Source organism: Aythya marila (assembly GCF_965140915.1).
Source record: "Aythya marila genome assembly, chromosome: 25".
In the NCBI taxonomy this organism is placed as follows: domain Eukaryota; kingdom Metazoa; phylum Chordata; class Aves; order Anseriformes; family Anatidae; genus Aythya; species Aythya marila.
Window position 1 is genome coordinate 4961998 of NC_139066.1, and position 60948 is coordinate 5022945.

The following is a 60948-nucleotide window of genomic DNA, read 5'->3' on the forward strand; positions in this document are numbered from 1 at the left end:
TTGGTCTGTGCCTATAATCAGGGGGACACTCGGCTGCAGCCAAAGGAGAGGATAAACGTCCAGGTTTGTGATCTCCACCAAATAAAGCAAGAGAAGGAGGGGCCTGATCAGATAGCACATGGACATTTCCAAGCCCGAACAAGAGCCCATTTGGCTCAGACTCCTGTCTCCAAGAGCAGCTGGTGCCAGGTGCTTCCGAGCAGTTGCTTCCAGTCTCGTTGAGTCCGTGGATCACTGTCAGCTTCTAACAGTTCCCCAGATGTGTTGGTGCTAATGGTGCTCAGCAGTCAGCTCATCTAAAGGTGCTCACACGAAGCCAGGAGCAGGCTGCAGCATCCCAGGCTCTGGTTCCTTTGCTCTTCATATTTACGCTGCAGCCTGGAGCTCAGCTGCCTACAAAGAGAACAGCCCAGAACTGGTGCATTAATCTCAGCTTCCGATGGCCCCGTTTCATATCCTCGCTGTGCTGGAGTCCTTTTTGTCACTTGGGGTGCCACTTACAGCCTGAAATCAGAGCGCAGGCAGAGGACAACAGTGTAACCTAACCTCGGATTCTGGTCACAAGGGACACACAAAGACGTAAGGGACATAAATGAGTCTGTCTGACAAAATGACAGATGGAGGTAGGGGTGTAGCTTGCTAACAGCGAGGCGTCACAAGCGGGATCTCTTTCAGAGCATCGCAACCAGCAGTGACACCTTGCCTGTTCCCAGAATAGTTTATCAGGGAGCAACAGGAGCCCTCCAAAGGTGGCAGATGGTGCCAGGACACTCCGGGCAGAGGCTGGTGCTCGTCAGGGCCAGCCAGCATGAGGGAGAGGTCCCTGCTTCCTTCCAGTCGAGGAACCTCTTCTTGACACAGTCTGGGGTTGCAAAGGAGTGGAAACGGCTGGTCGCACACACACAGACCCCTCCAGGGATGTGCTCGGGCACCTGAAGGGTTAATAAAATATTCGGTAGATGGTTTATGGGCTTGGGTGGTTTTTGTTGATTTTTTTTTTTTTTTTGAAAGCCCTCATTCATCTCGTTTCCTTGTCCTCCGTCCACTCCCACCTTTCCATAGGGCCCCTAGGGCAGAGCTGCTAGGGAGCCTGAACTCCGTGGTATGTGTGTGTGCGTGTGGCTCCTGGCGACGAGGCTGGGTGGTAAATTCACTTCAAAGGGGCTGCAGTACCAGCGAGCTGCAAAAGGGTGTAATTACCACCCTGGCTGAAGCACCCTCCCAGGCTGTTTGAAGTAGCTCAGAGCAGAGAGGCATCAAAGGGAAGAGCCTTGCAGGAGCTGGAGAAGGAGGGCAGGAGCCACTGCAGGCACATCCCGTGGTGTCAAGAAGAACAAACCTACAGGCATCTTACACCTGTCACCCCAAGCGCTCACCGAAGATCAGAACCTATTGCCTCTGATCTTGGGAACAGCTCGAAGGCAGCTCTGCTGGCACGGGGGAAGTGGGGCAGGTACCTGCACCGGGCAGAGGCTGAGGTTGAGAATTTAGGGTTAAGGCACTGGGAGGAGTGCTCTGAAAGGAAGAGCTGCTGCACCAAGGGAATGCACGCAGAGCTTGCATTTGGTGAGGGAGACCAAGTTGTCATTGCATAGGGCATGATGTCAGACCCTTCCTCTCCAAACTACGTCCCAAAGCAAAGCATATTGGATCTTTGAAAAAAAAATACCAATTGTGGGTATTGGAATTACTTTCCTTGGATGTTTCTCATGTCAGAACATGAGAATGTGAGATAAAATGGGCTGTTATGCAGTATATACAAATATAAAGCACAGGTATAAATAAAATATATAGTTTAAATGGTATTTTAATATTAAAAAAATATAAGAAAAATGAGATCAGGTACAATGAAATCAAGATGAAGCATCTTGCAATAAATACGGAGTTGAAACTGGGGAATTGCTTTTGTTCTGATGAAAATGCACATCCTTCCTGAGCCCTTCAGGTCAATGCAATTAAATTTCTTCCCTGTACAGTTGCTCAGACATGTGTGGATGGTCCCATCCACACTTAATCAGATGTCATCAGTCTAGTCCAGCAAAATGTCAAAGCAGTTCTGGGTGTTTCTAAAATGAATTACTAACAGATTTCTTTTTTCTACCTCTTCAACTTACAGAATGCAAGCTAGATTCTGTCTTTGAGAGCCTTTTCAGCTTTCTGACAGCTAAAAACTTGTTCACGCGATGTTGCTTTACAGAAGCTGCAGACTCAATAGGCTGATTTCCAGACACAGGAGTTGCAAGACAAATATTAAAACCTGCAAGACTCCACTCACACTGCCAGAGCTGCTGGAAGTCACCCCCCAAAATTCCCCAGCCCAGGCTCCAGGTACCTGGCTGAAGCCCAGAGCATGATGTGAAACCTGAAACCAGGGAAGTTCAGCCCAGTTTCATGTTTTGTAACGAAGGTTGCACAGTTCTGGCTAATGCTCAGCCACATGTGCTCTGCAGGGTGCCTCCTTCTCTCCCCTGCCCCAAACCCGTAGCTGGGGTTCCCTACGTGCATCATTCTCAAAGACATCCCCACTTTCCTCTCTGGGGCGATGGTAAATGGCAAACCCAATTCTGCAGCCCGTGATGGAAGCCAAGAACCATAGGAAGTGTTCGGCCCGAAGAAACTGAGCATTAAATGCCAGTATCGCTCCATCTCTTCACTGTCATCATCCCGTGGGTGAGTCATGCCAGTTGCTAAATAAAACGTGAATTGGCAAACTGAAATGGGAATGTGAACGTGGCTGGTAGTGATGACTCAGTGAAACTCAGCCCGGCAGCCACTGAGGCGCTGGTGGGCTTGTCTCCATGTAGGAAGCGTGCCCGAGGGTAAGCCCAGGGGGGTGGTAAGGGAAAAAGCCTCCTCGCTGTTGCTGCTTGACTGTGTAAATTTATGGCATGGTAAGTGGATTTTATGAATAAATAACTACTGCAAATTGTTAACAAAGAAGGTAATTAAGTTAGCACATGTTACCAAAGGATGTGGCAAATTGGCCATCACTTGGAGCCTCCCGCATGGCTGGAGTCAGCAGACGGCGCTGTCCCACGCTGCGTTACGGGTTTGTTTCAGTGAGCCCTACTCGGGCGTGTAAACACGACTCGGGTTTGGGGAGATGCTTGGCTCTTGTTTCACTATGCTAATTCCTGACAGGAGCTGTTCAGACAGTAAAAGCTCCAGCTCTGTTAATCTTTCCGGCTACAGTCGGTGTGCAGAGCTCCTGAGAAATGAAGGTGTAGAGGATTTTTTGCTGCCTTTTCCACACAGCTCTGTCCTAAGACTGAAGAGTCCCGGGACAAAAGGCCAAGAGTACAGACTTCCCAAACGGCATGCTGTGGATCTGCAAACATCTGCTGCCACTCAGCAGAGGGAAGAGAGCACAAGTCAGGATGAGAATGCCCCATGTAAAATCTGGTTGATAATCTTACAGTTTTAGGGTTTTAGCTCTTCAGCTCTTCACCCTACTGCCAGGGAAGCGGGGCAGATACCCTACTCTGCCAAGAAGAAGATGAAGGTCTCGTTTCTTGTTGTTTTGTAGGTGTTTACCTCATCCTTGAGGCAGGAATTCTTCCCCACAAATGGCAATCAATAAGCCACAACTGCCAATCTTGAAGTTCATTCCATTTTCAAGGTAGTAAATCTCTGCCAGTGTGAAACCAAAAAGGTTTCCCTATAGGCAGTGTCAGCTTGCCTCTGCTGCCACTGAAGAAGAGGGTACATGAGGACCTCTCACTGACTTCAGTGCTGAGAGCTCCTGAAAACATCTTCTTTTAGTGATTTTGCTTGTCCACAACATGATTTTAAAATGGCACTGGACTTGGAGAATGGATATAGCTTAGGACAACCTCTGTATTCACCACAACCCCCTGCATTAGACGCCACATTACTCACTAGCCAACTTAAAATCAGCTGACTGAGAATGCCAAAATATCAGGGATGTTTTCCTATCTGGAAGGGCACAGTTTAAGTCGAAGGATTTGATGCAGATGCAGTGTGGGCCTTACAAACCTGCTGGCCTTGTGCTTCTCACGCAGGTGAAGCTTCCTTGAGGACACACGGACGAACCAGCGATGGGGTAGTGATAAAGAGCTTCAGCAGACAGACAGACCAGCTCACAGGAGCCCAATACACAGCAAGAGTTTTGTGCACAGCTAGTCCATAAAGCCTGACAGCCTGGAAATCCTCTGAAAGACAGGACAGAAGCGATCTGAAGGCAGAGGACCTGCACCAGGCTAGTGAACCTGCCTGTGTGAAGGTGTAGCACACCCGCACACACCCGCACACACCCACGCATCTCCTGGCTGGCAGCAGCACACTGCCTGGCACTCAGCCCTGCTCATAAATCCAGGGCTGCAATAAAAGCAGGAGAACAGCATTTCTGACAAGCAGGGCAGTATTTACGAGCATCTGCAGCCCTCCTTCACCTTCTAATTTGGACGTTGCCCTCATTAAACATTCTTCCTTCCCCCCCAGCTTCCAAGTGAATGGGGCAGCTCCCAGGGGACCTGAGCCGAACTCTGGTGAAGAGCAGTGCTGACTCCAACCAGAGCTCGGAGAAAAATCAGCAAAGCATCTGAGCTTGTGGGTCCTGACTCCGGAGGAACCCATCACCAGCAAGCACAGCCAGCCAGGCCTCCCAGCTGGTGTCAAAGCTGCTGATTCAGACACCGATATCCCATCAATAGCTCCTCTGCTAGCAGCAGCCTTTCTCCCCTTCGCTACCTCGTTCAAGTTTTTTACTGTTTCAGCATCATCCTTTCCAGCTTTTGGCCCTGCCACCCACTTTCCTGGCACTGCTTCGCGAGCTTTCTCACCAGCCTCCTGGGTCTGACCTGCAGACTGAAGTTTCTTACAGATAACTGCCCTGGGGCACAGGCCTGGCACTGGTTTGCCCCCGTCCACTAAATTACAGTCACTTGCAGCCTATTCTGAAGCTTTATACAATTCCACATCTTTAATACGGAGCTGAATTTAATTTCTATTGCCAAAGCTGGAGACCAGCAGTTACCACCCAAGCTGTATCTGTATTATTATTTACTGGAGTTAGGGTTCTGCCCACAGCTGCTTAGTGAGGGGGAGAGGCCATTGCACAAGACACAGAGAGGGGAAAGTCCCCAGCTGAAGAACTTGGGTCCAGGTTCTTGGAAGACAAATTTCAACTTCGGGAGGCAATGAGAATTTGGAGCCTGAATGCATTTGAAGATGCAACGAAAAAGCCCTGTTTTTACCCTAGTCCCCAGGTAGGAACTAAGCATGGGGATGGCCTAGAGTACAGAGCACAGCTTGCCTTTGACCCCAGCCCTCCTGAATTCAGGACGATACCTTAACCAGAAGAGACTTTGCAGCTGCCCGTCTGCACAGTGTGAGCTAATGCCCAGAGTCTGCAGCAACCCAGGGCTCAGCTTGCTGGCAACAAAACACCAAATGAAGCACATTGATCTGCTCTGCTCCGGGGGGACCGGGAGGGAACAAGCAGACCCCTGAGCATCCGCTCGGCTACATCCCAACACGAGCTCTTTTCTGCATCGTGCCCGCTGCATTTCTGACTCTCCTCGCCCTCTGAGGAGGAGAAGAGTGAGGAGAGGAGGAGGAGAGGGTGAAAAGCCTCCTGCTGGCTCCAGCACTCACCCAGCAGCTCAGCCCTTTCCTGGGGGTGGTTAATCCGCGTGGGCACACGCAGGAGACCACAGCAGCACTGCCAAGAGCTTCGTCTCCCAACGGAGATAACGGGTTGGGCCCAGGAGATGAGGGTTACGTGGAGGAGGGGGGGATCGTTTCGTGTTCTCTGTCATCCATTTCTCTGCTCGCCTCTAAAGGGCAGGAGGGAGCCTGTAATTTGTGGGGATGGAGAGGCTGGTTCCTTGGGCGGTTAGAGCCTCGGAGACTGGAAGTTCCTCCCCAGCAGTGGATGTCACCACAGCTCTGGGCTTGGGTTACTCACTGGGAGGTCTTCAAAGGAGGAGAGTGGAGGTGGGGAGTAAACCAGAACTGTCAGCCCCTTCCTCTGCTGCCCTCGGAGAGCAAGGAGCCGAGGCAGCATTGCCTCAGTGCCAGGCCTCCCCTGGAAAGCAGCCCCCACAGCCCTGTGTGGTCCTTCAGAGCCAGACCTGCTCACTGGCAGGGTCACTGTCGGCTGTTTTGGGGCAAAATTGTGGGATAACATTGGAATACTTAGCAACTTGGCTGTTATTTGCATTGCAGTGGCACGTCCAGGCCCTCAGCTAAGAGACTGCCCCTACCTCAAAGCTGAGATATGAAATGGGAAACCTGGAAAGCAAACGGAGAGAAAATGAAAGGTCTCCCAAGTTCTAGGACATTACCCTCCCCAGTGAGCTGTGCCTCCAACATCCCAGGAAGACAGAGGACTGGAAGAGGACACACAGCTGCAAAACTTTTATTTTTCCCCCTTGGAAGGGACCAGAGGCCAAACTAGATGAGGCACCCCAAGGCAGGGCCGGGAGGTTGTTACAGTAAGACCGCTCCTGGGGCAGTGACACCTCTGGAGCACCCCATTGACACCGTGTTCCTACACCCTCTAGTCACACAAGGGGATTTTCTGGCATGTTCACAACCTTGTCCTTCAGCCTTCTTCAGCAGACGGTGGGCTGTGTGGCCAGGCTCTGCATCTCCTAGCTGTAGCTGCTCCTCACAAAGCGAGGATGGATGACAGGAGTTCTAGTCCGACCCTTGCACTTCTTCCCAGAAAAGAAGAAACTTTCTCACTGGGAAGAAAAATAAATGTTTAATTTTCTGTGTTTTTCTGGGAAAACATCCAGACACAAGTAAAAAACAAAACAAAACACACACACACACAAAAAACAACAAGTCCCGATATTCCCTGTTTCAGATCAACTGGAAAAATAAAGTTCATTCTTGGAAAGAGAGCAAAGGAAATGGCTTAATCTCAGACTGGTTCCAGTTCCAAACTGGTTTTGCTTGTGCACACACAGAGCCCCTCCCAAGTGCCCTGGTAGTTTCCCAGGGGAGGGAACCTCTTTAGAATCAGCAGTGTAATTCAAGATGGGTCCTGCTGCCCCAGATCTGTAATTTACCCTGTATACTTCAGGCATCAGTGTCCGGACAGTCTAAAAAATCACCCTTTGCTACTGCTGGGGTAGAGCACCGTGCTGGCGGTGGTGGGAATTGCAATCACTGGGATGAACTGGGACAGTTTGGGGTTCCTAATCCTTCTGTGGCAACTAGAACAACATCAGTGATGCACAGTCCTCAAAAAAAGCCAAGGGAGTTACAATGATCAAATGCACTCATGCTCTCACAAGGGCTGTGAAACACAGGAACAGGGTCCAACTCCCCTCTCGCTGATGCCAATATAAACCTGAAGTAAATCCACTAAAATTTATACTGGCGTGAGTAAAAGGAGCTCCCAGCCAAGAAACTTTTCCTGTCCTTGACAGCAGGTTTCTCCTTCCCTGAATTTTTTCCCAGCCATGGCTAAAGCCTCAGCACTGCAAACTTCTTGCAGCAAGGCGCCAGCAATGCCAGGAGGACGCTGGCAGTGCAGGAGAGGATGCCGTGGCCATTTAGTTTGAAGATCCACATTGCAGTGATGTATCTGTGCTACCCGAAGAGCCAGAAACACAACAAAGCTGTGCTAAGAAGTGACAAACACGCAGCTAGGACTTCAGAGGCCTTCGCAGCAGAGCCACCTGGCATTTCATTGTAAAACTCTCCTTGCCATCAGCATCTTCCCTTTAAGCTGCTACCTGAGCTTCGATGCCAGTGATGCTAGGAGCAGCGAGAGGGCATAAGCATCATGACCCTGAGAAAGAGCAAGACTGCCAGGTGCAGGGGGCATCTCAGAGGACTCCATCGCAGCGATGCAACTGCTTGTCCCTCCAGCAGATCAGTAGCTTCACCCCCCTGTAGCTACTAGATCCACGACTAGATTGGCTCCCCGTGTTATTTCTTGGCTAAAACCAGATGAAAACGTCCAACTGCAGCTTCCATTCTCAGCAGTAGAAGCAAGAGCTGTAGGATCGGGGCCGCGAGGCCCTTTAAATGCCACGATGCCAAGACAGGACCCAAGTTGGTTATGTCCCTGCCCCTGCTTTGTGCTGCTGCCAGCTCCCGTGACCAGCCCGCTCTAACGCTGGCGACCAGAGGCCTCGCCACAGCGAGCGCCTGTCTCTGGAGGGCCCTCCCAGGAGGAAATGTGGTTTTCACAGTGGCTGCTCGTCCGTGGGATCTATTTGGAGACACGACCCCGCCCTCCCAAGGGCTTGATGGATGACCAGCCAGGAGGATAAAAGGCTTTCCTCCTAAAGAAGCCCAGCTAAATATAAACCCTTGCTGGCTTTAATGTGTCTTGAGCACTAACTGAAACCATCTGCAATGGTAAATCTGCTCTCCCAGGCCCAACCATTGTCTCACAGACCCCAGAAGCTCCGAAAGCCTGCAAGAAGGCAGGCGGACAACGAGGGGAGCAGGACAGAGATGCAGCCTGGGCCATGATGCCACAGAGGCTCTGGGCTGCTCCCGTGGGAGCCAGCTGTGATGCAGGGCACTCCCAAGGCTGTTCACATTCATGCTCGGAGTGAGGGGCTGGTTCAGCCTGAACATCAGGTGGGGGAATGCAAAAGCAGCCCAGCACCTCTTGCCTTTCTTCCCTTGTCTCTGCAGAGGCTGTTCCCTCGGGTTGCAGGGCAGAATCTACGCTGGGGTGGTGGAGTTGAAGCCTCTTGGCAAAAGGATGTGGAGGGGCTCCAGCATCGACCCTTCCACAGCTCAGCTCAGCAGCAAGGGGTTCCCTACAAGTCAGGGCTGACCTAGTGACTCTGTTCGACGAAATCTGCAGAGGAATCTGGGGTTAATCAGCATTTCTTAGCCCTGTGGTGTTAGTGCAATACGAAGTTTGGTTTAGCCAAAAGCAGCTGGGAGAAACCTGTCTCATTCTACCAGCAGCATGTGGTGATCCCGTTGTGGGATGAGTCTCCTCACTGCAGGGATGTGGGAAGGACCTGAGGACGGCCAGTTAGGTAAAAACCCTCCGAGGGCTTCAACGGGACCAGTCTGCAGTGCAGGGCAGCTCCGATCACCTCTTGCTGCTGTCTGGGAAACATTCTGCCCTGTCACAGTGTTATTCAATCCATGGAGCGCCAAGCAAGCTCATTAGCAGCTCATATAAATACAAATGGAAAGCGAAGGGAGACCTCAAAGCTGCTCTAAAGAAAGAGAAGCTCCCTTTTTGGTGCAGCTCAGTGGAGCTGGGACAACCATCAGCTTCAGGGACGGACCGGGGCCCCTCTCTAAAGCCGTGGATCTCTGCACGTCTAGGAACAAAACCAAATTCTGCCGCACGAATCACCCGAGGATTTGGGCCAGCTGGGAAATCACAAGGCCCACGGGGCACGCATCCACCTGCCCAGCAAGAAGCCCAGACAGCCCCTTGCCTTCCTCCAAGGCGGCTGCAGCCCCACGTTCCCCCTGCCTCCCTCGCCCCGAAGCGGCTCTCGCAGCCTCGTGCAGGGCGAGCTGCGGTCTGCGCTGCGCCAGGGCTCCCTGCCAGCCTTCGCCAGTGGCTCCTACGCCTCCGAGCCCAGTTTAGAAGCCTCGTTTTACTGCTTCCCAAACACAGCGGGTTCGGCTCGGTGCACCTTCTCCGGTTTACTCTGCGGAGGATGCGGGCTCGAAATAGAAAAAGGAAGGGACACCTAAAAATAAAACGTAATTACAGAGGGAAAGGGTGTTTGGAGTTCAGAGCTCTCGGTCCTGCTGGTAAGCAGTAGCTGAGGCTCCAGGCTTTCTGTTCCTATAAAGATGGGCAGATTTTAACCTCTCAGGAAAGTCCTGGATACCAGTAGCTGCCTTGAGCCCCAAAAGCCCAAGCGTGCCTGCAGAGGAGCCCATGGCAGGCAGAGATAGCAGCAACCCCTGCTGGAGCTCTGTGGGGTGCCCGTACGAGCCAAGCACACCCTGTCCTGTCCTTCTGAGCAAGCAGAGAGCTCCCTTCATCCCTTTGGGACACCTCCAGTGAGTCCTGCAGCACACAGCTCTCAGCATGGCTGAAACCACACGAAGCTGAAGTAGGGACAACAGCCTTAGCAAGGTTTCTCTCTGCTGTTCTTGGGATGCTGGTACCTGCCTCAGTCCCTCAGATGACAGCCTGGGGGGTATGAAGACTTTCTGCCAGTTTCAGGGAACATGAAAGCCAGCCATGGGCTGACTCTGAGGCAGCTGGAGTCCTCTGCTCAGTGCCTGGCTTTACGCAAGCCTGCTGAGAATCCAAGGCGATGAAAGGCATTTCTCTGTTCATCTCTATTCACACAGCTAGGGAACGAGGAGCTCAGTGCCCAACTGACTGCTTGATGCACAGAGAGGGTCTGCTGAGCCCCTGGTCCCTCTAAAAACCTGCAGGATCAAGGAGTTCAGCCTCTCTGGGGCAGAGCAGAGCAAGGAGGGGAGAAGCAGCCTGTGCCTGCCAGCGAAACGACTCACTGAAGGGATTTCCCAGTGGGTGCCCAGATCCACAGTTCAAACGAATGTGGTTCCATTGACCTGAAGAGGAACTGGGAGTTTGATCCCGTCTGTGAATGTTGCCTATAGATCTAGCGTGTGTTTATGCCAGGACCACGTTTGGTCCTGAAAGCTTGGATGCAAAGATGGAAAAGCAGCACGGGAGCTCTTGCTCCTAAGGATCACGTGCAGGCGCAGGGCAACAAGAAAATTTCATCATTTGTCCTGTTTGCTACTACCACATTGTAATTTAGATGTTCTCCTTATCTAATTGTCCTCCGAGGTGGCGCAAACACGACCCAAAATTTAATGAATGGCTTTCTCAGCATTTAATCCCAAACAGGACCACCTCAGTTTTACAGGTGATGAACTCTAGGGAGGGCACAAGTGTCTTTCTCAGTGGATGGCCACAAAAAAAAGTCTTCAAGCCCTTTGCCTGCACTGACTGCAAATTCGCAGTCTTCCAACTGAAACAAATCCAGCTTGGGATGGAGCACAAGAGCAACACAGCAATTCCTCTTATCAGTTCTTGATAACGAGTATCGTAAGCTACCACGGGGCAGTTAATGACCTAAGCCATCAGGTTTGAAGCTGGTCTGGCTGAGAGCATCCCCGCTAGCATCATCTCCCCCCTCCTAGCCCGCCTGGGGAGTGACTCAGAAAGAGCAGCATCACCTGCTGAATCATCAGCAAAACTTCCTGCACAAGCCGGCTCCATGGGGAGAACTCCCATGCCGAAAATCGACTGACCAAGCCAAACACGGCTTTGCTTATGGGAGCAAACACAGGGCTGTTGGCCAAGGGACGGGGCCTGCCCTGGGTGTCTCTGCTCTGTAACATCCCTGATGGATGCAGTTCTTGGTCGCTGGGGTTTCCCAACTTAAAATGGGCCCGACTGTGATTAGCACGTGCACGGGAATAGCGTGGAAAGACCCCGAGGAATTCAGGGAATGAGTTCCATGCTGGCTTCTGCAGAAATACGTCCCGAAGACAGGAGAAGTGACTTGCCTGAGGTTGCACAGCCAGCTGCAGGCTGAGCGAGGAAGAGCAACCACCTCCCCACGGCCTGCGCTCACTCCTGCAGACATCCCAGCCTCCGGCTGAATTCTGCCACGCTGGGCAGCCGGGGTGCACCCCTGCTCCCGCTGCAACCCCTCGCTGCTTTCCCAGCGGAAACAAGACGGGACAGGCAGCGCTTCCCCCTGCCACATCCTTCCCTTTGCCTGAGGAGGCTCGGTTATCTCGGCTCCTCAGCCTGCTAGTCTCCATCTGTCCGTCTGGGCAGGACAGAAGCTCTGCCTGTTGGCTGCGCGTTGTCTGCGTCTGTCTGGCAGCCTTGGCTCTCCCTTGCTCCATTGACTGCTCCCAGCACCGTCTCTGTCTGCCCGTCTCCCAGCTCAGGAGAGCAAAGCCTGGCTCCCCGCTGCCGTGCCTCTGGCATTCTGGCAGCATCCCTCCCGTGCGTGGGAGGAGGTGCTGGAGTAAGGGAAGAGCTCAGGGTTTAACACAACACCGAGCGGATGCTGCAGCGCCCTTACCAGCCACGGGAGGTGGAGAACCCGGCCCAGGAGCAGGGGCAGGCTGGAGAATTGGGCACTTGTGCAGTTGTGACCGCAGCACGGGACACACAGGTGGATTTGCAAAATCAGGCAGGGATGTTGTCTCCAGTGCCACCCTCTCCCTCAGAATTGGGTAAATCTGCACATCTGGGGCAAGTCCAAAAGGGCAGTGAGCTGGACTGTGGGTCTGGATCCAGTGGTGGGATGTGGGTGAAAGCTTGTAGCATCTGGCAGACTTGTTTTGCAGTGATACGGCTTCACTAGATGCAGAGAACACTACAGGGGCCCTGTGTCCATAGTAAAGGTAATGCCCCACAGATGGCTTTCAGAATAAGATCCCCTCCCCTTTGCCCCACGAGCGCTTTGGAGCAGGAATTTTCCAGCCGGGGTTTCCAACATCGTGCTCCTGCTGGGAGTGGAGCTGGGAGCATGGGAGGAAGTAACTCCCAGAACAGGAAAGGCAGAAAGGAAAAGAAAATAAAAGAACGTTGCACTAGGAAAAAGTCCTCTTTGATAGCTACCAACTTCCACTGCCCTTGGTACGATACTGAACATCCTCTAATTCCTGTGGGAGACCTTGTACCATGCAGGGAAACAGAGAAAACGTGGCCAAAGTGAGGTGCAGGACGAGACTCCCGGAGTCCCGTCCAGCCCAGCTCTAGGGTCAACACTAAATACCTTCGGTCTTTTCCTAGTGCTATGACCACAGCGCTGGGACATCTCCCAGGGCTGTAGGAACATAATGAAAGTTCATCGGGCTCGTGTTTTTCTGAAAGTCATCCTGCATTTCCCTTCTCTTTCATCCCTTTGGTTATAGTTCTTTACCTGCTTATGTCCCCTAAACACCTTCCTCCTTCCTTGGGCATCTTCCAAGCGTGCCTATCAGCCCCTCCCCGCCACCTGATTCAGCCTTTTGTCACAAACCAGTCCCTCAAGCTCCTGACCAGTTTACTGCTCTCTTCTCAGCTCTGACAGTGGTCATCTTCCGGCTGGGAGGCGAAAATTTTCCACGGGGTTTGCTGCCCGCAGCCAGAACCAGCTTTTCAACAGCACCCAGCACAGTGGCGTGGTCGCAACAAAAAAGCCACCTACTCCTCCAGGGAGAGGAGAAGATGCAGACCCTTTAGAAAATCGGTCAGTTCTCCCCCCTTCACCTCCCCACAGCAGTGCACAGGCACCTTCCCGTCCCATTGCTCGCTCAGCTAGTGGCAAAATGAAGTCTGCATCTCTGTTAGATTCTAGCAGAAGGGCAATAAAAAGAAAACCACAGCTTGTCGAGCTGCAACAGATCCTACATTCAGGCCGAGAGTGCTTCTCCGAGGAGGAGAGAAGTCGGGGCATCGTGTTTGCTCGGTTGCAGAGCTTTGGGGCAGCTCTGGCTATTTTCGGGAAAACTGCAAAACCAGAGGAGCTTGACTTGAACCGAGCAACCTCAGCACCCCTTTCGGTGTCGGAGGCAGAGAGCCTCCTGTTGCTGGTTGCACACATTGCAGTCGGCGCCTTGTTAAAGCCCTCCCTCATTAAGTGCAGAGCGGAGCATCGAAGCAAATAAATAAAACCTGCAGCCACCCACTGCCGAGCGGTGCCATAAGAAGTGCGGGGCCGTGGGTGTTGTTGGCAGCCCAAGGGTTAAGCTGGGTTAGTCATGTCCGGGCAGCCAGGGGCAGATGCTCAGCCCTGGGATAGAGCTGGTGGAAGCCCAGTGCCATCTACGGGCCACATCCTGCCCTGGGTGCTCTCCCTGCTGTTGCTTGTGGTGGTGGGAAGAGAGGTTTGCTCGCAGCCCCTGGCAGCAGAGGTGCTGGGCTGCTGCTCCCAGCTGGCAGACTGGCTTCCAGTTGAGGCAGCTGGGATGATACAGGACCCCCACTGGAACCCCCAAAGCTGTCCCCAATGGTTCTGGGGACACCACACACCCCTGGGCTTCATAGTGAAGGACGAGAAAAGCGTTGTCCTAAGAGCTATTAAGGCACCTGATAGCGAAGCAATCTGTCACACTCAGCCATCCGATGGTGCCAAAACCGGGAGGTAAACCCAAAACTGTCTCCCAAACAACAAGCAGTGCTCTGACAGTAAGTCCTTACCTCAAGCACGATCCTATACCAGCATCCTCCAAAGCTGGGAGAAATGCAAACATGCACTGGACACTGCAAAAAAATAGTTACTCCCTCCATGCCCTTCCTGCAAACCAGGTATCACTGCTTGTAAACAACTATTTTTGCCTAGAAAATACACCTAGATTGAGAAATAAAGGTAAAAGCGAGCTCCCAGAAGCTCTGATGGGCTTCCTCGGTGGTTTGGAGGCGCCTTGAGCAGCCTTCCCCTGCCCTGGGCAGGCAGCACCCTCTGCTGCCGTCTCAGAGCAAACCAGTCCTTGCTTTAAAACCTGCACTTTGCTGTTATTTTGCTGGGGATTTCCAGGCAGTTTTTGCGGTTGCTTGGACTCAGCCGTGTGCGCGATGCCTCTTCTCCTAGTAAGGATGATGAATGATCAAATTAAACCGAGAAGGAAATCCATTCACTTTTAAAACCCTTTTAATCAACTGCTCGTGATGCTAGAACACAAGGCAGTGTGTGATTGGAGAACTCCTAGGCTTGAAATGCAATCCACTAATAAATACATCCCTCATCTGGAGGGTGGGAAACGTTTTAGGATGCTTAAACCTGATCTCAGGCAAACTTCTATAGGAAAGAGATTACCCAGAGCCCCAAGGAGCAAGTGGAATTTTTAATGGAAAACTTGAGAAGGTTTACCTGTTGTGGTGATGTGATATTGCAAAATGTTCATAGAACAGCAAACCCTCCCCACTTCCAACTGTAGGGCTCCTTGGAATCACAGATTTCCTACCTATATGTGGTTGAATGAGCCAAATCACCAAAATGCAGAAAAATGAAGGAAGAGGCGTGTAGGACCTGTGTATAACCTCTTCTCGGTGTTAGGTAAAGCTATTACCTGATCAAAGAGCTTATTAGAGGTTAACCAACGTACTCAGATTAAACCCAGCTTCATCTCGTCTTGTTCTCTAACGCCCATGCCTGTTCTGATTTCCAGTGATGCCAATGACCAGGCAGCTTGCTACCCCTGCCTGGCACTGCTGTCAACGACTAGACGTGGTCCAGGACAACGGAGGAAACATCCTTCTGTAGCTAAGGCTTGTCCTTGGGAAGTGGACACAGGATCAGATAAGACAGCCTCAGTTTGACCTTTTTCCCCGCAGGAAGGGTGAAATCCCAGCCTGCACAATGACCACTGAAAATTTAGCTCCAAAAAGCAGTGAAGCAGAGAGAAAAGCGCTGCCTGTTGGCTGGAAGCCACCGCTCTGAGCGTGGCTGGAAGCAGGGCGCTGTGACGTGCAGCAAAGCTGTCCTTGAACCAGCAGCTCCCGAGCGGCGATCCTCTCGAGGCCGTCACCAGTCCTGACACAAAGGCAGTCGGAGGAGGTATCTTGGCCAAAATAAAACTGAGTTTTTTTGTTGTTCCACATCTGAATTCTGTTTTTCTCATACGAGGACTAGTCTGGCCAAGAAAGACTGCTTATAGACTTCTGCCAGTTTCCACTACCAGCACTAAGCAATAAACAGAGCGCTTCAAACAGCACTGATTTTCACACTGGAAGGAGTGCAAACTGGTCTGCACGGAAAACTCCCTCGTGGGATGGAAAGCAAACAAGGATCTTGATCCAGGCTCATCAGGAACACGCTGGAGTTGCCAACAAACATGGTTCACTGACATCCTGTTTCCCTCCAGCTGCTCCAAGGGGTCAAACTGCATTTCCAGAAGTGGGAGAAGCTTGCAGGAGGCTTCCTGTTTCCACTTCTCTGCCCAAGAAACCCTCCTCAGGTCAGGGAGGCGAAAGGATGTGCGGACAGATGAAGATGTCCCAGGCATGTATTAACTGGGGGAACCCTGGCAAGAGTCGGTGGCACCTCTACGTCTTCTTTAGCCCTGGCTAGTGTGACATGCACCATACTACGTAGCTGCAGTTGTATGGCTGTGCAGTTGTCCCTGGTCAAACCAAGGCTGGGATTGCCTTCATTCCTTCATTTATATTTCAAATGCCTCTGCTGAGATACAGCCCTCTACAAACGAGCCCCTGCTGCGTTGATTTCTCTGCAGAAGACTCAGCAGTTGCCTGAATTAGGTGCTCAACAGCTGAGCCAGGAGAATCCAGGAGTGAAATGGGTTTGAGTTTCTCCAGTGGTTAGGCTTGGACTAGCAGTGATGGATGTTGCTGGTGCCCTGCTTCAGAAACTGCTACAAGATAGTGGGATTTGTGGCTGCTCCAACACACTGAGACGCTTGAGGCACCCCTGGTGCCTCACGTCAGAGGGCATTGATTCTCCATTTGTACGTGAGATTTGGGGGGAGGTTCCCTTTCTTCCTCTGAGTCATCACAAGCTGCTAAAAGTCAGCCTCACACAACCCATTACCCAGTGCTGCAGTCATCCCTAACCTGATGTTCAGAGGAGGACCTCACTAAGAAGGGATCAAGGACTCAGCACTGACAAATCAGGAGAGCTTTGTGAACAAGCTCAGCACCCGTGCTATGGATACAAACGAAGGACCAGACCTTTCTTCTACTGCAGGAGGGAGATGAGCTCACGGGAAGGGGAGTTGTGCCTGCGGTTTGCCGGTAGCCTGTAGATAACTATCTAAAGTTAGAACTCCGCAGCTGCTGTTTCGTTCCTCAGGTGCCCTTCCCGTACAAAAATGGGATCGAAAGCTGCCTCAGCAGCTGCTTTTCCCTGAGCTGCAGTTCTGCTGGTGTTTATCTCAGGAGAAGCAGTGGAGATCCTCAGATTTTCTCTCACATGAATAGAAAAGGTCATGTAATCTCTCACTAACAGATTTTGCAGCTTCTGTTACTTCAGTTAAATCCAGCCCAGCAGAGCTGAGACCCACCGATGTCCTTTGCCCTTGGTGTGAAAACCAGGAGCTGCAGCACAGGCACCAACCATCCTTGCAGGGAAGCCTGGGGCTGAGATGTAACACCACTGAAATTCCTTCCTCAGACCAGCTGAGGGGGAAGAGGAGGTGATGGCATCCAGATCCCTTGCCCTCCCACAACACCTCTTCCCACTCTTGTTACCGTAGCTGCTATTACGGCAGAGATTTATCTCAGTTGTAAACCCTGGCTCGGACTCCTTGTTAATCTCCACCTAAAAACACGAGCCATGGAAGAGCCCGATGCCCTGTCCCTACCCAGGCACGAGGGGAACTGAACACAAAGAAAATGAAAGTCAGCATCATTTCCCTCTGTTCCAGCAGCTGCCTTTTAACCACCCCCACTGAACTGAGCTGAACCGAGGCAGATTTGCTTTTAAAGACACACAGCCTGGCTGCTCACTGCCTCGTGGGGCCCGGATTGTTCAGCCTTTTCCTGATTAATTTCTACAAATTATTGAACACGTATTTAGCTGTATTTAGCTCCAGAGGCTGTTTTTTTTTTTTTTTTTTTTTTTTTTTTTTTTTTTTTTTTTAATTCATGCTAGAAATATATATATACTGATATATATATACACAGTAATGGATATATGATGTAGGATTATTGTTGTTTGTGGATCTTGTGGGTATTTGTACAAAGGCACGTGGTCAGTGTTGGGGTAGATGATTTTTGAAGGTCCCTTCCAACTGAACCGTTTGGTTCTATTTTATTCTAATTGAATGGTTCATGGAGCAACTGAACAGCACGTCCACTGTCACTCCACATCCCGATCCTTTGGTAAAGCAGTTACTGAGCACTCAAGGACATGCAGGTGAAAAAATCAGTAGGACAAGAATACAGCCGAATCCCAAACAGAACTGTAGCCAGGAATGGCTTGAGTGCAGTGCTAACAAAATGCGTGGTTTTTATGAAAGAAGGTACAAATTAAGCAGTATTTTACCACTGCTTGGCACAAGTTCATTGTGACTGGGGAGAACGGAGTCAAGCCTTGGCCCTTTCCAGTTTAACAGCTCTCTTCTAATCCAAAATGTTTCTCTGTACAAAATTTGCAAGAGCCTTTGAGATCCATTCGCTTCCGGAGGATGTTTTCTTTCCTTTTGTTTTCTCCCTTTTTGCTATACCTCTGCTGTCATCCCAGACTTGGGGCCGGGTGTTGCACTGCGGTGTGTGGGCAGGAGCCCAGGGGAGGGGGAAAAAGCAGACCTAATTACAGAGGATGCTCTCCAAAATAGAGTTGCTTTTCCCCTCGTCTGTGAGCTGGTGTGAGAGGTAGGTGTTCTAGTTCTTTCCATAGTTTTTGGAACAACAGAAGGGCGGAGTTACTGGCAGATGGACTGTTGGATATGGGTTTAAACTAAGCTCAGAGTTACGCAGCCATCACAATAGAAACAACTGAAGTAATTTTACATATTTAGCTTCCTTTCCTTCCTGCTGTCTCTTTTCCTTTAGCGTTCTTTATAAGAATATCAACCACCTATTCATTCCCCGCAGATCCTCAGCGCGGCCACGACATGACCACATCCTGCCCCAAACAATTACATCAAAAAGGAGAAGCCAGCAGAACTGCCAGTGCTGGGCTGGGGAGAAGGACCGGCAGCAACGTACCGATTCCTGGAGATCTTCTTGGAGAAGAGAAACAAACCCTGTAAAATTCATTGCTTTGCTTCATCCCGTTGAAAAACCTTATTGCACCCACATTACAGGAGGCTGGGGGAATAAAACTGGACGAAGAGGGGCTTTGTGGTCTACCAGCTGCAATGGACTAGAGACTGGAGTGAAAGATGGAGGTTTTGGGATCACGTTAGCGATCTGGTTCGGAATGGTCCCAATAAACACTGCACTGGCACAGCTGAGGGCAGCACAGTGAAGTCCAGGGTCAGGACGAAGCAGCTGGCGGTGAGGGAACAGTGACAGCCATCCCTGCAACTGGTCCTTTTGTCTGCTTTCCACATGGCAAAATGAGAGTTCGTGCAACAGCAAGCCCCCAAGGACTAAGGGGAAGCATGAATGGAACACAGCCTGGCCACACTGCTCATTAACAAAAACTGGAGCTCTGAAGCACAGAGTGAAATGAGTGAATTTAAGTTTCTCATGTAAGGCAGTAGTTTAAAGCCATTCTGAATTCTCATTCTGGGTGTTTTAACTGCAAAAACTTGCCTTGCCCTGGGCAGTTCAACTTGGACAGCTTCCAGGCTGGAACAGCTTTACTTTCCTCATCCTTTGAAGAATTTCAGAAGAAAACTTAATTTATCTATGTCCACGGTGAAAAGCATATTTCCTAGTGGCAGTTTCTGAGAAAATCCTGCCTTCACTCACACCAGGCTGGAGTAGCAGTTAAAAGTGAACGTGACTGCTCCTGAGAAAGCCCAGGACAGGGCTTGTTCTTTGTTAGGGTCACCACCTCTAAAGCCTTTATATCCATTGTCCTTCCAGAGCCTGTATTCAAGGACGAGGGCGGAGGGACACTTAAGCTTTGTGTGTCTTAACTATTCTGTTTCCTAAGGCTGGTAGAAGTTTTGGAATAATGTTCAGTTTTAAAGCAGCTCCGAGACTGCTCTGATACACGCCGAGAGGCAGAGAGCCCCGGATGGCTTCAGCACGGGCAGACCATAATTGATCACCTGAAAAAGATCCATAATTTATAAGGATATACTTCTTTAAAAAGGCATATAGGAACATTAATGATGATATATGCTGGTGAGGCAGCGATTAGCCTTTTAAAGTCTTAAATCAGCCGAAAGCAGAGAGGAATGGGAAACAGAAACGAGCAGAGGATTGCTGCTGTGGAAGTGCTATGCAAGCCTGTGAAAGCACCTTATTCTGATCTTTGTCAGACACATGCTTCGGTTGGTCTGATCTCGATTTGACCCAGACTAGCAGTTCCTACAAGAATAGTTGGCACGAGAGCTAAGAATTCCTCTTGCTATGAAATCTGCAACTCCACGGAGAAACTTGGGAGTAGTTTGGGGAGAAACTTAAATACAGAAATTGTGCATTAACTAGATCAATAAACCTCTTCACCTCCGTTTCCTAAAGCTGAAATAATCACAAGCTCAGCTGAAGAGCAGCTGATATGTCAGTGCTGTTTGTCCAAGCCCAGCCTGACATGCAGTAATTGTGTGTAGTGAAGCTTTTTAAGCCTGGCACAGCAGTGCACGATCTAAAGCAGAGCAGCGTGGGTGAAATCGACTGGGAAGCATATGCTTGGGTGATACCTGCCTGCAGCTTGTGCTATCACACCTGTACTTTTAACACGGAGACTAAAATAGAAAGTGGAGTTGTTAACTATACCAGGAAAGCCAGGAACAGCAAAATAAACAGGGAAAAAGCTGCAGACTGCAGGGCCCGTCAGCACAGGATTGCTGGCGTTCATGCAAAGGGGCAGAAGTCATGGAAAGTTCTCTGGGAAACAAACTCACCAGGAAACAATCCCGTTATATAAGTCCACAGACTGGCTACTACCGCACCCATGCAGCTTTCAGAGGGCCATTTCTCATTTACTGACAGCAGAGAATCGTACACCATAAAGATTTTTTTTCAACTTTGGCTCTGCTGACCTACAATTTTTTGCAGAATATGTATTCCCCTCGGATACCAAGTAGTGCATTAGATTACATCCAAAAAAGACACCAGAATGCTGGCCTACGGAAAAAAAAATGATGAGTTTGATACGAAGCATCAGGACTCAGCATTGGAAGATGTCCCTCTAATTCTTCGGGAGGGAACTTCTCTAATTTGGGGCACATAACCTAATGTTTTCAAAAAAAAAAAAAAAAAAAAAAAAGCCCATAAAGTCACACCTGCTTCAACTGTTCACCTTTACTGGCTTGCAAAATCGTACTTGATTTACATGACTTTCAATTCGCAGGCAGTTCTTGTTCCTGGGATACAGAAATGCAATAGTTTGGCTCTCGACTTCTATTTCAGTCTCGCACCGAATTTGCGTTTCTGCTCGAGTTTCTTTGGGTCCATCATATTAAAGCACTCTGTGAGGTTATTAGTGTGCCAAAATTACATACATCAGCTATTTCTGGGTTAGGTCAAGGCTGAATGCAAGCGTTACTTTTTAAAAACGAAAAAAAATGGAACAAGAATGCATCTTCTGGAACATCTGAGAGCGCTGGCTGCTTTTTGGTAGCATCAACATTTTTAGGTGGGCTTCATGCTGCCATTGCAGTACGTAACATCTGCAAGTTTGCAACTGCTATGAATAAACCGTGGGTGAAACTGTGAGCAGTTGCATGTCCCAGCCTCTGGTTACCCGGAGATGTTTATGGCTATCTGTATGACTCACTGCTTAACGAGTGTTTGCGTTACCAAAGGATGCAGAGGTCTCAGTCAAGCATGAGGCCCCATCGTGTTAAGAATTGTACGCGTACAGGGAGAGAGTCACTGCCCCAGAGAACTCGCAGCATAAACAGAATAAGGGAAACAAGCGTGGAGGGGCTGGCTGTCACACAGCAGAGCAGCGTGGCCAATAAAACACTTACCCTCTTGTCTGTCTGTCCAGAGATCTGCAAACTAAATGACGCTGTCTCCCTCTGTACTTGCACAAATCAAAAGGGCAACTGGCATTGTGCAAAACACGATGCTCCCAAATGACATTTCTTTAATGATCTTAAATGAAGGAAATGGTCTTTAAATTAAGACAGAAATAGGAAGAGCCTTGCGGTGAGCTAACAAACACCACTGCTCAGGGAAGTGTGTGGGGGTTTGATTATCTATTCGTCAGCCATCTCAAACAGAACATCTCGATTTGTTTGTTTATAAGCTAAGAATGCAGTCCCGAGCTATGATCACCAACACATCAGACTCACTCTTAACAACACCCGAGCCTCTCTGCAGCTTACCCAGAGTCCAAAGAACTTTTTCTCCTCTTCGTTCCATTGAGTTACGCAGAAAAGCAGACTGTCTGGTGTCAGAAATTGCATCAAAGACTCAAAATGGTTGAGCAATGCACTGAACTTCAGACGCTGTTTATTGAACTTGAAGGACTTCGCTGCCCCATGTCATGGCATAGCACAAGAAGCAAGGGGAAACGGTCATGGAAGTGGAGAAGAAAAGGCTGAAAATCTAAGGCTATCACTTTCAGGACAAATCCTTCCTTCTTATAAGAACTTCAGGTTGCCATGTGCTATCCTGGTTTTGGATGACATATTTAAGCTGCCAGCATCTGGCACCAACCTCATGGTAGCCTCCTGGGTACAATCAGCTCTCGAGTGAACATACAATACAGGCAACCTCAAAACCATTCAACTCAGAGGTTGCTACAGTCCCAATCCTTAACACACCAGGCGCAAAGACAGGCTCAAAATTAGTCCCTTGCAACAGAAAGCACCAGCTTCACTTAAATGAAGCTGCAGGAGAGCATATCCGACAAAATAAAAATGAAAAGGCACAAACATGAGCAGAGAACATGCTTTATTGAGAAGTAGATACAAGAATAGCACATTCTACCACATCATGGGAACAGGGTTTAGCTTCTGCGCGAGAATGGCCTTCTTCCCTACTCCACAAGAGATCTACTTTGTTGGATAGTTTTATGAGTATCTGGAGTTAGTTACAATACAAGAGCAAAGGGCATGAAACAGCAAAATTCAGTAATGCCCACAAAGTATACATCATGTACTGATGATCTTTTTTTTTTCTCCTTTTCCTTTTTCTTCTTTTTTTTCTTCTTTTTTTTTTCTTTTTTTTCTTTTTTTAAAGGGAGGCAGAGAAAGGCAGACAACCATCAGAAGGGCAATAGAGAACTTTTCCACATAAGGATGGGTCAGTGGTTAACAGGAAACGGCTCCTACCTACCGGTACACTGCAAGTGCTTCACTTCAGTCACCATTCAGTGAGAAAGCACTGGAAGTTCAAAGGAAATTGGCACTACGTGATGCTGCCATCATCTGCTTCACATCTGTGTCCCCCCACTTTTAATCCCATTGGAGCCATATAGCAAACTTGTGGCACAAGGACAGTGGTTATACTTGAAAGCCATTGTACAATAGTTTCTTCCAGTGGTGCTGATGGGACAGAGGAAGTCAAAGCTTTTTTGTTTTACACAGACAAACAAGGATGCACTGTCAGAGAAGCAAACCATCCACGTAGCTTACTGGAGCTGCCGCTGATGCACAGAACGTACACTGTAGGCAATCCAACAACTGACAATATTTGTGTTTCAGAGTTTCTGTGGCTGTTTGGACAAGGCTATCAAATATCTATCTATAGTTAAGATTTTATTTCTTCAGTCTAGAGGAAAAAATCCTCTCCAGTAGGAAGAGAAGTTATGACTCAAGGAAGACCATTCTGGGAAAAAAAATATCTCCAGTGAAATATACTGAAAGGGGCTATTTCTGTGTAAAGGAACCCACCAACTCTAAGAGAGAAACCAGGAAAGCAGCAACGTGTAATGAAAGAGGTCTCTCCAACAGATGTGGTACTGTGGTAGCTCCAGGAGGCCCTACCAAGAGCAACTCCATGAAGCAGGTGACTGTGATGTTCTCAGACACTTAGCCTTGACTCCTTTGGGGTTAACATTAACAATCACACCACTCAGTTACAAGATATGTAAGCTTCTGACTGCACAATATTAACTATGTGAAGACCTGCTATATCATATGGAAAACACTGCTGAAAGAGGTGACGTGTTACCTTACTAAAACTATCTGATATACGGAATGGAACAGTCCCTCAGGCAGGACTAGTTAAAATGCTGAAGTCAGTGTAATTGCAGCTTGTTAGAAAACCAGACTTCCCCCAAACAAGCACTATTAGACCTTGTTCAAAAGCCACAGAAGTTATCTCCGTTACGTACAAAGCAAGGAACCTGAAGGAGGAAACAACCAGATTACAGGACACAACACAACCTCATTGGAATAAGAACGCGAGGGTAAGACCAGTGACTGGACAGGTACAGTACCAGATATCAGAACTCCTTGGGCCAGTGCTGCTAGGAGCTTTGTTTGGGTCCTATACAGATCCAATCCTTGCAACCTCATTGAGGCCGAAACATAAAGTTCCTCAGAACTAGCGTCTGTGGTGTGCACAAAAGATCTGGGCCAGAACAGTACCAAGGGGAACTGATCTTTCGGGAGGGTACTGTACCAGCCAATCACAACAGCAACAGATACAACAGAGATCCCTAGGGTATTTCCTACTGCTGGGGTTCACTGGCTTCAGGAGTGACAGGCAGTTAAGTTCCCTTAGGAGGGGTCCATTTCAAACAGCTGGGATCCATTATCTTATTGCTGTTGGATCTTTTTGCCTCTTTGGCTATCCATTCATCAATCAGATCCTAGGGAAGAGAGCAAGAAAGGGCAGGTTAAAAACAAACAGTCCATGCTGGAGAATTATCCACGGTACAGCACCAAACATCAAAGTCCAGAAATCTGAAGATTTGGGGAAGTAGCACACTCACTAACTGCTGAGCATGACAAAAATAACAACTTTCTAGAAGCACTTCCAACCACACTGATAAAGCTACTGGTAGCTACAAAGCAAAGTCTCAGAGAAGGGAATAAGAGAAACTGTTGTATATTCCAGGATGTATAAACCACTTGTCTCATTTCTAATGAGGATGCAAACGTGACACATTCAGGATTCCATGAATTCAGCTCAGTACTGTCTCATACATTTGCCCAGTAAAGGATTGGCATGATGAGGAGCACGATGGGAATGTTGATCCATTGCTCCCCTAAAAGCTGCTTACAATGAGTAATGTTATTCCATACAGAAAAAAAAAAGTACAGTTGGTGCAGCGTGTTTCTACACTACTAAAGGATAATGCTCCATGCCCATGCATTTCAGAATTACAGTGCTCCCCCACTAGAATCAAAAGGCTGGGAAACCCAGCACAAAACAAACAAAACGCTGATTCCACTTCATGTGAATGCAACAGCTAAATGTAAAGAAAGGAGCGCAGAAGGAGCCATCAGAAATCTTACCTGTCTTTTTAGGACCAGGTGTTTTCCCTTCCAGTACTTCAGCATCTGAAGTGCCTGCAGTGTACTAACAATGTCGACGGGGTTTACAGCGGTCTCCTGGCTGATTTCTGCAAACCAGTATCAGAGTATGTTAGAATAGAAACAGATTCCACTGCAATGCCCTATAATAGATTTCAACAACGAGTCTTAGGCAATTCCCTTTGAGGTGATACACACAAAATGCCTTGCTAAGGAGCGTTAACATGCAGTGTTATTGCTGCTGCCTGACTTGCACCCTTTGACCATCCTGGTTATCTGCTTGACCAATTGTCTGTGGTCATTTTGCTCTAGAGGACTGATTAATTACAACTAGCTTGAGGAAACACAAGTTTTGGATACAAGCCACGCAGAGCTGTAGAGAAACAGCCCAGCTCACCCCAAAACTGAGGAATAATCAGTCAGTGGGGAATAATCAGTTGAAACAGAATGTTGTAATGAATTAGTGATACTGCTTTTAGGATCCAAGTTAGTATGCTGCAACCCTCTCTAAGAAGGCATAGCAGCTTTTTCAGAACAACCTTGATATTGCTATGAAATACAGCATATTCCTAGGGACCGTTTTGAATATAAAAATGCCATTAAAAGAAGTTAAAATAATCTTAGCTTTCATCTAAAATGTTTGAAAGCCACTGGGTTTGTGGCCAACTGGGTAGCCAGTTTTCTTTCTAAAATTAATATTCTAATCTGGAGCTGTATGACGTTCTTTACTGATCCTTTTCCAAAAATGTTTTTTAAAAGAAGAAGCCAGTACACAGTTTCAAAACTCTGCAAGTTGGCTTATTGTTAACGGTGGCAGGACTGGAAAGGAGCCATCCCCAAATACAGGAACATTCCACTCACTGTGCTGCTACACAAACACCTTTATCAATGCATGACCTACCTCACATTTGAGGAAAATGAGGATGCACTGGTATGCTACTGAACCAACCCACAACAAGTTTGTTCAGGTTGAAAACATACCTTTTATAGAGATCTCTTTTCCTTGGAAATTATGCAGGTAACGAAGCAGAACTTCCTTCCAGTAACTACGGTAGCTGATGAGACCCAGATCAGATAGAGGACGTTCTGGAGAGCCAACTTTTTCTTCTACTTTAGAAAGCAAATAGCCTGTAAAGGAAAGAAAAGTTATTTGTCCTTCCTAAACTACTTTATCCTGACTGTTACCCTCCTCAGCACAAGCAGAGATGGGGTATAATGACAACTGCTCAAAAGTCACCAGACACATTAGATTTTTGGTGAAGCTGTCATACTGGACAGAATGTTCCCAGAATTTTTCTCTTTATACTTACTGAAGTCAATGAGCATTTTGCCGTAACCTTGCCTCATGTACTGAGGCATTGTCAGGATACAAGAAACATTGTAGTTGAGAAAAGAATTCTTCTCCTAGAACCAAGAACACAGAGAATAGGTTAACAGATCTAGATCTGCACCTACAATTGGGTATATCAGAATCCCAACAGATGGAACAAGCCTGTGCAACTGATACAATACAGGAGAAAGGATCAATAGTAGAAAAACCTGCCTAAAAACAAGTAACGTGATTATCCTTCAGCTACCAGCCTAGCTTAGCATCTTACTTTATTAGCCATTGGGTGTTTGGTGGAGAATTTTAAAGCTTGGGATGGCAGCCACGGAGCTGTACCTGAGAAGGAGCCAGTAACGCTCTCAGTTATTGACACTTGGGATTAAACAAAGAGATTGCCTATTTTTTTAGGCAGGCAGTGTGACTGAGCAAACAGGGCACAGAATAGAGTCCAGAAAATTGCCTTGGACACTCTAAGCTTAGCCAGTGACTTTCTTGGGGGATCTGTTTAAGGTACTTGAACTTCTCAGCTTCTCCATCTAAGAATTTTTATTCCTCCAAGTACTTTGTAAGAAAAAAAACACGGTGACTAATACTTTTTTTAGATGTATTTTTCCTCTACATCTTTTTAGATTTTGTTTAAACATTACTTTTGCCTACATTTAAGACACCACTATGCTTACAGGTGACAATAGTTTATCTGAGCTGATTTGTTTTTTTACTAGTAATGCCAAAAGATGCTACAGCAAAGCACCTTCAGTCCCTGCAGAGAACAGCAGGAACAACTCACACGGAGCAGGTTTGAAACTTTATCTTCTCCTGGAAGCAACAAATCCTGAGACCTCAAAAACTTGCAGAAGAGATGCAGTACCGATAACCTGTGTCCTAAACCTCATGCTAGTGATCTAGGATAATAAGTACATATGAAGATTTTTTCCAAACTAACCTTGGAGAAATATCCTATCAGGTGACAGCCAGTGTTGTCAGCTTCTGTCATGACATAGAACAGGAAGGGTTCAACATCATAATACAGTGTTTTATGGTCCAAGAAAAGTTTTGCCAGCAGACACAGGTTTTGACAGTAGATCTAGAAGCAAAAGGAGAGTAGGATACACCTGTTTATTATGGCAGAACATGCCGAGCGTGGAGAAAAACAGACATACAAGGGAAATGAGAAGAAAGTTCTCAATCATCTGAGAAATAACAGTCTAATAGAGCAGCTGGGCTGGGAAACAATTCCATTTATGATGAAACTTGGTAAGCCTAGCTTCTGGAGGGTGGGAATTTGTTTGTGATATTAATCTCTGAATGTTCAAAACATCACATCCTCAGTGAAGGGGAGCAAAGGTTGCATCTCTGCTTGCTTGTACTGTGTTGTATTTATTCCAGCCTTCAAGGTCATCTGCGGTAAATACAAAAGACTCCTCCCAACTTCCAGCAATGCAAAAGTTAGCTTTTTTTTTCCCCTCTGAAACCTTCAAGACTGGAACCAGCTAGAAACAGGGCACAAGTGCAGGGCTTCTACCTAGAGTCTGTAACCACTGGTTCAGCGCAGGTTCTGCCTTTCAACTGAGGGTTAAGGAGGCCACCCCCAGTAAACAGCTCTGAGGAATAACCACAAAGAGCATGCAGACAAAATGACTGCCAGAATTGCAAAACTGGACAGATCCGACTGTAGCAGCCTTTGTTCCATTAGAGAGAAAGGGCCATTTGCATCCTGTTTCTCTACAGGAAAAGCACGGCACATTTGAAAGATGGACTCCACAATCAAGAATGGCTTATTATTGCAATTAGTTACCTTGTTCTTTTTCCCATCAACTTCAAAAACTGAAATGGAGCCTTTGCGGTAGATTTCATCACCCGGTGGATGTTTCCAAACACATTTTGCCTATGACAAGCAAACAAAATCAGGGTGACACTACTATTTTAAGGACAGAACAGGTTACAACAGCTACTGGATATACCAGGAAACACACAGACTTTTTAGCTATGATTAAAAAAAATAATTCCAGGTCCCTTTTCTGTTCTGTAATCCACTAAATAGGACAGAAATCAAGCCCGGATTTAGAAAAAGCAGCCTTTCCTTCAAAACGACACAGAATCTTCTCACCCCCTGAAGTGAAGAACTGAACTAACAAGAGTAATGATGTTTAAAAATGCTCACAGCTGATTTAAAGCTCAGGAATCACATCTACCCCAAACCTTACCATGTGTCTGCGCAGTATTGTCTGGCTCTTCATGTATTTGAGACAGAATTCACACATGTAGAGACGGCCCAGGCGGGCGTACTCCTCTGGGTAGGGAGAATGATACCACGTGTCCAGTTCGTAACGGCCAAAAGCAATTGTTTTAATCATATTGCTGCCTTCTGTGATCTGGCCCTGGAGCCGCAACTTTTCCTATGAATGAAATAAATGGATGGCTATTACAAAAAAAAAAAAAAGATTTAAAAGGATGTTGAGAGGAAGGGGCCCTGTTTATTTCCCTCAGGGAGATCCTTCACTTCAAGTCTTCTAAATTTAAGCAAACTCTGTCTGAGCCCTCTCCATGGGCAGTACTTACTGAACCTTCCTTTCATCAGAAAACACCTTTTCTCAGAACTTAGCAGCATGCTAACACTGGGATCCTACTCTTTCTATTACCAAAGCAATGTAACCTGCATGCCACTTCATACTTCTTCCATCATCTGCAGGGAGAGGGATACAGCCTAATGCCCTGCCTTAAGATATCCCAAATGCAGTTGTTACCAGTAAGCATTAGAATATGTCTTAGTTCATTTCTGGAGATGGAAGGTAGCTTTGAAAAGCACCTACAGAAACAATGTAAGTTGAACTCCAATACGGCTTTTGTCTTTTGTTTTTAATCACTTTTTAGCTATTGTTTCAGCAGGTGAAGCTATCTGCTCTCTCACTGAAAAGAAACACCTCTTAAATAAGACTTACTAATTATTGCTCTTACAAGGCACTGTAGCGTTTGTCTGAAGATTTTCAGCTCCAGCTGTTCTTTCAGCAAACCCTCTGAATGACTTCACTTCAGTGTTAGCCCTAGCCTAACTTTGCTGACTTGGCTGGGCTGCAGAAGTTCTTGTAAGAAAAGCACCTACCTGCACAAGTACCACAAAACCCAGAAAACATTCAAATTTCTGAACAAATACATTTGCTATGAGACATATTATGATTTAGGACTCTCACCAGGTCCTCAGATGCCCGTGCTTGTGCTCTTCGGAAAAGCTCAAGGTCATATTCACTAGTCAGGTTTTCAAGTAGAGGTTCCCTAGTATTGCCATAGGTTTGTCTGTGCTCCTGGAACAACAAAACAGTAAGAGTTTTTGCCACCATATTGCAACTCAGCTGTTGAATCTTGCAGCTTTTCCAGCTGAGGATCCTGCATCCAGTTGCAGGATGACTGCAATAGCCAAACTCCCACTTAGTGGTCTCATTCCAGGCAGGAAGGAATCAAAGAATAAAACTGCTGCTTTTACCATGTATTTTTCTTTTTGCTCCTTGCTTAATCCTGAGTTCCTCTTCTTCCTGAGCTCAGCTACTTTCTCTTTGTACCGAAGCTGTCTCTCGGTTGGTGCCTGAAATAAAACAAAACAAAAGAGGTTGAAAGCTTCTTTAGGCTTCATCCACTTCAAACATTTTCCTGCACCTTCTCACCCTAAAGAACCTCTGCCCTGGCTTCTATTTGACCACGTTTGTTGTCTCTGAACCAAACCTGCACACATGAGAAAGCACTTCAAGTACAACACAAGAATGTAAACCAGTAAATTTTATTTCCTTCTGTGGCCTGCATTTGCCAACGCACCTCAGTCCCACAAGACAGGGTGCATTCCTTATGCACTGCTTAATCATGTGGAAAGCTCAAAGCTGACTCATGAAATCATTTTGACTCAAGCTCAAGTCTCGTGAACTGAGAAACGTAATTCCCTTTGGTTATATCCTCTTTGATTTAGTCAGAGGAAAATGGTAGTTTACAGTTCTGCAGAAATTCTCTTGTCATACACATCAAAGCACTCAGAAAAGATCATCCTGAGAACATTTCCAGCCTCCTTTGTAATATTACTGGCCGATGCCATTTCTCGGCTCTCACTAGCTGTTCCAGTCCCTCATTGAAGGGATAAAATAAATTTCCCTCGCTGAAACAAATTGGAGATGGCAAATGGGAGTGTCAGGACTCAGCACAATAGCTTATCCGACAAGTGAAGAAGGGAGATCAAGTTAAAGTCTTTGTCACTGGAAACCACAAGCTGAGGTTTTTCCAGTTTGAACTAAGCAGCCTTACCTGGTGTCTGGTGGCGTGCCTGTTGTTGTCATCCTGCCGATGGGCCAGCATCCTCTCCTCAATCTGTTTATCTCGGCTCTGTGCTCGCACCTGGAAATCAAAACTCATCTGTCAATACTGCAGCAAACGACTATCCAAGCTTCCATCTTTTCTATTTCTCTGGTTTCCATTTCTCCATTTCCAAGTCTTGACATTTTGTTCCATAAAAGCATAAGGAAGATAAAACAGAAGACTCGGTTACCTTGCACTCATCTGCTGAGAGATTATGATACAGTGGGCATCCTGATATGGAGAAGTGTCGCTCGTGTTTTCCAGTTAGGTGGCCTGCAAAGAATCAGAAATAAAAGCTTTTACCACATGATTGTAAAGAGGTTTAAAAAGTATCACAGATGGCCAGATAATGCATACAAGCTTCTCGGGGAGATACTCAGTTTATTACCGGTGTGGTAGGAGGAAAACATTTCATGGTTCATTGCACAAGCTTTAAGAACAAAGAAAGAAAATCCTTTTCATACTAACTGCATTTCATGCAAGCACCCAGATCTATTAAACGACTGCATTCATTTGTTTATGAAAACCTGCTTTTGTCAGAGACCAGAACCCTGCCTGCAAAACTCTGCATTTTCTTTCCTCCCACACCTGTGCTCACACTCCTGACTTACTCTTTATCCCATCATCTCCCAAACATTCCCATTGAGACAACACCTCCAGGAAGAATATACCTGCTGATATGCTCCACATCCCTTCTCTATACCCACTTCTCAGTAATGTTGCTGATCCTAACTAAGTGCATATTGTAAAATCGTATAACTCAACTGAGGGGGACTTTGAATATCACCGCAGGAAAGCAAAAATCAACAAATTAATCCTGGAGCTGAAATTACCTAAAGAGTTACAACCAGGAGTGGGACATTTCATGTTGAAATTGTAGCTTTCATGGAAGCGGCGGCGCTTAGGGCGGTGAGACAGGTCACTTCCAGAATCCTTCATGGACATGTCCTTGGCAATGCTCTCATCATGGGATACATTTGGACTGGAGATATCAATATCAGACTCTGAGGAAGGGGCATTCCCGGTGGGGGTACGAGGTGGAGACTCATCGTGATCCGCTGCATTTTTAGTGTCTGAATAAGGATCAAGATGTTACAAATTGGTCTGAAAGAAAGCTTTCAAAAAAATACGTAAAGCAACTCTGGACAGCTGTCTCAAAGCCTCTACCCTCAGGATATTACACTGTGCCCACATAGAATGGATTCACGTACTCTTTCCAACAGCATTCTGCAAACTCTCGACACCTCACTGCACCCTACGTACCTCTGTCAGAGAAGTCAACCACTTGCTCAGTTTCTGATCCAGATGAACGAGTCTGCCGGAGCGGGTATTTCTTTGGAGTCACAGGAGTGGGCTGCTGCTGGCTGCGAGTTACCCTCCTCGTAGAATAGACAGGCTCTTCTGCTCCAAATGACGGTGGATTACGAACCGGGCTGGAATCTAATTTCATGGAAATACCATAATTACATCTACAATAACCACTGTAATTCAGTGAATTGCCTCACACGTGCTCTGAGGTCTGTAAAACTAACATCTGACAGCTGGGTGTCAACACAGACTCGTATCCTACTACTGTGTGTTAGCAAAAAGATAGGTCTCTGTTGGCTCTGTTCTTCTGAGCGTACAACTCAGACACTTGTACAAACACTGAGGAATCTGGAATTAGATCCACTTTCTCTGGATGCAATTACTTAATTAGCTAGTAATTACAAAATGACTCCCATTTGCAAAGCTAATAACAGTTAGCTTAGATAAGAACTATCAGCATTTTAACAACCCTTGAGAACATCAAAGCTGCTTTTGGTGCGGAGCTATATTTGGGACCCCATTTATGGTTTTGTAAACCTATACTGCTCAGCCTGTAAAACTGAATATTTGGAATTAAAATATTGCTTTCATACCCTAGCAATATCACAAACATCCCATATGCTAAAACACCTTTCCTCTTGTTTTTAAAGCCTAGCCACCAGATGACTGCGCACATCTATTTCTTACCTGCAAGAAAATCTGTCACAAACCAGATTATTTGACAAAGTGTATACACAAAGCAACGGAACAAACTTATCTAAGGTCATTTCCTCCCCTTATGCCTTCATATGGCAGCTTATTTATTAACCGACAGGAAATGGCTCCACTAAAACTAAAATTGAGGAGATGGACACATTCAATGCTTCCTCGTACACTCTGGATGCCACAGTAGAAGCGTAAAAAATAATGATCAATACATTAATTACAGTTTATTGCAAAGTAGCATCAGCAAGTCACGAGAATGCATCTATCTCCCTTGCTGTACAGACAACCCCCCCCACAAAACAAAACAAAACTAACACTTAACCTTAAGCACAAATCCATCGAGCTTTTCTATGGTAACAATTTGACTAATTAGCTGGAAAGTAATTACAGTTCTCAGCCAAATTAGGCAGAGCTGGCAGCAGAATGAAGGGGCTTGATTCCCACCTCCTTTAAGCAGACAGCTTGACTTTTTGAAGAGGATAGGATTTGATTTCTCCCACCAGTGGGAGCGCTACATCAGGTACAAAATCCAAGCGTTTAAGCTACAAAGCTCACGAAGGTGGCACACACCAAGCCTCCCGCCACTCCTGTGTTTAAGGCAACGAATCATTCACCTTGAGAGCTTTGGCTGAGCCTGGCCGAGGAGCGGGTTACGCGGGCAGAGCGCCGCGACGTGCCATCGCTTTCCGAGCTGTCTGTGTGCTCCGGGTCGGTGGAGAAATCCGAGTCTTCCGTCCCGTCTGAGCTACTGCCTGCGTTCCTCTACAACACCACAGAGCCAGCCGTTAGCACAAAGGCACTGAAATCTCTACGCTGTATTTATGCTACGAGGACACACAGAAATAAGACGCAGCTCGATGCTGAATAGGTGAAGTCACCGAGCCCGGGGGTGTTGGACGTGGCGCTTGGGGACATGGTTAGGGGGTGACATTGGTGGTAAGGGATGGTTGGACGAGGTGATGGTGGGGGCCTTCTCCAACCTTAATGATTTTGTGATTTTATGAGGTATTTAAACTAATATACGCCAAGTGTTTTCCTCCAGAGGCAATATTTTTGTGTAACACACACTGACAGGCAACGCCTGACGCAATAACAGGTTGCTGAAAACGGATGAAGTGAAAACCCCCAAAACAGCACACGACTTTATTTAAAGCAAAAAGTAAATGGAATTTGAAGGGCGGACAGGACGCGTTGTTGCCTCACGCTGCCAAGCCAACAGCGCTCCCACAGCAGCTGCTGCCCAAAGCAACCGAGGACGAAGCCCAACGGCAGCAGGTGCTGGAATAAACAGCGCTGGGCTCCCCGGGGACAGCAGGAGGGGTCGGGGAAGGCATCGCCGGGCACACGGCGGCGCCCGCCTCGCCTCAGGGCCCCGGGCGGGCCGCAGCCTCCCCTCAGCCCAGCCGCGGCGCGAGCGCGGCCCCCGCGCCGCTTTGTTTTGCGCCCAGCCGAGCCTCGCCGGCCTCAGCCAATCAGAACGCGCGCGGGAGGGAGCCGAGGGGAGAGCTGGCCAATGGGGATTCAGAGAGGGAAAAGGCGGGGCGGAGGGGTATGATTGACGCGGGCCAGCAGCCAATCGGTTCGAGGCTCGCTGCCACAAACATCCAGCCGGGGGGGCGGAGTGGGATGGGGGAAGGGAGGAACAAGGCACGCGCGGGGAGGTGACCGTTGGGGGCGTAGATGGGCAGCCGTGAAGACCAACCAGCGGCTAGCCCGGCAAGACAGCCCAACCAATAGGCGGCCAGCTCTCCAACCGCCTGCCCAATGGGAAAAGCCAGGAGGCGGACCGCGCTACAGGCGGGGGGGAGGGAATCGGTAACCGTTGGGGGCGATGAGTGACGGCTACAGCGACCAATCAGCGCCCGGCGGGCCCCTGCGGCAGCCATTCAGGGAGCGAGGGGGGCGGGCGCTGGGGGGTGAAGGCCGCTATTTTCTCCCCGGTTTTGTGCCCGTGAGAAGCAGCTGAAGGGGGGCAGGGAGCTGGGGGTTGCCGCAGCCCGGGCCGGTCGCTGGCCGCCGGTCGCCTCCCCGGTCCCCCGGCCGCGCTCACCTTCCTGCGCGGCATCCTCGGCGGGGGCGGGGGCAGCGAGGTTGCTTGGTCCCCGGCGCCCCCAGGCCGTGAAGCGGCGTTCGCCGCCGTGTTAGCGCCGGCGGGCTCCGTGGTGACAGCCGCGTCTCCCGTCCTCCGGCACGGCTGCTCCGGCGGCGCCAGCCCGCTCCCGCCGCCAGCCCCTGTTCCCTGCTCGGTCCCTCACGCTTCCGCCGGGACACGGTCCACACCCCCCCGTCACGTGACCCCGAGCCAGCCTCACGCCAGCGGGCGCCGCCATCTTAGCTGCGGGCAGGCGTCCCGGCGGCGCCGTTGGGGGGTGAAGCCACCGGCGGCCATTTTGGTTCCGGGCGCTGCAGCGGCGGCCATGTTGAGTGCGGGCACGAAGCCGGCGGGCTGCCCAGAAGGGAGCGGAGCGGCTCTTTTCCCTAGGCAGCCATCTTAGCTGCGGGCAAACTGCGCCTTCCCGCGGCGGCCATCTTAGGGCCGGGCAGCGGCGGGGCCTTCTCGCTTCCCGGAGCCGTTTGGGGGCGGCCGGCGGTGAGTCCCGGGGGCTGCTCGGGCCGGGGGGGCGGTGAGGGGACCCCGGGGGCTGCCCCGCTGCCGGGAGCGGCCTCCTCGGGGCCCCGGTTCCTCACAGCGTCGACCCGGCCGGCCCCGCTTCCCTGGGCGGGCCCCTCAGGGGCGGGCTGCCCCCGGCTCCCCTCCCCTCACGGGGGGGCTGTGGCCGTCGGGGCGCGTTTTGTACCCTCCAAGCGCTCCGTGGGGAGCTGCTTTTGGGGAAGGGTCGCCTGCGAGCCCTTTCCTGGGTTGTAGCTGAGGCAGGAGTTGCTTGAGGGTGATATATCCACGATACGAGTGCAAGAACTGGGGTAAAAATAAGGGTGTTTAGTCAAACGGTTGATTTATTTGCAACTGTGGTTAGCTCTGCTCTACAGATTGTGAAATAATCGGGGCCTAATCCTGTAATCCTTGTGGTTATGTGTCCTTATTCATGCAAGTGATCCCACGGCATTTCACAGAATCACAGAATTTCTGGGTTGGAAGAGACCTCAAGATCATCGAGTCCAACCTCTGACCTAACACTAACAGACCTCCACTAAACCATATCGCTAAGCTCTCCATCGAAACGTCTTTTAAAGACCTCCAGGGATGGTGATTTCTTTCACACCAAGCTGTCATTGCTCCTAGGTGTGGCTGATCTCCCAGGAGATGTTGGAAGGGAAACCTGAAGAAGAAGCCGAGATGAAAGCTCCCTGCTTCTGCCCAAGCAGAGGAGAATGGGGAGCAGCGTGTGTGGTAGGTGAAGTGGGAACGTTCGTGTTTGTTGCAAATAAACATATATGCAAGATAAAAACGGTGCACACAAAGCACATGAAAACGCCAGGTAGGAGAACAGCTCGTTTGTAAGCCTGGGCATTTCAGTGAAGCAATTCGCAAGCCTCCTGGGGCAAGGTGAGTGCAGAAAACGCTGCTGCAGGAATGCACGTGGCGTACTCAGTGTTACAAGAGCAGTATCCGTGAAGACTGACTGAAATTTAAGTGAATCTCAAATTACAGTTAAGCCAAAATCTAATGATAGGCTAACGAACGTTATGCTCTCCAGGTATTATATGAGCTTGAAATGTTTAGTTTAAGATTATAATTTGTGTTTAAAACTATTGCCCCAAAGGGCAGTAGGAATGAGAATGAAGAAAAGTGTGGTAGAGAAGGAAGGAGTTACTCTGAACATGTTACAGTTGTTATTTCTTCCATGAGACAAAGCTGAGACTTTGCAGGAGTGGATGTGTTTAATGTTGCAAACCGATGAAGGGCTCTAATGGAAATGTGGGGCAGTCAGGAGCAACGAAAAAGGTTTTAAAGGTCTTACAGATTGCATCTTCATCTTTTCTCGTCTTGCATTAAGTAGGATGTATCATTGTAAGAAAAAATTACAGTTAGCTTAAAAGGTGGCTTTAACATAATGTGTTTGCACCTTGCAAGTACCTAAATTCAACTGCAGGATGAAAAAGAGTAAAGAATATGATGACTACATAAAAAGTTCCATATTATCATATCCCATTGAAACAGTTACCTGTCAGCGATAGCTGAAGGGTTCCTCTTTTGAAAACTGTGCATCATATGAGGGCTGCAGCACTTAATTGTTAAAACTGTAAGAGCCAGCCCAAACTTAGGAGGCTTCTGGTAGAAATGAAAATCTGCATTTTTAAACTGGATTTAGTGTGTGGAGGATGTGCAGAGACCTCGACCACGTGCCAATGATTAGTATTGAAGGCGTTCTGTTACCAGCATTTGTCAGAGCTAAAATTTTAGGTCTGTTGTGGGGGAGAACACGAAGAGATGGGAAACTGGAGAGGCTGCCTGTGCCTGCAGGTGCCTTCCGCGTTTGGCTTCGCCACTAGATGTCAGTGCATGAAACCGCTTCACCCTGAGCGAGTGAAATTGGGAATTGGTTTGTAAAGAGAAGGAATGATACCTTCAGGGTGCAAAATCAGCGTAGCCTCTGCTCATACATATCTCCACTGGAGGTAAACCCCCTCAGTAAGGTTGTAAAGCTGCACTCAGTCTCGTAACTGTCCACATTTTCCAAGTAGGGAATGAGGAATTTCTTGGTGTGACACCTAAAGGTTAAAGTTTAGTATGTGCTTGATGTCTTGAAATGTCACGTTAAACGACACAAAAAAGTGAGTTTTGTTTTTTAAATCCTGGGTTCTTGTATATATATGTGTAAGTGTGTGTATATATGTGTACATATTCTAAATTGCTGCTGCTGTCAGCAGAGTTAGCTACCAAAAAATCCAGCTAAATCTGTTGAAGCCTGTCTAGGTCTTTATCCTCACCAAAACTCATTGAAAGTGAAGTGTTCTGTTTAAACAGAAGGATCTCTTGCTGAATCTTAAAAAAACATAGGAGACTAAAAGGGAATTTCCACACACACACACAGAAGTCTCCATAAACAGATATGGGCATCAAGAGGTTGAAATTAGACTTAAAATCCATTTTACTCCCTGGGTTTCCAGTTGCTCTGGAGACATGGCATTGAGAAATCTGCCCGAGGGATCTTAATGTGGCCATCGCTTACGGTAGTGGTAACAGAAAGTAAATTTGTTTATGTAGGAATTAGGAAGCAGAATAAATGCTTGTAAATTACGTCAGGTGTTTCAGCTGCTTAAGTGCTTTATAAATGTTAAAGCAATCACTTTAATTGCCTCGTGCATTATTTGTTATGCTGAATTCCTACAGGGTTACTTTACCAGCTTAAGCATGTTTTAAGGCAAGTAGGACAAGCACCAGATGTTTTTATAGCAGATTTTCATTAACGTGCTGTATTTCATCAAATCTTACTTGCTTTTAGGCACCATCTCAGTCCAGCCCTGGGGGCTAGAGTTTCGGAAAGACTGGGGTAATGTTTGAATGCTGCAACGATCCAGAGCGTTGTTACACAGATAGGAAGATCCAGGATGGTTGCTTCACTGCACTTTCACGTCTTCTGAAGGTGAGTTCAGGTGACTTTCACCTGGTTGGGGTTCCAGCTTAATTCCTTTCAGCGTGTGGCTTTTAGATGTGGAAGGTCAGGGCAGCAGAGCAGCAGCAAGAGAACCTGTGGGTCCAAGAAACTTGAAGAACTTCTGATCCCAATTTGATGTGGCTCAACGTCTGTATTGAAGTGGGTCGCTGTCTCTCACAAGGGCCCTTTTACTGCACTTGAGGCCTCGCTGCTGGTTGTATTTTTGGACAGGTCCCTGAGCAGCCTGATCTGCATTGGCCCTGCTTTAGAGCAGGGGTTGGAGCCTAAATTATTTTCTCGCTAGCTGAGGAGCTGGAATTTGGTTCTTGACTGGATTAAACAACATCTAGTCGGTGATGTGCAAACGAGTTCAATGCTTATAGGTGTATCCAAATGGTATGAGGTGCAAAGACAGAATTTAATGGGGTAGAAAATCAGCTGGGGGGCCTGGGCTGGCAGCGAGTGCAGCCTTACATATTTTCTGAGCCTTTGCTTGTTCAGAGCTGAGAGGCCAGCTCTCCACTGGGCCCTAGTACACGGCCAGAAGCAAACCCAACAGCAACAAATGTGTTTAATGCAGACAATAGTAGTGCTGATGTTAGTCTAGGCTGTTGGATTTATTTTGGGATTGGCAGGGTATTTGTTTCTTACTCCCGTGCGAATAAAAATATGCACCAGCTGTTGTACATCAAGAGGAGCCGAGTTTGGAGGCAGTTCAGCAACCAGTTGAGGACTAACCCTTGCTACTGCTCCCATGCCCTGATCTTTGATAAAACAGGAGAGAACAGGTTCCTGGTAAGCTGTGTGTGTTTGGGGTGGGTGGTTTTGTTTTTTTTAAGCCTGGTTTAGATTTGAATGGATACTGACTGGTGGTATAAATAACCCCAGAAACCCCTTTAGGAAGAAACGCAGCCGTGTACCACGCGTTGAGCCAAATGTCTTACACCTACAACTAGCTGTGTTCTCTACAGCAGTGTTTCAGTTGACTTGAACAGAATCTGTGTGCTCACTCTTTCCCCAGGGGCTCTGGCATGCAGACATCTGAGCAGAGTCTGGGTTTTCTGGCAGCAGGAGCAAGGTCAAGCCAGTTTGGCCTACATCATTTTTATTTTTTTTTTTAATTGTAATGGAAAAAGGATCCAGTCTGAGCCTTGCTGAAAACAGAAGTTTTTCACTTAGTTACAGCTGAGTGCAGCCACACTTCCTGGCTCCCTCCCTCCCCTGGGTCTCGTAGCATAATCTAATTATTAAATAATTGCAATAAGAGTACATTTTGCCCTGGCAAAATAGGGCTGACTAAAGCCTGTTGGTAGGACAGATATTTTTATGCCATCCTTGCCCCATTCTTGCCAAAATAAGAGGGTTTTTTTTGGATTCTCTTGTCAGCTTTTGGATTTGTGATCTGATCTTTTGAAACATTCCTTCCAGTCTAGGCAGTGCTCTCCAACTGCCTGGCACTGCTGTTAATGCCTTTCTTCCTAATCAATCAAGCCCACTGCATGCTTCCTTAAAGGAAAACTCTGCTCAGGTTGTTCAGTCCAATGACACAAACTTTCACGGGTGTAAAAATAAAACCTGTTTGTCACAAAGAATCCCGCTGGGTGGGAAGCGAAGGTAAAACTAATCCCTTTTGGCATTTCTGGGACTGTCCTGCAGGCAGTTCTTGCCTGAAAACCGACAGTGGTGCCATGGACAACCAGCTGCAGGCACTTTGTAGCTCAGTTCCTAGCTGACATAAATGCCTTGGTTGTAGTAAGGACCTTGAGGATATTAACAACAGCTTGTATATGTGTATAGTGGGGGCAGAATTTGGCTCTACTTGCTCCTCTAATTAAAAAATAGTCCCAAATTGCCATCTTCTGGGTCTCAGGCAGTTGCCTGCAGCAGTGGAGGCAGAGGTTACGTGCTGAGGATGTGCCTCGTGCTTGGATCCAAGGTGCAAATAGGATGCAGGTGGCAGGAACCCAGCATCACCCCACGCTAAAGGGTGGAGTATCCTTGGAGGTTGTGCTGAAGGTTGAGCAAACGAGGAGCAGGAGAAGATCATAGTGGGAGAAAGGGGAGCTGAGTAGAAGTAAGAAAAGATTTTGGAGAGTGAGAAGCTACTGCCAGGCTGGTGCGTGGAGTGACGCCGTTCCCAGGATGCTCTGGTTAACTGTGGTACCAAATGTGCCCTCAGTTTGGCACAACTCTGTTCACTCAGCTTTATCTTTCCCTTAGTTTGTTAAGGGACTGCCTACCAGCCCAGCTCCGTGCCTTAAAACTGAAGTAGTTAAAGAAATGCCACGCTGAAGATAAACTGCTGGAGGAAGCGTATCCTGGGCTGGGATCGGCAGCTTTTATCAGTTTTTATTATTTATTCCTCTAGCTAGAAAAAAAATATAGGCAAATAGTAATGCTTGGGATGTGCAAGGTTGCTGATTTCAGGGGCTCGTGTCCTGTTTGAGGTGCAGTGCAGCAAAATGGCTGTTCTTGGGGTAAGGTTTCTGTGCCAGCTGGAACTGGCGACTTCCTTTAAAACTCCTGCTTTTGTAATTATTCATGGCAAAAAGTTGTTTCTTCCCGTATGAACTTCTGGCGTGCTGCGCCCTGAGGTGAGCCAAGTAGGTTATTTTCCTCAGCGTCTGAATTTTTTCCTAATTACCTGGTGCCAGTTGTTGCCCACGCAGTTTTCTGTACCCGGGCTTCAGAATTCACCCCTGCCATGTTCTAGAGAGGTTCAGCAACACTTCTTAAGGCGCTTGTCTTGGGTCTGCCTGGTATCTATGAGAAGAATGTTCCTGTGCCAAGCGCAGCCCTTTATGGAAATGCTCTTTTTTTTTTTCTATATCACGTCTCTAACACTTTCTCATCAAACTGGGTCTCAGGAAATAAAGGTAATGCTGTGTGGCCGAGCTGTGCTTTGCTGGACAGTAGCTGATGGGTGCAGTAGGGCTCTGATTGCTGACAATTTGCTGTGCCAGCGAAGGAACCATGGGCTGGCCTGTCCCGAGAACATACAGCTTCTGCTGCTGCTCTTTAATACGCCTTTTACACACGTTCTCCTGAGCAAGCTGTCAGTCCTCCGGGGTAACTTCTTACATCCAATGCAGCCCGTGTTAATCTCGGAGATGAAATCTCTGGTGTTGGATAATTCCCGAATCTGGGTGGTTGGGAACGGGAGGAGAGAAAAGGTCATCTTATCTGTTAGGGTGGGATAAGTGGGATCTGCCAGCAGAGATCACGAGTCCTGGTGTTAATGCCAGCTCCTGCATGGCTTGGCACAAAGCTGGGGTTGCTGAGTGCCCTCAACGCTACAGGCGGTGTAGAAGCAAACTGGAAATCCCGTCCCTTAGCTGCTGCAAGCGTGTGATAAAAGGATCCCGACCCAGATAATAAATGTCATCCCTGCTGTGTCTGTTTTCCAGCAGGACGAGCTTCAGGGTCCCAGCAGCAGGATGACGAGACGCCCGCTGTAGTGGCTGGAAGGAAGGCGAGCAGCAGCAGAGGATGCTGAAGGTACGAGACGCTTTGTTACAGCTCTCTCTGCAGGAGACAGCACTGCTGATGGTGTTTGTTTAAACGAGGGCTGCTCAGGGGTTGTGCTGTTCAGGAGTTGTGCGTGCTTTCCCCCTTGCACATCGAATAGTCAGCACTGGCCCAGCTCGCTCCCCTTCGCCTCCTCGCTCTCACTGCCATGCTCTGTTTGGATGTTGGCAGCAGTGATTCCTTTCAAGTGTATTCTTCCTTGCTGGTTTATCGATGATTCATGCTTTTAGAGGCTTCCAGCCTTTCCATGACTTAGTGAAAACGATCCATTTCGTAACGTCTCCTTACTCTTAGCAGGGCTTCTGCTACGCTCCCAAAACTCCCACTGGTTTTTCACTGCGAGCATGACCAGACTGTGAAATAGCTCAGCTGGTCTGCTGAATAATTTGTTGGTCTCTTAATAAGCAGCAGTTTTATTTCTCTCACTCCTTAGAGCTTTTTTTGTCTCCAAACATTTGAGTGCAGAAACTGTCAGGCAGTGCAACGCAGCCCCCTTTTTTGGGGAGTGGGAGGCAGACAGGCAGGCGTTTTACTGCACAGTTTGGAGTGAGAGGAATTTTGTTGAAGGACAATGAGGGAAAGCCGAGCTTGTGGGCTCGATGACCCTTGGATCTTCCACGTTCATGCTCAGCTGATCAGGACTTTAAATCTGAGCTCTGCCTACCTCCTACCCATAGCAAAGGGGCAGAAATGTGATCTCATTTAGGACTTGAGCGCTGCACCAGAGTGGCAGGGCTGCGGTGACACCTGCTCAGCCTTCCACATTTCCTCTTTGCTTGTTGTTTCCTCCAGTGACACCGACAGAAGGCTGAAGAATGGCAGGCAGCCGTGGCCTAGGGTGTGCTTGGAGGGGTGAAGGGGCAAAGGGGAGATATTCTCCTGCGTGCCACGGAGCGTTACAAGGCAGCGTTCTGGAGCATGCTGAATTGGCTGCTCCATCACCAGGAGGTAATTCTGAAGCTTTGTGGTGTTTGCTGATGGTGGTGAAACAAATGACTGGCTTTCTGGGCTCCAGATACTGAGGGTAGTTAAGGCAGGGCAGCTCTCCTGTCAGGTTACAGAAACTGCGGCGGCAGAAGCAGCGGGAGCGAGCAGAGGCGGTGTGATAAGGAGCTGGAGCCTTGACCTGCAGCCTTGGAGCAGCTGTAAGAGGTTGTGTTGCTTCTCTGCTGCACATCATTAAGGATCCTTAATTACAGGGAGATGGCTGCGCTGTGTAGGCACGAGAGTAGCCTGCAGGAAGGTAGGAACCTGAATTTTATGAACTCCAGTGCTGCGGTGGTTGAGGATGGATCCAGAAGGGCTCAGTGCAGCTGAGACAGACTTGGCTGGCTGATAACACGCAGCTCATCTGAGCCAGCGTGGCTGCAGCCCAACTGATAGGGAGCAGCTGGGGATTTTGTGCCTCTTCTTACACAACAAAGCAAAATGGGGAGGTTAAACCTGGAGGGAAGCATTTAGGGGAAAGCAAAACTTGGACTTGAGGCAGAGCGGTGCTTAGCTCAGCCCTGCTGAGCCACTTGAATATTTGTTTTCAGTTTTCCTTGTGGTATTTATAGCGTGAGAGAGGCTCAGAAGAACCAGAGGCACAGCTGCGTGACCTCCTGCGTGCTCAAACTGATGGGCGCAGGGCAGTGAATGTGTCTGGTTTCTTCCAGCTGTGGGTGTTGGGTTCAAACTGCAGTGCCACGAAAATGGGTAGCAAAGAAACCGAAAGGTGAATTTGAATTTCTGGGCTGGAAGGACCCCCCTCTGAAGGGATCCTAGGGGAAAAAAAGCCGAGCTACTGGCCTGACAGTGAAAAAGGAATCTATCTTGGGCATTTATCGGACTTTTTCACTACATTTTGTGTTCTTTTGAACACCTGTATGTTGGTAGACGCCCCTTTGTTTCTCTTCGTGAATTCTTTCTTCACCTTGGTGAAGAAATTGCTGGTACATGAGGACCTGAAGCGGCTGATGACACAAGTTCAAGAAAATGGACAAAAGACTCTGATTACTGCCCATCATGATGCACAAGAAATACATCGAGTGGTGCAAAGAGTAAAGAGAGACAAGAGACACCGTTGGTGGGACACTTTGTTTGCATGGTTACCAGCTGCCACGGGAATCTTCAACGAGATGCTTCACCCTGTTATTGTTCTGTTAACACTCACTGTATTATGTTTTATACTGACAATTAGTTTGTACGTTAAACTCTGGTTGATGATGAAACGTTAGCATCCCTACACAGTGTACATACACTCAATAAACCTCATCCCGAGGATATATGTGATATCCCCGACATGTTCCAACTGTTGTGAAGTTTGAGTGCCTACAGTCACGGGGTGGATTACGTGGTGTAATTGCCTGAGGTAACTAGGGAAATAAAATAGTCGCATTTTAAGGAAAATGTGCAGCGTTGAAGAGGCTTCCAGGGTAGGGCAGAGCTGCATTACCTGAATGTTCCCTGGGCTTCCAACCTCAGATGCTGTCGCGCTGGGGAAACTTGGTGTGCGACCCCTAAGGAACAGTACAGAGCATGGAATGGAGATGCTCAAGTCATGTCAAGCTCCCCTTGATGAGACAGGGCCCTATTTTAAATTCCTCTCCGATTCGGGGTAGGGATATATTTAGGGTTGCTCAGAAAGAGCGAACACGGAGGGTGCAGTTGCACGTGGGGCTGCGTGCAGGCTCCCCTGGGGACCTCAGGTCTACCCAGAGCCTTCCCTTGGGCCCCCTTCGGCCCCCTTCCCGTCATGCCCCGCGGCCTCCGAAGGTGAAAGAGAAACCGCGCCTGCCCCCCCCCCCACGTGACCCGCCGCCCATTGGCCGCCGGCCCCACAGGGCTGCGGAACACAAACAGCGCCGGCTCGCTCCCATTGGTCGCGCCGGGGAAGGGGCGGGTCGCTCGGGTCGGCGTGCGATTGGCCGTCCTCAGGAGGGTGGGTTTTAGGCGGTGGGTTGTTCTTCTGATTGGTTGCGTGAGGGGACGGGGAGGAGGCGGGGCTTGAGGCTCTCTTTCCTTTTTGATTGGCTCTAGCGGGAGTGTTAACGCCCGTCAAGGCTAGGGGCGCCTCCGATTGGCTGCGCTCTCAGCGCGTGCACCGAGCGGCCGGCAGCGCGCTCTCACTGGCTACCCGGGCAGGGGCGGAGCCTCCGGCTCTTATAACCGCTCAATGAGCGCCGCGCTTTTCCCGGCGGCCCCGCCCCCGAGCGTTGATAAGCGGCGGCCGCGAGCCGCGGGGCTCAGTGCGGCGGGGCGGGGGGGGCGGCGCGGCCATGGCGGGGGCTGCCGGCACCTCCTGTGGCCGGGGCGGGCCGGGGGGGGGGCTGCAGCCGCTCCGCGCCACCGTCCCCTTCCAGCTCCAGCTCCAGCAGCGCCGCGGGGACGGCGGCCGGGCAGGTAACGGGCAGGAACCGTTATGGAGCGGGGGGTGGGGAGCCGGTAACGACAGCTGGGCTTCGCTACCGGCCGGGTTTTGGGGGCTGGGGGGTCGGGGGGAGGCAGGGGAAGGGAAGAAGCAACGGAGGGGGACGGGGGGGTGAGGTAGAAGAAGCCGGCTGCCCCCCGAGCCAGCCCTTTGTTCCGCTCGGTGAAGAGGCGAGGGTTGGGGGCGTGCTGACGGGGTCCGTGCCGGACACTTGGTTTGGGTTCGTTGAAATTTGGCTTTTGGGGGCCCCGCCAACAGCCCCGGGGCTTTGCTGTGTGTGTGTGTGAGCTGCTCCCGGGGCTGCTCCTGGGTGCTGGGCTCTCGCTCGGCTGTGTTAGAGCAAGGAGCAGCCAAGTAGCAGTGAAATATCCTTTTGGGTTAAAAGTAAGCTTAACTGGAACTCTTAAACAGCACGAAATACCCCTCAGGGTTTGGGCCAGCACAGCTCGGTGCTGGCTGCCCGGGTGCAGTTCTTTTGTTGAATGCAACAGGACCTTAATATTAACATTATCCTTGAATTAACAGCCTTAATATTAACGTTATCCTCGAGTTAACAGCCCTTCTGGAGGTGGTGCGTGTCTCATTACTCCCCACTCAGTCGTCCCTGCCCCTGGCAGAGCTGGTATTGATCAGAGCAGCTATTAAAAGCTTTTTTAGCTCAATTTACACTTGAAACGAGTTAACGAAATGCGTTTCGAGGGCTGGTTTCTCCTTCCTTCTCAGCAGTACCCTGAAACGGAGGTGAAGTTGCAGTTAATTGGGCAATTACTCTGTAGTTTCAGATCTTCCAGAAGAGAAAGCGGAGCTCACAAAAAGGAGAGCTCGGTGCTGTGCCTGCTCCTGAGGGCAGCGAGGCTGCAGAGCTCCGCTGACATGAACCAGAATCGCTGCTCTTCATTTCTTCCTGGCTCCGTGCCTCGCTGCTCCGGCTGCAGGAGCTCGGTTTTTTCCTCTCGATCATTTCGTATGCAGCTTTGGAAGCGTTTGAATTTCCACTGCTCTTTTCCTCAGTCGCTCGTAAGCTTCGGTTTGCTCCCTACGTGCGTGGGAGCCGAACCGGCAGGGTTTAACCGAGAGCTGGTGCTGTAGTGATTCATAATCCACCCCTCCTGCTCCCACCTTTTGGGAGTTTAGCACGGAAACCTGGGGCTTTATCCCATCAGGTTGGGATCTGGAGGCTTTCTGAACCGCTCCGGAGCTGCCTGGTTTTTGGGGATCTCGGTGCTGGGAGATCCAGGGCTGATCCTGCAGCTGCTCTGATAATAGAGGATCCCATTGAATCGAGGAGCAGCTGTTGGGTCTCTCAAAGGGCTTCTGTTAAAAGGGAAGAGCTCGAGCAGGGGGGTGCCAGGAAGCAGGGCTGCGAGGAGCTTGAAAGGACTCGATTAGAAATGAAGGCACCGGGATGCCCGGTGGTGAAGCTGCTGCCTGGAGTTGCTGTCGAGGTGTTTTAATTCATTTTCTCAAAGGCAACGTGGCTGTAGGTGGGGAAGCAGGTAACGAGAGAATTTCTTTGGGTCCAGCCAGAGCCATCCCTGTGTCCCGGGGCGGGCAGGGCTCAGTTGGGGTGAGCTTTGTGGGGACCCCGCAGTCGAAATCACTCGATGGCACTGCTCGTGCCCTTTGTGGTCTCGCTCGTTTCCTCCGAAGCCCACACCAAAGCACCTGCAGCTTGGAGAATCCCCACGCTTGCAGCCTCCCTGAGCTGTCACACGTGAGTCTGCTGCTGGGCTGCAACCCCAAACCCCAGTCCTCCTCCTCGTGCACCGCAGGCCTGGAACCTGATTTTTCTCAAGTAAGGCTGCCAGAAAAGTCTCCGGGCTTTTCTTTTCCCAGTATGGCACTAGAGAAATAGCGTTATTTGAATTGCCCTTCACCTTTTAACGTGTGCCCGTGGTGTTTTGAGAACATAAGTGAGTAATTGGAGCTGGCTGACTTGGCTCGTGCAGGGGGAGGAACAAAATGGGGAATGGTGAAAAAGCAAAGCCACGTCTCGTGTTAGGAGCTCAGAGAACTTCTCACAACGCTCCTTTAAAAGCAGGGAGTTAATTAAGATGAAGAGCTGGCCAAGAAGCCACCAACTGCTTCTCTGTGTAGCATTGCAATTAACTTCTTGGGGATTTCAGGATGTTGCCTCTCTCCCTTCCAAGCCCTACACACGTTGGGCTTCTCATCCCTCTTCCAAGCCCACTGGGTCAGTGGTAGCCAACACCAGCAGCAAGATCCAGAGGGGCAATTCCCCATCCTTCAGGAGTGGCTTTGACAAGAACTGTGCCTTTCACACCGCCCCCCGTGACACCAAATCCTTACGGACGGCCTTGCTTCACCCGAATCCCCCAGAAATTTGCCGGGCTTTGACCTCCACCCCTCGAACCCCCGAATTTTGTGGTGCCTCGTAGGTTTTCAGGAAGTTCCTAGCTAGCTGGGCTGACTCATCTGCTTGGGATGGCGTTGCCTGCCTGCTCCACGTGCCCGTTTGGGGATGTCCAGTTGTTTTAGCTGCCTGGATCCTGCTGGGGAGACGGAGTGAGCGGAGTGCCAAACAGCTTTATTTGGTATCTGCACGCAGCCCGTGCCTGCTGTGTGTTATAGAGGCAGGCGAGTGGGACGCTATTCCTAGGCAATGCCGGCCGAGTGTGTGTGTAGCAAAATGAAAATGATTCTTTGGGAATAAAAATGTGTTTACCCCTTAAAAGTGCTGCCCATGTGGTAGTGACGCAGCAGAGCTGTTCCCAGGCTCTCCCTGCCCTTCTCTCCTTAGCTGCAGGCGTCACGGGATGGACGTGGGGGTCTCCTTCCCCCCTCCTAACCTTATTATTTGAATATCTCCAGCACTGCTGGTTGCTTTAGGAATCGGCGTGTGATGGTGTTTCTGCATCCCACAGGATGAGGGTGAAGGTTTTGCTGCCCGAATGGTGGTGCAGGTGTTTGTGGTGGCTGCTCTTGGGTTTTCTTTCAATGCTTCTTAACTAACACCTGGAGATTTTGGGGGGCACATAAGCAAATGAGGAAGGAACGCCCAGATTTGTAACATCAATATACTTAAAATTTAAGGTTTTTAGAGGAGGAGTATCTCAGCTTGCTCTGTATTAACACTTTAAAAAATAAATAGAAAGCAAAAACCCTGCAGTGAGTATGCAGAGTGCGGCGTGGGGAAACAGCTGCTGTGCAAGCAGTTGCTTCCCAAGCTTGGCTTTTTCAGGTTTTGGGATTCACCACGACTGAGTAATTCTGCTCCTGCCTTTAGGGTTTTGCCGTGGGCAAACCCTAATGATGGAAACGAAGGGTTAAGTAGAAACGGAGAGCTGTCATGGGGAAAAAGTGGTTGTGGAGGGATGGGAAAACCTCAGGGGTGTCCTGCTGCTGCATGATCCACGAGGAATCCTGCTCCTGTCCTAGGGGATGAAATCCCTCTTTGTACAAAACCCAGCTGAGCACAATGCGGGGCTCAGCTTTGCAGGTGGCTTTGGTTGGTGTGGGACGAGTTCCTCGTGGTAATTGGAGCCTGTTCAGGGCCGTGCAGCCCTCAGCTGATAGGGATCATCCCTTCAGCCCCAACCTGCTGCTCCCACTTGGTTAGCCTCTGGGTGTGGGAAAGGGGAAACAAAGGACACGGCTCTAACTCATCTTGCCTCGTGTTGACAGGCTGTGGGTCAAACAAGTTTCTCCCTGCTTCAAAACGCCGGGGATGACATCGAGAGACGGATTTGTGCGGGGAGGAGGGACGGGAGCAGAGGGACTCGGAAGCTCTCGGGTTGTTTCCCCTCCATAGGTTCTGAGTTCACGGTGTGGAGAAGAAATGAGCCCTTCCTCTGCTTCCCTTCCCCTGCCTCATTTTCTCACCGTTTTTGCCATCTCCTCAGTCTGAAAGCGTTCAGGAGCAAGATCTGCTATGTTTGAGGAGCAAGATCGACAGCGTTTGCACAGTTCCTGGCGTGCTGGAGCCTGAGGCTGCTCTGCACAAGTGCTGGGTGTGAGCTGCTGCCGTGCTCAGGTGAGCTTCTAGCAGCAAGCTGATCCCAACTGTGCTCCTCTGCTCCTTCAGCTGGAGCTGGCACGAGGATATCAGGGCTATCAGCTGCTGGGACTTCTCCTGGTGCAGAATTATTCCACGCTGGGCGCTGCAGGCAGGCTGAAATCCTTCACAAAGGTGGCTGTGAAGGAGCAGAGGATCGGGGCTTGTCGTGAGGTGCTACGTGATTGATGTCGCTGTGAGCGTGGAAAGGACAAGCTGCTTTTTCCTTGTTTCCTGGCTTGTCTGTAACTGTTGAAATATCAAGGATGTCTCGCTCTGTTTGCTTTCCTTGGGGCTGGAAGACTTCCAAGGGCTTGGGAAGCAAAGGTTTCTCACCTTGAGCTGAGCGACAGCCCTGCCTTCTGCCGTGATCTTGATGCCTAGATGCTTATCAGGAATTGATTTAAGTGGGTGTAACAAAAAAAAAAGGAGGAAAAAAAACCCCAAACCCAACCCATGTCTTCATAGCTGAGGGTTCGCTCCTCTGATACAGGTGCTGGGGGTGACTCCTTGGTCATCTGCGCTTCCAGATCAGGGTGAGCGAGTCCTAAAGATAAAAACAGGACAGGACAGAAAGTTTAAGCAGGTTTTTGCTTGATTCCAAACCCCCCTTATTGTTTGTCAGAGGCTGCCAGCTCATCTGTGTTTTCTTCTGGTTCCTCCGTGGAGTTCAGAGCGTGGAAGTCGGTCCGGAGGCGCTCCCCACCTGTACCGGGGGGCAGGAGATGGATGTGCTGGGAGGTCCCACCGTGGCTGGATTTAGGAGACGTGCACTTCAACCAAAGGCTTTGAGGATGTTGAAATTCTTCCGATGGTTTTATCATTTGAAAAACAAACTTTGAAAGGATGGAGGTAAAGGGGGAAAGTTCAGCTTCTCCTCCACTAACCGAGTGCTCAGCTCCAGCCTAAGGCCTTGAGCAGCGGTTGAGGAAGTTGCTGTTTAACAGTGTCCAAAAAAAACCAAACCACCAAAAAAAAAAACCACCACACCAGCTTGAACCACGTGAATCTCCTCCGATGAGACCTGCAGATGCTCCATCCTTGGGACTGCAAAGCCTGGGATTTCTCCCAAGCCTGGAATTTCTTCGCTGGGCTCCAGGTTTGGGGAAGCCTCTGAGGCCGGGTGGGATCAGAGATCTCACACACCAACATCAGTGATCCTCTTGCTGTGTTCTTCTCCCCGGTTGTCAACTTCTGACCGTAATTCTCCTGCTTTGAGGGTGAAGTGAGGCTTTTCCTACCAAAAAATCCGCTGGCTGTGCTTGGAGGCAGCCTGCCCGTTGCGCGGGGGCTCAGCTCCGTGTGCCCACCTGGTTCCTTTCCTGGTGGGTCCCTTTGGAGCCCCCTCAGCGTGGATTTACAGCCGTGATTTTTACACCTTTTGGTTGCTCACCATCCTCTCTGGGCCCCTTACTCCACTTCTGGCTCGAGATCTGCTCCTGGTCCCCTCCCCTGAAGAAGACCTGCCGGGAGGTGTCTCGGTGCAGGGGATATCCCCTTTCTCTCTAGCTTCTCTGAACTTCCCTCTCAGCACTTCTCCAGCTCTGGGTCTCGCTTTCTTGAGCTCGTTTCCTGCCGTGGTCGCTGGGTGTGACCCTGCCACCAACCCCTGCCCAACGCTGCTGGTTTCCAGCTCAATCTGCAGATCTCAGCGCCGTCTGTCCCAACCCCAAGATTTTAAATGGCACGAAGAATGACCAAAGCTGCTCCTTGGAGGCTTTGGTGGATTCTCGGGACAGAAATCTTGACTTCTTGCATGATTCTGGGCTGGTTTTGGGTGGTGTGACTGAATTTGAGGTGTGCCGTGGGGAGGTGCCTGCCCGGAGCACGGTGGTAGCAGGCATGGCTTGGAAATCCTCACCTTTCTTTTGAAAATGAACAATGCTGGGAAAAGCCTTTTTTTTTTATATATATTTTTATGTCCTGTGCATGTTTTTAGCCTTTGCTGTGTTAAAAGATTAGGACTCTTCAGAAATAGGTGGCCGTTGCATTTTGGCCTTTTTGTCTGGACACGAATTCCTTCATCTGCTCGGTCAGGGGAAAGAAAACAAGAAGGGAAATGGGAGGCTGTGTTTCTGCAGCTTGCTTGCTGCTGGGGATTCAGGCCTGTTGGGCCACAAGCCGTCAGGTAGCTGGGTTCACCCTGGTGAAACTGCAGGGAAATTGAAACGAGATCTCCGAGGCTCACAGCATCACGAACGTGAGGTGTGTTTGTGATGCTCTGGCACAGCCGGGCAGCTCATCTCTTCTCCTGTAGGATACCCGTGCTGGTGATCACCCCAGCAGAGCTGGTTTTTGTTTTTTTGTTTTGTTGTTTTTTTTCCATGCAGAAATGTTTTTTGCAGAGATCTCCCAGGGGGATGTTGGAAATGAAGGAACTGAGACAGGGGTGCAGTGGGGGGCCCGGATCCACAGCCAGCAGCCTGCTTCGGGGCGAATTTTGGTTGGAAGACGTTCCTGCAGCACGGGTGCTGCTGTGCTTTTGGCAAATTTGGCTGGATTTTGAGAAATCCAGCTTGGGCGTCTGTGGTGTCCTCCTGTCCCCTGGGTCAGGAGTGTCACCCCAGTGTCACCTGAGCACTGCGAGGTGCCCACGAGGCAAGCTGATGTGGAACCCGAGTAATGAGCTGTAATTTCTGGTACACCAAGGGGAAGAAATTTGCATGAGTTAATTATTGACGGGGTTGCTTGGGTTCCATCCTGGCTAAATGCTTCCTGACAAATACTCCTGAAAGCTCACATGCGACTCCTGTTTGAGCTAATAAAGTGAGAACTGCACCCAAAACCTTCTCTTTTTGCAAGAGGAGCCCCTGGCATGGTGGTGAGGACAGCCCATCGCTCCGTGGTAAACTGTAACAGTCCCTGCTTCAATCTAATCAGCTTTGTTTTTCATGCTTCATCACTGTAAGATAGATTTTGCGTGGACACGTTCCAAAAAACCACCAGGGCCTGAACAGCACGTCCCTGAGCTCCTGAGCAGTTCTGTGATCGGGAAGGGTCAGCTTCCCCAGGGTGACATCTGCAGGGGGGGGAAGGAAGGAAGGAAGGAAGAAAATTGTACAACTCTAAAGAGCAAGCAGTAGTGGGAACGTTATTTTTGCTTGCCAGCATTTGTGGATCCAGCTTTAAGTGCTGAGACTCTGGAAGTTTTGGGGTGGTGAATTGAAAATAATTCTTTTTTTTTTACGAGTTGACTGAAGCCTGTGGTTATCTTTTTAGATACAGAGATTGGTGCAGGAGACTAGGTAGGAAGCTCTGAGCTCCCGGCTGTTGTCGTGGTTGGCAAAGAGCAGGGACCCTGCAAATCCCCACCACCAGTCCTGCGAGCAAACTGCGCCCTTGCTGCTTCATTTGGGATAACATCCGACCTCGCTGCTTCTCAGCACCCCCATTGCAGCACCCGGAGGCAACCGAGTGGCTCCTGGAGATAGAGCAGCAGTTCCCTTATCTGCAGCAGCTCTGCGGTGCCCATGGGGGAATAAAAGCACCCCCGGAGACTAAAAGCACCCCCGGAGCTGGCTTTTCTCAGCTGGGTGGCTGTCTTGGCCCCGGGCCACGCTCGTGGCCGGGTGGCAGCTGTGCAGGCTGGGTGCTGGGGGCTGATAATAGCACGGGGCTGTAAACAGGACGCTCCACCCTGCTGTCACCTCTCCCTCGTGCCCCAGCTCCTCTCCTGCACCCCTGGGTGCTGCAGGGGACCCGGCTCGGCCTCTGGTGGCACCACGGAGCCCCAGCTCGCAGCGTGTGGGTGGCTCTGGGTGTGCTTTGAGCATCCCATGGGGTCTCACCGGGGTGTCATCCCCGCTTGGAGCTGGTGGTGCCCCGTTTGGGTTGGGCAAGGTTGGGTTGGGAAGGTTCCCCCAGCCCCCCGGGGCTCTTTGGGGAGGTTTTGGGGGCCCTTTGGGGAGCTGTGCAGGATGAGGAGCAGCTCCTGGTGGTGGCAGCGTTCAGTTCTGCCAGAAACCTCATCGGGGAGAGCGGCGTGAGGGGAAAGAACCAGCTGGAGATGCGAATAATGGAGCCCGTGGGGGCACAGAGGCATGGGAGAGGAAGCTGCAGGTCCTAACGAGTTCCTAAATGAGTTAGGGGTAGCTGCGTTAGGCTCCTGGAAGCAGGGAGCACGTCTGAAATGGCAGCTGGAGCCAGCACAATAAGCCTTTAATCCCGTGTGGACCTTCTGAGGTGTGGCTGTGCTGCAAGGACTAATGCTCCTGGCCCTCCCAGGTGCCTTTGTTCCTACCTTTTTCTCCCCTAAAACCGGAATTCCACTCCCAAACGGTACCTCAGCTGATAAAGGGATGTATTTAGGCCCTGAATGCCAGGCAGTGAGTGCTGCAACACCTTTGCCTACAGAGTTTTTTGGCGAGCCCCACGCGGTGCCCAGCAGCTCTGAGGCTGCTTTTCGTGTGGGGAACTCGCTGCCTGCCTGCCCACAGCGCCCCGATTTTGGGGAGGAAAGAGAAAACCTGCAGCAGAGCTGCCCACAGCCTGAATATCTTGCCGGGAGGCCACGGGGCTGCTCTTAATGCGCGTGGTAATTAGCGTGGGTAATCAAACCGAAACGCAAACAGACCTTTCTGCTGGCTTCAGCTCGCCTCTCTCCCTTGCCGTGGCCAGCACGCCTCCTCGCAGCTGCAGGGGTGGTGACAGGCCCGTGGGAGAGGTTGGCGTGGTGCTGGCACCCAGTTTGGGGCTGACTGGGATGTGATGGAGCGGACTGGGAAGGAGCAGCAAGCGTGGTGCCACGGCCTCAGCTCGCGGAGCCTCCTGGCTCTCCGTGCTCCGTGCTGTTGGCTTGCAATGGGTTTGCATCGCTGCCCGGCCTCGTTTTATTTAGGAAGCAGCTCTGCTCACAGCGTTTCCAGCTCTGAAAGTCAGCACGGGCAGCGTGGAAGCTGGGCAGAGCAGAGCTGCAGGGCGGGTGTCCGTGCTCTTCCCTCCTGCTCGTGTAAAAGCGAGGTGGCCGTGTCAGGTATTTTGCTCAGACGTGCAGCAGCAACCCCAACGTAGTCGGGAACGTCTCATCAGTGGTTCTGAGCAGCCTCTTGAGGGCTGCGATGAAATCTCTTGCTCTAAAGGAGCAATCTGCTGGTGCTGAGCAAGAGATCGGCGCTCTGCAGTGGAGCAGAGAGCAGTGAGGAGGAAAACTACAAGGACTTGTGCGGGCTGTACGTCCTAATTCCCTCCTGGTGATGTTTGTGCTCGATGTGGGCTCGTTAATCGGGGTGGCTTTTGCTGGGTTTTGGTTTTGGAAGTCTGAATCTGTTCCCTTTGTCCTTGTCTAGCCAGCGTCCCCTGTGCTGCTGCTGGGGAGAAGCCGTGCCGGCCCCGGCAGCCCCGCGTGCGGCGCACCTCCTCGCTGGACACCATCGTGGGCTCCTACCTGCTGGGGCAGTGGCCGCGGGACGCCGAAGGAGCTGCTGCTTCGTGCATGAATGACAAAGCCACCCAGGTACAAATGCAGACAGCCCAGGCTGTCTCTGGGCCAAGAGAGGGCCAACTGAAAGGTGTGTAAGGTGGGGGGGAAGAGGCAGAGCGTTCAGGCTCCGGCTCGTGCAGCTGCGACTTTCTAGGAAGGTTTTTTTTCCCCTCTTGCTTCTCAGCTTCGATTGATTCCCCTTTGGTGCAGAGTTGGAATTTCCTTGGCCTTGTTTGGAGGCAGATGGCCGCTGGCTTTCTGCTCCAGCCCTGGCTCAGCACTAGTGGTGTGTTTTTTTTTGGTTTTTTATTTTATTTTCTGGCTTGCAGCTCTGGGCCAAGTCCTTATATAACACTCGCGGGCTGAGTGCCACACGCTGGGAGAAGGCGAGGGTGCTCCCACAGCAAGGCTCGCTAGCACGAAGAGCGCAGCGCTCTGCTGGAGGGTGGAAAAGCTCCAGACCTCGAGGAACTCTTAGCAACCTGTAAATATTGCTGTGTGGCAGCAAACAGCGCTCGCCTATCTGCGGAGGTGAAAGAATTCAGAGGGATAAGAGCATCCGTTTGCTTAACGAGCCGTTTATTTAGCGCACTCCCATCTGTGTGAACTTGCTGTTTGATCTTTGCGAGTCAACAGTTTATAACGGGGCTGTTTGCAGGAAATTCTCAATTGGATTCCAACTTCCATTGTCCTTTTCCAGCGGGTTCTCGCCTGCTTTTTGTTTGGGTTCTGGTGCCCAAGAGCACTGCTGAGGGCAGAGGGCGTGCTGGAGAGGAAGGGAAAGAATTTGAACCTGATTTCAGAGTTATTTCTGGGAATACTCCTCCTTTCTGCCTTAAAGCAGATGGGCAGTGGTGGGAACGCTTAACCCCAGTGCTTTCGAGCTAATTAGTTTGGTCCTTTTGGGGAAAAGGCTGGCGAAGTGGGGCATCTCCTTCCCAGAACGGGGACGGCACCGCCTTGCTTCTGGCTGCTGAGCTCGGAGCTGCTCACTCCTGCAGTGAGGCCAGGTGTGGGGCATCTTCCCCCAGCTATCTGCAAAGAAATGCTGATTTCACCTTGTGATGTGCTTGGAAAGGAGCAGAAATCCCCACACAGCCACTTGCCTGATGCTGGCAGTTTGGGAATAAAGTCCCCGCTTCCAGACCTCCCTGTGCATTAACACAGCGCTCCCCGCTGCGACCTCCAGGACTTTGCCACTCCTTCCACTTATCAACGCTGGGACTTTCTCTGCTAGCCAGCACATGTTTACTTCCCCTCCCTTGTTCAGCTACCCATCAGCTGTTTGGCAGAGCCCTGGAGATTTGCTGTTGTAGGGTGCTGAAGCGAGATACGGGCGCAGGTGCTGGCTGTGGGGGCGAGGATGGCAGCCGCCTGCACGATTGGAGCTCGCGGCTTTATCTCGCTGTGCAAAGCGTTTTTCTCTCCCCTTTCTGAGGAAGCGGTTTTGCCACAGTTAGTACAGAAGGTTCTGTAATTTCCTTCTGCCTGCGAGAGGTGGGATGCGCACACATCTCTTCCTTTTTAGGCCCTCTTTCCTTGCCCTGCAGCGCTCGGTGCTCGGGGTGTCACAGCAATAGGCTGCAGCGAGGGACTTCTTGGAGGATGCAGGTGCTCGGGAGGCTTCCTGTGACTGGAGAGGATTTTCTCCCATGCCCTGGGCTGTTCTCAGCAGCTGGAGTTGAGCTTTTGGCAGACTCGCCTCTCGCAGTCGCGTGGGTTTTCTCCTGTAGGCCTTTAGCTTTCCTCCTCGGCTTTCTTCTGGATGTAATCTACTGATTCAGGAGAGGATATTTGAGGGAGGAAATGAGATCCGGGGTGCCACGTGCGAGAGCTGCGAGGTTGGTGCTTGCTGTAGGATTTCCTTGGCACTGTCTGGGGGTATCACAGGGACGGCTGAGGCTCCTCTGGGCTGCTGTAGTTTTGCAGGATGCTGGGGTAATGGTTTGGGTTGGAGGAATTTCTTCTCTCAAACCCAGCTGAACGCTAAATCAGGGCGACGTCTGTGCCGTGATGTCTGCTGAAACAGAGACCCGGGCAGCAAAGGGTCGTAGCCGTGCAGAAATTGGTGTGCTGTGCTGGAGGAGGTGTGCGAGGGAGGGCTCAGATCAGCCCGGAACGCAGGAGGAGGTCGGGTTTCTGCCCTGCATCCCGTTACAGAAGGGAAGCCCGGTGCCTCGAGGTAACTCACCTCATTCCTTTGGTTTGAAGAGGCTTGAAAACACTTGGAGAGAAGAGGCTCCTGTCATCTGGTGACTCGCTGGGGTTGTTTGGAGCAGCTGCTGCTCTCGCAGTGGCCTCTGGGGAGGTGCCTTGAGCTGCTTGGAGGGGAAGCGTTCTCCCCCAGAAATGGCAGAGGTGGCACGGGTTTCCATTGAGATTTGTAGTGCTGAAGCCTCTGACTGCTGGGCAGGCCTCTCCCCTGGAGGTCTGGGAGGTCCAGGCTCCCAACAGGTGCACACGTTTGGGTCAAAATGTTGAGGTTTTGGCCAATGCTTGGGTATTAACGGGGGAAGGCTGGAGCAGGGCTGTGAAGGGGCAGGAGCTGATGACTTTGGTTCTTTGGGACTCTACCACGAGCGTCCAGCACAGTCAATGTCGTGATTGTTCTCAGCAATGTTTCTCCTCGCTTCAGACTCCGGTGTCCTGGCATGATGCAGAAGTGGGGAAAGCCAGCTCCAGTTCTCACAGGCGTTCTGCTTCTTGGGGTAGCGCAGATCACCGCAGAGAGGTAACCCAGACCCGCGCTCCCGACGCTTCAGCAAGATCTGTGTTAGTCCTTAACCTCCAGGAGGCTCCTGCTTGCGTGGTGGGGGGGAATTGGGAGGACAGGGAGATCAGACCTCAGCCCCTGTCCTCATCGCTAATGCTCTGTGAGGCCGAAATCGCAGGCAGCTGTTGGAAGGAAGCTCGGAGGTGGCGTGGTGTGCGTGGGGTCTGGCCCCGTAGGTGGAAAATAACCCAGCTCCAGCAGCAGGACAGCACCGGGCAGGCTGCAGGGGGGTGTCTGTGACAGTGTTTGTGACAAGGCCTTGTACGTGTGCTCGGTCCATCCCCTGGGAGGTGGCCGGAGCCGCTCATGGCGTGGTCGAAGCCGTCTCCGTCTTGGCACTTGCTCAAGGGTTGAAAGAGAGGGGGAGGAGAGAGGCGAGGCGAGGCAGGACCCTTCGTGGTGGAGGTGTGTTGGCTCGCCTGGTTCTGTAGCCGAACCTTTGTTTGCTAGATTGCCAAACTGAAGCAGCAGCTCCAGCGAACAAAGCTAAATGGCAGAAGTGGCAAAGAAAAGGAGAAGAGCTCCCCGCTGCCGGGGGACCACGCTGTCCTCGGATCGCTCCGGGTACGTTCACGTCTCCCCTGTTCCGCTGTCGCTGCGCCTTCCTGGTGAGGCCGAGCTCCTGCTGGCAGCCTCCAGGCTTTTCTCAGAATTTTTACCCTGCTTTCTGAGAAAGGAGAATTTATTTATTCATTTATTTCCTCCTCTTCTTCCCCCACCTCTTCAACGTGTCCCTGGGCTTTGATCTGCAGTCAGTGAGTTGACACGAGCCTTCTGTCAGTCCTCTCTGGGCAGCTGCCTGGAGAACAGGATGGAGCTGAAAGGGCTCGGTTGGTGCAGGTGCAACTAATTTCTCTGCCTCTGGGTCGTTGCAGGACTCTCCTTCAGGCTGCCTTTCCTCATCTGCTATTCTGAGGCTCAGCCCTTGCTTGCATAGGAGCCTGGAAGGGCTAAACCAGGAACTGGAGGAAGTGTTTGTGAAGGAACAGGGAGATGAAGAGCTTTGGAGGGTGAGTGAAGGTCACGAGATTGCCCGGAATCTCCTGGGTGGTCTCTGAAATCCTTTCCTCCAAGGACACTCGCTGTCTGTATCTGTTTGTTGGCCACGGGGATGGGCTCTGTGTCTGGTTTCGTCTTGTTCTAGGCGTGTAAATGTCTGAGCTGTGCCAAGTGGCTGCTGGCTTCCCTCTGTAAAACTGGCTGGTGCGACGAGAGATGAGCCAGGGGTAATCCTGGACTGGATGACTCCTCGCTGGCAGGGTTGAGGTGCTGTCGCAGACTGGCATCCAGAGGCTGTTTTGTGCTGTGCAGATGTGGGAGGGGACCCCAGACAGCTTGCGAACCCTTCAGCATGTTAGGGAAGGGTTTCTGTCCTTCTGCTTTGCCAACAGCTGCCTCGCCCCCTGAGGTGGAAGCCGTCCCTGTGTCGGGATCCAGCACCCCGAGCAGCTGCCGCACCATTTCGCTGCTGAAAGGGTTCCTTGCTCTGCTCAGGCTTTGTTTCTTCCCTAGATTTTGGATGTCCCAGATGGCCACAGGGCACCGGCGCCTGCCCGGAGAGGCTCTGGAGATGCAGCCCTGACTCTGGAGCCCAGCAGCAGCTGCAGCAGCCTCTCGCTTTCTCCTTCCCCCTCGGTGCCTCTCCGCCTTTCTCCGCACACCCCGGGGAGGCTGGCAGCAGGAGAGCTCCCTGCTGCGGATGAGGCACAGCCAGATCCCAAGGAAAAAGGTAAACGCTTGAAAGGCCAGGAGCTGGCAAGTCAGGGGGTGGAGGATGTGAGCTGGGAACCCCACGGGTAAAATGCTGAAGCTTTAGGGCATGGCTGCAGCCTACAGGCACGGGGTTTAGAGGAGCACGCCTGGGATTGGCTTCTGGTGCTGCCGGATTCTTTGCAAAACGTCTCCAAAAGTATTTCTTCTTCCCTGCTAGAGGAGGGCAGCCCCTCTCCACCAGTCCTGGCCTTCGCTTCTTCTCCTCGGCCCAACCACAGCTACATGTTTAAACGGGAACCTCCCGAGGGCTGCGAGAAAGTGCGTGCCTTTGAAGAAACCTCGTAAGTATGAGGAGCTGCAGGTGGCAGGGAGCTCACATCAGGCTGGGGTGGGGGCAGCTGAGGCTTTTCTTGCTGCAATTGTCACCCCCTGCCCTGTGCTGGAAGTGGGAAATGGTCTCTGAGACAACATTTGCCCCCCAAAAAGTAGCTGCTCAGGTCCTGGTGGAGGAGCTGGAAGTGGAATCGCCAACCCTGAGCCACTTGGGAGGGTTTTGGCGTTCCGTGCCCTTCCCAGGGGGTTGTTCTCAGCACAGCCTCTCGAGGCTGTTCACCTAAAACCGTGCTTCCAGAACCAAACGGGCTTCTCATGCTGCTCTGTGCCGAGCAGCAGTCCCCACAGCACAGGGAATTGAGCTTTTAGGTGGCAATTTGAGGAGCTCCCAGCTCTGGGTGCTCTCCCTGCAGCCGGGCAGCCTCTGTTCCAGCTCACATCCCCTTCCCTCCCACAGCTCCCCCAGCCCCGAGCACAGCTTCCAGCCCTCCTGCCCGGATAAGAACAAAGTGCACTTCAACCCCACCGGCTCTGCCTTCTGCCCCGTCAGCCTGGTGAAGCCTCTTTTCCCCAACGTGGGCTTCCTCTTCAGGGGCTTCCCGGCCTCTTCCAGCCCCACCGCCGGCCCCTTTCCATCCTGCCAGCCCCCGGCCCCGTTCCTTGGGGTGCGGAAGGACGCTGCTGGCGACGTCTCCAAGTCGCCCGCGTTGAACTACGAACACTGGAAGCGCGGCCAGCCCGAGGAGAGCGTCGTCTTCCACAGCTCCCTGGTGGTGTGAAGCCCAGGGGAAGGCAAGGCAGCGGCGGCAGCTCCTCCGTGCGTGCACCTCGGCCGGCCCCTGGAGACAAAAGTGCCTTGAGGGTGGGATTGAGAGCCACGGGGGCGGCTCCGGGATTGGGGTTGAGAAACCACAGCGGGCGTCCTCTGAGGAGGGTGCCAGAGGGGAGCTTCCTCGCTGCTCGTTTTGCTGATCTCCCCCGTTTTGAAGCACTTTCCTGTGGTGAATTGTCGGCGTTACCTGCGGGATTGTCCCCCGGCGGAGGCAGAGCCGTGCTCCCGGGGCTCCCAATGCCAAGGATTGAGGTGGAACATCCCCGCCCCTCCTGTGGGGAACCCTAAATGGGGGGAAAAGGGGAGAAAAAGGGGCTCAGAGGGGGGAGGCGACGCTGACCTGCAGGGTGAACGGGCTCTGGGTGTGGCACGGGGAGGGCTGGGGAGCACCCCATGGTGCCTTTACCCCTGCCACGAGCCTGAAGGGGAAAAGAAAAGAAGCTTTAAAGGAGCTGAGAGGAAAAAAATGCTGCAAATGGGGGGGGGGGGGGGCGCCTCAGCGCTGCCTCCCTGAGGGGAGAGCGGCCTGGGGGGGGGGGGAAGGCGGCGGGAACGGGACCCGGAGCCCTGAGGCGCCGCCTTGCTGCCCTCTGCCGTGCCCCTTCCTGGCTTCTCCCGCAGCCGGCCCCGTTTTTTGGGCAGTTTTGACCATTTTTTGACTCTTTTCGACTCTTTTCGTTTGTGTTTTGTTGTTGGGGGGGGGGGTTGGCGGGAGCCCCGCACTGGTTGCAGGTCGGGTTCGCGTTTCTCAAAGGAGAAAACCAATAAATAAATG

At 50.5% G+C, this 60948-nt stretch overlaps 2 protein-coding genes and 1 long non-coding RNA gene across 6 annotated transcripts; 2 read left to right on the forward strand and 1 right to left on the reverse strand.

The window, feature by feature from the left end:
- Window positions 1-22370: 22370 nt before the first annotated feature.
- KAT7 (lysine acetyltransferase 7) lies at window positions 22371-34833 on the reverse strand. Its single transcript, XM_082778854.1, has 15 exons — window positions 34641-34833; window positions 33205-33352; window positions 31841-32017; window positions 31411-31650; window positions 30768-30850; window positions 30527-30616; window positions 29724-29822; window positions 29434-29544; window positions 28450-28641; window positions 28041-28130; window positions 27189-27329; window positions 26229-26322; window positions 25900-26046; window positions 24901-25007; window positions 22371-24251 (listed from the first exon to the last, which is right to left on the reverse strand). The coding sequence occupies exons 1-15, from the start codon at window positions 34653-34655 to the stop codon at window positions 24150-24152; spliced, it is 1836 nt and encodes a 611-aa protein (XP_082634980.1). The 5' UTR covers window positions 34656-34833; the 3' UTR covers window positions 22371-24149.
- A 98-nt stretch (window positions 34834-34931) lies between these two features.
- LOC309887476 lies at window positions 34932-43963 on the forward strand. 2 transcript variants are annotated; one of them, XR_014319067.1, is made up of 6 exons: window positions 34932-35180; window positions 35663-35939; window positions 37996-38136; window positions 41556-41646; window positions 42469-42624; window positions 42731-43963. It is a non-coding gene; the product is annotated as an uncharacterized lncRNA (long non-coding RNA). The 2 variants fall into 2 exon arrangements; XR_014319066.1 differs by having other exon boundaries at window positions 42469-43963.
- A 973-nt stretch (window positions 43964-44936) lies between these two features.
- On the forward strand, window positions 44937-60623 carry FAM117A (family with sequence similarity 117 member A; the record flags this gene model as incomplete). 3 transcript variants are annotated; one of them, XM_082779217.1, is made up of 8 exons in its annotated part: window positions 44937-45060; window positions 54389-54555; window positions 57158-57253; window positions 57746-57859; window positions 58171-58305; window positions 58808-59024; window positions 59226-59349; window positions 59799-60622. In XM_082779217.1, 8 exons carry the CDS (start codon window positions 44937-44939, stop codon window positions 60118-60120), a joined length of 1299 nt encoding a protein of 432 aa, XP_082635343.1. In that variant the 3' UTR covers window positions 60121-60622. The 3 variants fall into 3 exon arrangements, with proteins under 3 accessions (XP_082635343.1, XP_082635344.1, XP_082635345.1); XM_082779218.1 differs by lacking the exon at window positions 57158-57253; XM_082779219.1 differs by lacking the exons at window positions 57158-57253; window positions 57746-57859 and having other exon boundaries at window positions 59799-60623.
- Between the last annotated feature and the right edge of the window lie 325 nt (window positions 60624-60948).

What these genes read in the sequence shown, in the direction of transcription:
- KAT7 (XM_082778854.1), bottom strand. An exon ending in TTGATGGGAAAAAGAACAAG is followed by an intron (nt 27,330 to 28,040) that starts GTAACTAATTGC and finishes TTTTGCTTCTAG; the next exon opens with ATCTACTGTCAAAACCTGTG. An exon ending in TGATAGGATATTTCTCCAAG is followed by an intron (nt 26,323 to 27,188) that starts GTTAGTTTGGAA and finishes TCTTGGTTCTAG; the next exon opens with GAGAAGAATTCTTTTCTCAA.